A 72089-nucleotide genomic window follows, 5' to 3' on the forward strand; every position below is an offset into this window, starting at 1 on the left:
GACACACAGGAGGCCGCACTGTTAGCATGTCTACGAGAAACAGCATCGATATGGACCTATAGTGTGTGTGACAATTCACCAAACATTAGCCTGTTCTAAGAGCTGTGTTTCATTATGTAATAGGAGATGAGATAATAAACCTTTATTTGTCACACTGAGGGGGAATTACACAGCACTTTTTCTCCAGTTTACCCAAATCTAAAGGTTACAGTCTCAGTGTTACAGTGTAACGCCTCAGTTGCGTTTTTGTCACTTTTTCATCAATTTGTCTTCACTTTGTCGTCACCTTTCTCATCACTTTTTGTCACTTTTTTGTCACTTTTTGTCACTTTTTGTCGCTTTTTTCATCACTTTTTGTCACTTCTTCACATTTTCATCACTTTGTCTTCACTTTTTCATCACTTTTTGTCACTTTTTGTCACTTTTTCGTCACTTTTTGTCACTTCTTCACATTTTCATCACTTTGTCGTCACTTTTTCATCACTTTTTCATCACTTTTTCATCACTTTTTAGTCACTTTTTAGTCACTTTTTCATTACTTTTTCGTCACTTTTTTATCACTTTTTCGTCACTTTTCCATCACTTTTTCATCACTTTTTGTCACTTTTCATCACTTTTTCATTACTTTTTCGTCACTTTTTCATTACTTTTTCGTCACTTTTTCATTACTTTTTCGTCACTTCTTCATCACTTTTTCATCACTTTTTCCATCACTTTTTCCATCACTTTGTCGTCACTTTTTCATCACTTTTCCGTCACTTTTTCATCACTTTGTCGTCACTTTTTCATCACTTTTTCGTCACTTTTTCATCACTTTTTCATCACTTTTTCATCACTTTGTCGTCACTTTTTCATCACTTTTTCCATCACTTTTTCATCACTTTTTCCGTCACTTTTACATTTTTTGGATCTATAGGAGGCATAATAGGAGGACATTTGAGGAATCCAAGGATAGCACTAAATAGCAGGTCATTTGCAGTGTCCATCTCTGATCAAAACAACCGGTCTATATATAATTCCGTTTGGTTTGGAAAATCGCTGCTTGGAAATGATAACAACTGTAGCGGAGACTGGCCTGTTGGTGTTTCTGGAAATAGTCGGTGAGCGTGAGAGGCGCGGAGGCCGAGACAAGGCCAGTAGATCACCTCTTTGATGCAGCGTTGTTCCTCTCCGCTCTCTCTGCGGTTTGGCCGGGACTACACGACCCTCTTCACAGCCCCTCACCGCAGGCGCACTCCTTTAGCCTGTGTCAATATTAGCTCAGGATTATTTCTAGAACCCTCAGAAGGATGTATATAAAAAAAAATCCCTGCCACCGATTACAGGACGCACACCAAATAATGAGGAAGAATCTGCACAACTGTTAATGAATATTTATTATTTGCATGACACACACAGATGATTTGACTGGTCACTGCGGGCGGCTAAATTTGGGTGAATCCACACGGTGTCCTGGGTAACCTCAGGCCAGAAATAGTGGGTCATGAAGACAGGACTTACAGTGTTGTGTTATAGGGGGCTTTGATCACGGATGAGGGTTGAAAAGGGAAAAGACGGAAGGTTTTTACAAAATATCTTGGAATACACCTGGAACGCTCCGTAACCAAGTGTGTTTATAACTCCATATTTCCATAACGTGTCTAAGATTCCCAGAGGGGACCATCCGTTTGCAGATCACAGGAGGAAGACTTTAGGTGAACGCAACTAAACAAGCTTGAAAATGTTTCTCTCGTCAGCCTTAACCTCTCAACCCCCACCTGAACTGAGTGCATTTTCTCCTGTTTGGTTTTACCCAAATCTAGAAGCGTCTTGAAAAAACTATAGCGACTAAATAGCCACAAAAAGGAGATAAAATAGAGGATGAAAGCGGAAAAAAAAGGTGACCACAACGCAAAAAAGTCACAAAAGCAAAGTGATGAAAAAGTGTAAAAAATGTGGAGAAAATGTGACAAAAATGTGATGAGAAAGTGACAAAAAAGTGATGAAAAAAACGAGAAGAATGTGATGAAAATGCAATTAAAAAGTGACAACAACGCAATGAAAAAATGACAAAAAAGTGACAAAAAAGTGACAAAAAAGGACAAAAAAGTGACAAAAATATGACAAAAAGTGACAAAAAAGGACAAAAAAGTGACAAAAATGTGATGAAAAAGTGACAAAAATGTGGCAAAAGAGCGACAAAACGAAGAAAAATGCATCAGTTTCAAAGAGTTTTGTTGGTCTTAGCTTTGAAATGTGGCATTACAATGGCCTAAAGCTATGCGCTTTTAGATTTGGGTAAAGTCGAACTGGCGAAAATGCACTCGGTTAAGGCGGCGGTTAAGAGGTTGAATGTACACACCTCCACAAATATATAGCTGAGCTCAAGAGTTTGGAGACAGTACCTGGATCATTGCAGTTTTGGTCGTCCAATGCTTCTGACAATTTGCAGTGTTTTTGTTTCCTGCTGAGGATCAATTTCCCAGTGGAGACAGTAAAGAAAACAGAGAAGAAAACCATTTGTTTTGTCCTTCTCCATGTTGTAGCAGACATTTGTGAAAAAAAGGACACTGCCTGCAATCACCATCTGCAATCCATTCATGAAAGTTGTGAAAACCGTTTTAAAACTCATCCCATTGAAGAAGTGGGATGCACATTAGGTCAATTTGGTATGGGTTTGGTCCACAACAGCTTAAAGATGCACTATGCAACTTTTTACGTTTAATAAAAAGGTGATATTAGTGCGTAATTACTTTACATTCCATCCTGGTGGCCCCTATGATGCTTCAGGATCAATTTTACTAAACTTTTTAGGACTTCTGGTAGTTTTTCCGAATGAAATGTATGCGTAACCATGGAGACGGTTCAGTCGGCAGTAAAAATCTACCAGAAATTACAAAAACAACTGATCATTGAGCATCGTAGGGGCCACCGTGATGGTGAGTAAAGGCGCTACGCTAACCACAAGCAGCCACTGGGTCACTGAAAGGTCAAATACGCACAATATCAACTTTTTTTTATCTTAAAAAGTTGCATACTGCACCTTTAAACTTTACTCGCTCCTGCTTTCGGTGTTTGTAAACAAAACAGGGTCGTGAACTATCAGCTAATACTTCAGTTAAACGCTACTGCTATCACCATTGATACATCACACTGTACTTTAAGGGAAACAAATAGTGACATTATAGTGGCATAAAGGAAAGAAGTTGAGCTCACAATCTCCTCTTAGCACTTGACCTTTCACCCCACCGCTTGTCTTGAGTCTTGTTCCACATTTCTTAAACACACCACAGAGATTATCAAGTTAAAACAGCCAAACAACTTAAATGTGATCCACATAGATTCAAAGTGCTGTGCCGAGTTATGCTTTGAAGTGTGTCGCTCCAATCACGGGGAGGAGGAACCGGCTAAAGGCTTAGTGTTTGTCAAACTAATAAATGAATGAAGCAATCCAGGTATGCTCTTTCCAGGCAGGGCGTTACAGGTAAAGCGCGCTATTCAAGTTCAAAAGTTCAAGGGTCTCATAAGAGCTGAACCGGCTGACCTGCAGGAGGGCAGTCTCATCGATCACTGCTACTATGCACTGGATTGGTGGAGGTAGTTGTTGTCCCACTTACATGTAGCTGTGCACTGTACTCATGACTAAAAGCAGTACTAAGTAACTCGTGAAAAGAAAGTGGCTCCAACCCGGTGGCAGGGAAGTTGCAATTGTGGTTTTCTGGCCAGAGACACCATCCCATTAACACATGTATTGCCCCCAGAGGGACTACGAAAAGGATTTATCAAGGTAAACAAGTTAGTACTGTTTTAAATCATCAATTATCTTAAGTGTGGTCTTCGACATGCCGTTCATAACAGGAAGAACGTAATGTGACTGAAACCTGTGACTGAAACTTGTAAGAAAATGTTTCTGAATAATTTGCACGTCTTAAGTTAGCGCTCCAATCTTTATGTCACAGTATAATGGAGCGAAAAGATCAGGGGGAAAATGTATATGGTGTTTTTCTACAGTGTGTCTCCACAGTCATTAAATAACTGTGAATGCCCCTCTCACCCTCTTTACCTTTCTTGAGTGGAAAGTCCATAAGACCAAGTTGGAAACTACACAACCACAAGCGGTCCAGGCACAGCACGCTTATTCATGGAGTTGCATAGTTGGGGTGGGGAACAAGAGAGGCAGTGGCAGTAGCAATAAATTGGTACAGACATCTGTCAGAAACCCCGTGAGTCACCCGCTGGAAAATGCTCCGCGCTACCAAGCCACCTTAGATATCCATCAGCTGTGATTGTGGCTCCTTCAAAAGTGCATTTCACACACAGTCACAGACGAATGGACAAAAGGCCGTACTGTCTGCAAGTCTAAATGCTGTCCCAGACAATAGCTGAATGATTGGAGCGACTGCTGTGGTCGTTGGAGGGTTTGGGGGAGGCCATATGTGTCCATGAGGAGGTCACCAAACAACAAGAGCTCAAGTGACAGCCACAAATCAGTCACATCCTCTTTGATTCTTACTGTGGCCCAATCGGCTTCACCTGCAGAAGTTGTTTGAATGTGCCATTTACACATGATGGGATAGAATAGAAGAAGCGTCTACCGAAAACTATCCAATATTTCGCTCCTTTAATTTGTTTACAAACAATGAATGTTTAAATTACGGTCCATTTTGTATTGCTTACGATGTGCATCATGCTTGTCTATGGACTATTTAAATGATTGAAATCCTGTGTGACAGCAACCAGCTTGCCCTTTTCCCCACAGTGGTGTTTGCTGATCTGACAGTGCAGTAAGTTGCCATTTTGGGCTGGTGTTGTGCTGCAGATTCCTGGGACGACAGACATTCTGCTGTTAGTGGGGCCACAGACGCACTTGTGCCTCACACATGACCTCTGCGGGGTCAGATGCTGTGATAATCCTGTCCCCAGAACCGACTGAAATGTCTCCTCTGTGTGTTTGAGAGCTGCATGTTTGTGTGGAGCGTAGAGCGCATGTTATTATATGTGTAGCGTGCAGTATTTTGGGCTTTCATAGAATAAAGGGGTAACAACATGAATGTGGATTGGTATGAAAAACAAAAAGCAATGTGGTAGACCACATTAAAATGTTCCCATATATTAAATAAACAGTTGTTACAAAACAAAAACAACCAAACAAATATGATCTCATTCGTCAACTGAAAAGGAAAAGGCTACAAAGGATTGCTGAACATTGTGAGATAAAACTTAGTATTACACGTTTTATACATATAACATCATGTTTATAAATCTTATGACACAAGACAAGAAATCTTACGGACTTGTATTGTACAACCTAACTACACTTTAACTACACTTTCTTATCATGCATGTGAAAACATTCAAATTTGTTTTAGGTGTTACTTTTTTATTAATGACTCCTGGATATGTTTAAAAAAGACAAAAGGAAACCATTTATATAATGGCTATGTGCAGTACTTGATTTCTCCTTCTCTTCTCTTTGCTTGCATGTATCTCTTTTGACGAGCACTGGCCTGATAACCGGCCTGTGCTTGTGTTTGAGCACATGTGTTGTATAAATGCTACATACATGTGTCTCTGGAGAAATGGAGACACCAAGAGACACTTGTCACCAAAGTGACGTGACCCAACACCTGACCCTGCAGGACGCCAGTGACAGATCCACATGAGCGATGGGGCCAAGAAGAGGACATCACCAGAGAGCAGCAAAACTACACCGTCGCCATGAAAACAATGTGTGCAGCAGGTTTTAGCCAAATACATTCATTTAATCAAATACCGAAACACTGACAGTCGTAACAATTAATAATGATGATAATAATAACAATGAAGGCAAATAAATGTTTTGTTGTAAAATTCCTCAAGTTTTTCTACCTGCACTTGAACAGATTAGCGCTAGCCTGGCGAACACCAGACTAAAATCACAAGTGATATTTAGTCTAGGGACCACCAATTCATTTTCTCGTAGGAGAGGTGTGGTTTACGATCGTCCATAGTCCTTTATTGGGCGATACGTAGCCACAGCCAATCGTATCATCGTATCATCGTATCAGATGACGTGTGACGTACCTGCTGTAAACTTTTGAGATAAACTATTTAGAACACAGTCTAAAGCTTGATCGAAAAATAGCGTCGCGTCTGCTGCTGTCATGTTGGATCCGCAATTTTTTTTTTAAATCCGTAAATAAACTACAAGCTTCCGTATATCAAATAGCGCATCATCGCCTTGCCGTCCCTCCCCATTCTGTGATTGGTTCCCAAATCCATGCGAAAATTTCGGCCATTGTGCCCAGGCTACTGTGCAGTTCGAAATGATTCGAGCGCACACAGCAGCCTGGCGTTAGCCAGGTTAGATTAGCGTAATCTCAGCATGGAGTTTGTGGGTTTGATCTCAATTGGCTCAATGAGACTGACTCTTCACAATCACCATCATCATCATCATCATCATCATCATCATCATCATCATCATCATCATCATCATCCCATAATCCAAAAGAAATGGACATGTTAAGAAGAAGTGGTGATTTTAAATGGAAACTTCGGATTAAGAGTGAATGGCTTCCTGTTCATGTCCCATATGACTAACTATGACTCAGCATGCAGCTGTTTTGATGCAATATCCTCAGATCAAATCTACACTCTGAATAAGCAGTAGATTTATTGAAGAGTGCTCTCACACTTTTCCAAGGGAACAGAGATCCTAAATCGCAGTTTGTTTGTGAAGCGTAGTGTGAGTGCACCGCCAGATACTTCCAAATTGTGCACGTATTTTCTAAATTCTTTCCAGGCCTGTTATTGTTGACTGTCTCATGGGGTTATCAGCTTTACGACTCCTCCCACCTACAAACGCACACCTGACCAGAGCCTGCAGGACGCTCTGCCAGCTGTTAAAAGTGCCTCTACCTGCAATGTCCCGCTCTTGGCTTCAGCAATACATTCAGCATTTTACCATTTTTGGCAGTTTTCTTGAGTCTCTTCACCATATGTCAGTTCCAAGATTCCTCTTGAGCTGTTGCACCAGACAATATCTAGCTTTCCAAGAAGTATCTTTATGGCCACAGGTCTAAAGCAAGTAGAAAATGATGAATTAACCAAACAAGGCATAATAAAACAACCGACTATACATGGCCTGGACACTTCTACAAACTGTCCAGGTACAAGAGTGATCCTTCTCAAGGCCTCTTTTTGGGTGATATCAATACATTGAACCAAAAAGGACAAAATCAGAAGTAAATCTGGGCTAACACTACGACATCAGCAGTTGAACTTGACTTGCACATTCAGCATGTGAACAGACCTGTGAGAACTGAGTTAGGACGTTTACACTTTAGACATTGGGAGGCTCGTTTGGGTGTGGTTCAGACGTCTGCGCGGTGCCATCTCTTCCTCCGGAGTGGTGAAGTTTGGTTTTCCAGTCTGTTCCCGTATCCGCACAGCTTCCCCCGTCTGTGTGGAGGCAGAGCCAGAGCATTTACTCTCTGTTTGAGGAGGAGAGTCCAAGTGATGCCCTCAGTCGTAAACAAAAACAATTACACAGAAATGTGAAATGAGAGCTGGAACTTTCAACAGTGGGTCCTCACTGTTGTAGCTGCTATAGCATTTTTATCAGATGAAAACCAAATACAATTTTTTGAAAAAGTAATAAATTATGACCAAACAAAGTGACCAAATGTGATCGCCTTTTAATGCATCAAATTTGAAAGTCAAATTGTTGGTTTCTGGATGGGCTACAGGTGATCATTCCCACCTCTGCTGTAGTTAAGGTTATATAAGTGATCATTGACTTGAGAAAAAACATGTTAGCCGGCTAAATTGACAATAATCTCTTTTAAACTGAACCACTAAACGTTTATAGTTTACATCACTCTATGCCCTTCACATTGCAGGCCTAAAGTAATACATTATTAAAAATGTTCATTCTTATTATCATTGAGCCTATAAATTCTCAGATCTGGGTCATGTGGGAGACACTGGCTCACATGGCTCTGGCGGGTGCAGACTGTTGTTGTGTCCCTGGGCAAGACAGATCACCCATGTGTGTGAGTGATTGGTTTGTGGAAGGCTGAGGGGCTGACGGCGCAGATTGGCAGCCTTGCTTTTGTGGGTCTACCGCAGGGCAGCTGTGAATAGAAGCTAGAGGAGTGAATAAACAAACTTTGAACAAACGTGTTAACATAAGCTTGTAAAGCACATTATTATTATTTTCATTACTATGAAGAGTTAAAACTATGTCTAGGGACTCTCTCTCCATTGGAATCCGAACAAAACTGCTCGTAAACCCCAACTCTGACTGTAGCTCATCAATTGTCCTCTTGTGCCATCTACTGGTTACAAAGCAAAGTGCAATTCAAACAATCGTTTTTCCTTTAAGTTAGGAGACCATGTGATTAACCCTCCATCACACCCAAGCACATTTTTGAAAGTTGGACTCTCCTCTCCTCATACATATAAAAACAAAAACACATTTTAACATTTTTAACCCGTTCATTGCCAACTTTCTGTCATAAAGCACAAATGAATTATTTTGTATATCTCTGATGCAAAATGGGAAACTTCTGGTCTGGTCGTTACAGCCCGGTGTCTGTGAGAGATGACCCGCAGGATTTGTTTCTCAGTTAAAATGTATTGATGTAGTGTCAATTTTAGAAAAACACTGGCATTGAGGGCCCTTTGATGCCATAGACCTCCATTAAAATCACAATTTTTCAAATAGAGGGATTCAAAATTTTATTTCAAACTCTTGCGAGCCTTCAGGCTTCAAATAAACATTTTTTTTCCATTATGAGCTCATTTGTTAACTTATATGACAAAGAAAAGAATAAAAATGTTGTTAAAGGGGGGGTGTTATGCAAAATCTACTTTTTCAAGCTTTGCATCATGTTATTATGTCATTCCCTCATTAAAAACATGCCTGAAGTGTTGCCTTGGCACATTCACGTATTTTTGAGTAATCTGTAAAAACTCTGATGGCAGCCATTTTAGGGATAGGTTTGCCTGAGTCCTCCTAGGAACGCACCCACCTCCTGGAGACGCCTCTGACCTTTCGTCACCAGCCGAGTAACCAACCGCTGCTCCTCAGCAGAACCCCCTCCCCACTGATGCCACAGACAGCGTGTGGAGGGGGCGTGTCGGAAAGAGTCAGAGGTTCTTAAAGAGACAGAGGCCTATTTCAAGACATTCACTACAGCCATTTTGAGAGAGCAATTTTATACAAGGCAGTTATTCTAATTTACTGCATTTACAGACCAACAGAAGGTTTCGTCATCATTGTAGTGTGATATAGACTGGTGCTATGTGATTGAAAAAAGCATAATACCCCCTCTTTAAACTGTCGTAAATAACAAACTGCATCACTCCATTGTTACAGAATCATGCACTTTATTGTGTGAGTTTATGCATCGGAGTCAATTGGTGGAAGTCCTTAGGCAGTAGAATCGTATTTGTTAAAAAAAAAAAAGGTAGGATTCCAATATAACAAAAAAAAACATCCCTCAATCACGTCCTTCATCAACCCTGGGTAAACATCATACACATAGCAGAAGAGGATGTCAATGTCAGTAACCTTTTAATCGTAACCAAGTGTATTATCAGACATTTGAAAAATCACAATTTCTTGCCATAAAGGAGGCGAGGTAAACAATGTGGGGGCTTTGTGTCAAGTTAACATTTGTGTCCCCCCCCTCGCTTATGAATAAAAGCGATATAGGCTTTTGTTATAATGCAATTTTATAAACAGGCAAGAAGACAAAAACAAAAAAGTGGCTTTCCTTTTGTGGATTCCTTTTGTGTCACTTATCTACCTTCACACTAATCAAAGTATTACATTGCTATGAGTATTTTCCTATGACTATATACACAAATAAAGTACAGTATCTCAAGTGAATGAATAAAAAATCATTCTACAATATTAAGAAAATATTTCATCTGTGAGAATTGGACAAAAACTATTGCACATTATACGCGGATATATGTGATGCACACACAGGTAATAAAGAAAAAAAAATCCATATTAAAATATAAAGTTAAAAAAAGCAGTTGAAACCGCTGGTTTATCGGAAAAGAAGCTTGACCTGGAGCTCACTGTTGAGCGATGAGTTTCAGATATGAACGTTGTGATCTGGTGGACTTGGGAAGGTTATGTTCGTCTCCCCTGTGTCCACTGAAGTCATGGATTAATCCAATAGATCAGGCCTGGGTTAAAATACTGTATTAGCAGATTGTATATTGATATCCAACAATGCAACATTACTATCTACAGTGGGAAGAAAAGTATGTACATAGTTTGTAATTTCTCACATTTCTGCCTAAATTGGTCACTAAATGTGGTCTGATCTTCATCAAAACCATACGAGAGAGTAAACAGTGTCTGCTTGAACAAATACCACCCAAACATTTATATTTTATCATATTTGGTCCAGATGGTATCAGATTCATCCTGATCGTTGTGAACGTCTAATCTGCCAGCTATTTAATACAGGGGTTCACTTACTTATTCCACGCTGTTGTGAATGTCTCAGGTTTTTTCTGCAAAATATGTTGACAAACTTATGAATTATTTGTTCTATTGATGAAGGCACGTTGTCCAGGCCCTGAGGCAAAAAAACAGCCCCACACCATGATTCTCCTGCTCCATACTTAACAGTGAGCATAGTGAAAAATGTTGATGTGCTGTTCCATTTTTCCTTCACATATGACATTGTGTGTTCCTCCCAAACTATTCGACTTTGAGTCCATTAGTCCACAGTATATTTTTCCAATCGTGCTGTGGAGCATCCAAGTGCTCTTTCACAAACCAAAGTTGAACAATTTGGTAGGAATACACAACGTCATGTGTGAAGGACAAATGGAACAGCAGACCAATATCAAAACCCTCTCCCCACTGTGAAGTCTGGAGCAGGAGAATCATGGTGTGGGGCTGTTTTGTTGTCTCAACGCCTGGACAACGTGCTATCATCAACGGAAAAATGTATTCACAAGTTTATCAAGATATTTTGGAGGAAGAGCTCAGACATTCACAACAGCGTGGAATGAGTAAGTGAACCCCTGTATTAAATAACTGGCTGATCCTTCTTTTGCAGCAATAACTGCTTTTCTGTAGTTGCAGATTAGACGCTCACAACGATCAGGATGTATCTTGGACCATTCCTCTTTACTAAACTGCTGCAGTTCATTGAGATTCAGGGGGTGTACTTACTTATTCCTCCCTCTCCTGTGAGTGTTTACATGTTGTGGCCAAAAAAATATGATAAAATGTAAATGTTTAGGTGGTATTAGTTTAAGCAGACACTGCTTACTCATACTTATGATTTTGATGAAGATCAGACCACATTTTATGACCAATTTAGGCAGAAATGTGAGAAATTCCAAACAGTATACTTACATTTTCTCCCCACTGTATCTGTCCAGTAACATGTTTTACTGACCAAGATAAATCTTCTTTATTCTAACCCGTCAACTCATCCCAGTGTTTCTTCACCGACTCAAATTCAGTTCCAAAATCTTTAACAAGAACATTGTGGCAATTATTATACAGTTTATAGCTACTATAAAAGATAGAAAGAAGGATGTCTGTTTGTTTGTTTTTTACCTGGGATTGACCTGTCGTCTGATTTGAATGACAGCTCAACAGATTCCCACAGAGTGTCCCTCAGTTCTCTCTGGACATGGCCCTATTTCATCACAAATGTGTCCGTTAATGTGAGATAATGAGTCATAGAGAAGTTCTATCAATGTCAACTCAAACTTGCCATGAGCTCTTCCAGCTGGTACATCACAACTTCTTTGGCGTGATCAAACATTGTGCCCTTTACATCCTTGAGGTGCATCTTAACTGTACGTCTCATCTTTTCTAAACTGCCTTGGCCTTTGATACCTGCGGCTTCTGAAAAAAAAAAGGTGTGGTATGTATATTACAAAACAAAAACAAAAACAAGTTGAATGACTCACTTGTGTAACAGTCTTGCATTGTCTCTGTCACAGTCTCGGTCAGACTGCTGTAGATTATCTTTTTGCGATCACGAATGTGTTTGCAGAGTTTTGTCTTAATCTTTGCTTCCTAATAAAAGACAACACATAAAATTAGATTAAATAAGCTATTAATCCTGATCATATTATTAACCTCTGTCTTGAGAAATGTCAGCAGAAGTTCAAAATGCTTGTGCTGTTGAACCAGTGTTGTAGTGTCCAGTGAAAATGCATGGATGGTTCCATAGAAAGGTCCAGTTTTTGCATCGTTTCTGAAAATTAAAAAGACAAAACTTTAGCGATTATTAAAGTCTGTGAAGGCAATCAAATATGCACATTAAATGGTGAAGTATTTAAAAACATAATGGTTTTCTGATATATGAACACTTACGGAAAGGTTTTCTTGAATTCTTCGTCAATGCTGTCAGTCAGACAGTTTGATATTGCAGTGTTGAGGTTGATTTGTTTCTTCATTGTTTTGTAAACACCTTTATTTTTTAAAGCACACTTCAGCTGTCCGTGAAAACCACCGCCACGACGACGACCACCTTTAGCTCGCTTTGAAATAAGAGGAAAAAAAGATAAAGTAAGCGTTGAAACACTACATGTTGATTGTGTCTTGTTCTTACGGGGTTTAGTTTCTTTTTCAGGGCCACTTCACATGTTTTCTTAGACTGATCCACACCAGAGCGCAGGCATTTGTCAAACTCTACATGCACGTCTTTTGTGGCCTTTATGACTTTTTGAAACTCACGCTCAGTAATTTCTTTCAGGTTTTCACGAACCACCGCAGTATGATCAGGCTCCTGAAACAGCAAATGATTCATACAAATGCTCCTTTGTGATAATTGGATAATATATTTGACATATAGCATATATGATGATGACTGAGAGAGCCACTTATGTACCACATTTCTCTGTTTTGCTCCTTGAATCAGTGACAGAATCCCAAAGGCTCCGGACACATAGTTCAGAGTTAGATCATGCTGGTCATTTAGTTGTTTAAGGAGTTCTTGAAGTTTGGGTATTTCTGTAACAGAATGCATTATACAGACAGATCTTAGTTGATGACCAAACAAGATACAGGGCAATGTGGGCATTTAAAGGAGCTATACCTGATTTTACTTCTAGAAATGGAATGAAAATTATTTTATCCTCCTTTGGTATAATGTAAACATTTGTGGGGAAAACAGTGTGCTCCAAATTATAAAACATTTGTATAAATTTCATGAACTTACAGGCCATTTTTCTCACATTTTTTGTGAATGTGATCCTGCAAGTTGTGAAATGTGCCTATAAACTTGTCCCTGTAAAGAATTTGGATGCAACAAATACATTAGGAAAGTTACAAATGAGTTTGGACCACAACTAACATTTTAATTTAGTGGCCTCCCTTTTCATTGTTTGCAATCAAAAAATCAGGTATAGGGCCTTTAAAGTACAGGATAAGTATACAAATGATGTGGAAGTATTTGTACTCACCAGTTTCATCATGTTGAAGATATTTTGGGGTTGATTTAAGAAACTCTTTCGAGCTCACAGCAAATACTTCAAAGCAGTCGTCTTTGAATTGTGTCTACAGAATACATTTATCAAACAGTGTCTAGGTTTTATAATACAATTCTCTACATTAGGGGTGGGCCATATCATATTGCATATCGTTATCGCGATATAATTTTTGATATCGTCACTTTCTATTTCATTATGGACACGATGTAATCTGTTATGCTCAGCTCCATCAGAGCAGCATAGACCCTGACTGTGGCACACAAGGACAGGTGCTTAAAAAGCCAAGTAAAATAAAGGATGTAAACTGCTGGATTAGATCATATTGCAAGGAAATTGGTATGGCACCAAAAAAAAAGGATGAAATATCTGTGCATTAACTTTCCTAATAGGCGGAAGGCTGGGATATTGAAGTAATTTGTCGATTGTCAATTATATCGTCAAATATATCTGTATCATGATATTTCTTTTTTATATCGGGATGAGATTTTAGGCCCAACTCCACATACTGTGGTGCAAATACTAGGAGTTATGTTACGAGGCATTTATGGTAAAGGCAAGGCAAGGCAAGGCAACTTTATTTATACCGCGCATTTCGTACACAAGGCAACTCAGTGCGCCTTGAAAAAACAACAACTGCTATAATCTACAATATTTGTTTGAGTAATAACAAAGAGTAATTAGCAAATACTTGTATGAGTTTCATTTTATTTGTTTAATTGTGAGGACAAAGGACATTTTAAACACGTCACAGACAGATGAAGGGGACAGTCAGTCAGTAAACTCACCTTGACTCGATTAAGTTTGTTGAATTCTTTCCTCACCAACTCTTTGGCTTTTGAGTTGTTTCTCAAATTATTCAGAGAAACTTCCCCTGCACTTAAAAACCAAAACAGTTGGTGTTAAAAAGAGCAATAAGTCAGGCTGATTTAGTCAGGTCCATCAAAGTATCAATCAGCTGTTATAACAAACATCATGCAAGTCAAAATTGAATATTTATAAAGATGTATTACTGTGTAGACAAATAAAACACTCACGAGCCATCTTCAGCAACACAGTCAGACTTAGTGCAGATGAAGCAAATTTTTTGGCATTCACCACCATTCCCCATGAGGCCACATGTGCTCTTCAGGATTTCCCAGGCATCTCTGTCGGCAACTGCTCGATTCATTTCAGACACAATCCACACAGTGGAGCAATCGGAAACAACCTAAAACACATTTGCTTAGCACTAATTAAATTACTGATTTTTCAAACCTTCACCTAAGAGAAAATAACAACCTTTTTCCACATCTGATCCCTGCTCTTGTTACGGTCTCCGTTTCCAGGAAGATCCACTAAAGTGACGTGTTTAAGAAGGTCATTGTTTGGCACTCGCACAGTCACACACTTCACCAGGGGCCAGAAACATCTTCTCTCTTTTAAGTCGGTTCTGGTGTATTTCAGAACTTTTGCTGAGAGCTCTTTAGCCTGAAATAATTTGACAATGAATGAACACAGTTGTGCTGTACGATAATGCTTTAGACCAGTGGTTCTTAAACTGTGGTATGTGTCCCGCTGGTGGGACAAGGGCCTCTTCAGGTGATACTCATCTGAAGTTTAAGACTATTAGAGGTAATTAAATGTATACTTTAGTAATGCATTTAAATTGGATTTTTTTTCTGGGTTAGACACATTTTAATCCAATTTATGTTTATGTTGGACCCCACTTAGACTTGCTTCATGCCTGATTTGACCTTGATCTAGGCCTGGTGGCATTTGGAAGGTCAAATACTATACTTAGTGTGAAAAGTTTGAGAACCACTGCTTTAGACATAATTACTTACAGATTTCCCTTCCACAATCTTTCTTTGGGACTTAAGGAATTCAGGAATTTCTTTAAAATATTTAGCCTCCATCAAGTTTTCAGGAGATTTTTCTTTCCACTCATTTCCATATAGAGCAGTCATCTTTTCTTTATTGTCCTTATATTCGTCATCATCATCATTTTCTTCTCCTGGAATATCGCCAGTATTTTCTTCATCTTCCATTTCTTCATTTACAAAAAGATTTTTCACAGACCACAGCTCATCTTTCCAATCCTAAAAGATATTAATTAATATCAACATTGACATACACTCAACACACAAAACAAGGGCAGCACAATTAAATGCAAATTAATCAAAATCTGTTAAAAATCTGTAATTGTTGCAAGAAGAAATCACAAATGCTGCATCTAGTTAGGTGAATAGTCCTCAGAAATAAGACTAAAAAAAGACTCTATAGAGTTAAGGGCAGCACGGTGGCGCAGCAGTTAGTGCAGTTAGCTGATGATACACAGTTAAACATCTCCATGTCTGACACCAGGCCAATAGATGCACTTTTTAACTGCATTCTAAATATCAAATTCTGGATGGCAGAAAACTTTCTCCAGCTTAACCAGGACAAAACTGAAATGTTAGGCCCAATCTCAATTCTCCCCCTCAGCCCTCCGTGTAGCCCTTTCCCTTCATTTTGCGCGTTCACGAGAGACGAAGAGGTGTCCCAATTCTATTTTGCGGCGAGGGGTAGGGGTGAGGGAGAGGGTCACATAGCCCTTCAAGCGAGGGTTTTGCTGATGCACACTTGACGCCGGGCTCAGACCTAGAGCGGCGGAAGAGAGGAGAGCGGCGAGCTTCCATTCATTCCCTATGCTGCCTGACGACCGGAAAGAAGCCTCCGGAAATCCACAGGAGAGCGGCGAGATACGGGCGGCCGGAGCGGAGACTAGCGTTAAAAAAATGTCAACGCTATGCAAATACAGAGCCATTTCCGGCGGCGGCCACCAACCACAGAACAGGATCTGACAGACACCTGTGCGTAATTGGCTCATGCGCAAAAGCTGCGTCTCAAACCCACCTCCACGCGCTCCTGCACAAGGGGGGCTGGCGAGCAAACTGAGCGACGGAAAGCGTTTTTTTTTCAGCTCGTGTCCTGACGAAGACCAGAAGGCGGGACCACATTACACCGGTTGTAGAAACGCTGCATTGGCCGGGGCCCCACCCTGGAGCCAGACCTGGGGTTGGGGCCCGAACGCGAGCGTCTGGTGGCCGGGTCTCTGCCCACGGGGCCCGGCCAGGCACAGCCCGAAGGGACGACGTGGGCCCGCCCTCCTGTGGACCCACCACCCACAGAGGGATCCGTAGGGGTCGGGTGCGGAGAGGACCGGGTGGCAGTCAGAGGCAGGTGCCTCGGCGACCTGGTCCGCATGCACAGCTTCTGGCGTTCGGGACATAGAACGTCACTTCGCTGGGTGGGAAGGAGCCTGAGCTTGTGCGGGAGGTTGAGAGATACCGACTAGATATAGTCGGGCTCACCTCCACGCACAGCTTGGGTTCCGGATCCCAACTCCTGGAGAGAGGCTGGACTCTCCATTTTTCTGGAGTTGCCCGCGGGGAGAGGCGGCGGGCTGGGGTGGGTCTGCTCATATCCCCCCAGCTCAGCCGTCACGTGTTGGAGTTCACCCCGGTGGACGAGAGGGTCCCTACGTCTTCGGGTTGGGGACAGGTCTCTCACCGTTGTTTCGGCCTACGGGCCCAACATCGGTGCAGAGTACCCGGCCTTATTGGAGTCCCTGGGAGGGGTACTAGATAGTGCTCCGACTGGGGACTCCATTGTTCTGCTGGGGGACTTCAACGCCCACGTGGGTAATGAGAGTGAGACCTGGGAGGGAGTGATTGGGAAGAACGGCCTCCCCGATCTGAACCTGAGTGGTGTTCTGTTATTGGACTTCTGTGCTAGTTGCAGTTTGTCCATAACAAACTCCATGTTCGAGCACAAGGGTGTCCATAAGTGCACGTGGCACCAGGACACCCTAGGCAGGAGGTCGATGATCGACTTTGTAGTTGTGTCGTCTGACCTCCGGCCGCGTGTCTCGGACACTCGGTTGAAGAGAGGGGCTGAGCTGTCAACCGATCACCACCTGGTGGTGAGCTGGATCCGCTGGCAGGGGAGGAAGCCGGTCAGACCTGGCAGGCCCAAGCGTGTTGTGAGGGTCTGCTGGGAACAACTGGCGGATCCCTCTGTCAGTGGGGTCTTCAACTCCCACCTCCGGAAGAGCTTCACCCAGATTCCGAGGGAGGCTGGGGACATGGAGTCCGAGTGGACCCTGTTCTCCTCCTCCATTGTCGATGCGGCTGCTCGTAGTTGTGGCCGTAAGGTCTCTGGTGCCTGTCGCGGCGGCAATCCCCGAACCCGGTGGTGGCGCCCGGAAGTAAGGGATGCCGTCAAGCTGAAGAAGGAGTCCTACCTGGCCTTGTTGGCTTGTGGGACTCCTGAGGCAGCTGAGAGGTACCGGCAGGCCAAGCGTGCTGCAGCTTGTGCGGTCGCGGAGGCTAAAACTCGGGTCTGGGAGGAGTTTGGGGAGGCCATGGAGGAAGACTATCGGTCGGCCTCGAAGAGATTCTGGCAAACCATCCGGCGCCTCAGGAGGGGGAAGCGGTGCTTCACCAACACTGTTTACAGTGCGGGTGGGGAGCTGCTGACCTCGACTGGGGATGTCGTCGGACGGTGGAAGGAGTACTTCGAGGACCTCCTCAATCCCGTCGTCACGTCTTCCAATGAGGAAGCAGAGGCTGGGGACTCGGAGGTGGGCTCGCCCATCACCGGGGCTGAAGTCACCGAGGTGGTGAGAAAGCTCCTCGGTGGCAGGGCTCCGGGGGTGGATGAGATTCGCCCTGAGTACCTTAAGTCTCTGGATGTTGTAGGACTGTCTTGGCTGACACTTCTCTGCAACATCGCGTGGCGGTCGGGGACAGTGCCCCTGGATTGGCAGACCGGGGTGGTGGTCCCTCTCTTTAAGAAGGGGGACCGGAGGGTGTGTTCCAATTACAGAGGAATCACCCTCCTTAGCCTCCCCGGTAAGGTCTACTCCAGGGTGCTGGAGAGGAGGATCCGGCCGATGGTTGAACCTCGGATCCAGGAGGAACAATGCGGTTTTCGTCCTGGTCGTGGCACATTGGACCAGCTCTATACCCTTCATCGGGTGCTCGAGGGTTCGTGGGAGTTCGCCCAACCAGTCCAGATGTGTTTTGTGGATCTGGAGAAAGCGTTCGACCGTGTCCCTCGTGGTGCCCTGTGGTGGGTGCTCCGGGAGTATGGGGTCCGGGGCCCTCTGTTAAGGGCTGTCCGTTCCCTGTATGACCGCAGCAGGAGCTTGGTTCGCATTGCCGGCAGTAAGTCAGACCTGTTCCCGGTGCGTGTTGGTCTCCGCCAGGGCTGCCCTTTGTCACCGGTTCTGTTCATTACTTTTATGGACAGAATTTCTAGGCGCAGCCAGGGGCCGGAGGGCGTCCGGTTTGGGAGCCTCAGAGTCTCATCTCTGCTGTTTGCAGATGATGTTGTTCTGATGGCTTCAACGAACCAGGACCTTCAGCGCGCTCTGGGGCGGTTTGCAGCCGAGTGTGTAGCGGCCGGGATGAGGAACAGCACCTCCAAATCTGAGGCCATGGTTCTCCACCGGAAAAAGGTGGCTTCCCCTCTACAGGTCGGTGGGGACTCCTTACCTCAAGTGGAGGAGTTCAAGTATCTCGGGGTCTTGTTCACGACTGAGGGACGGATGGAGCGTGAGATCGACAGACGGATCGGTGCGGCGTCAGCAGTGATGCGGTCGCTGTATCGGTCTGTCGTGGTGAAGAGGGAGCTGACTCGGGGGCAAAGCTCTCGTTTTACTGATCGATCTACGTTCCCACCCTCACCTATGGTCATGAGATTTGGGTCATGACCGAAAGGACAAGATCGCGAATACAAGCGGCCGAAATGAGTTTCCTTCGCAGGGTGGCTGGGCGCACCCTTCGAGATCGGGTGAGGAGCTCAGTTACCCGGGAGGAGCTCGGAGTAGAGTCGCTGCTCCTTCACGTCGAAAGGAGCCAGCTGAGGTGGCTCGGGCATCTGTTCCGGATGCCTCCTGGTCGCCTCCCGCGGGAGGTGTTCCAGGCATGTCCTAGTGGGACAAGGCCTCGTGGAAGACCCAGGACACGGTGGTGGGACTATGTCTTCGAGCTGGCCTGGTGTCGCCTCGGGGTCCCCCCAGAACAGCTGGAGGAGGTGTGTGTAGATCGGGAAGTTTAGGCATATCTGCTGAGACTGCTGCCCCCGCGACCCGGCCCCGGATAAAGCGGAAGAAAATGGATGGATGGATGGATAATATCTAAAATGTATATACGGGAGGTTGTCCCAGACGCATTGTTTTAAATGTTGTAATCTGTAAAGCACTTTGTGATACCTTTCGGTATGAAAAGTGCTTTATAAATAAAGTTTGATTGATTAATTGATTATGCTTCACAGCTAGAAGGTCCTGTTTTCGATTCCTGCCTGGACAGGGCCTTTCTGTGTCGCGTTCTCCCTGTGTCTGTGTAGGCTTCCTCCAGGTACTCCGGTTTCCCCTACCAATAAAAACATTAATCAATGAGCATGTGTTTTAGAGAGCAAGTCGGGGACAACGGATGCAAATTAGCATATTTTTTTTAAAGGAAACAAACAGCGAGCATAGACATTTGACATCTACAAATTCCCTCTTCTGAAATGCTGAAGAGGCACCAAGAGCCCCTACACCTGCAGCACAGTGGAGGCGTCACAAGAGGCGCAATCATAGACTGTAAAAATAATAGACAGCGGCTGCTCACTCCTCCCCGTCTACCATAATGACCACCTTCGAAAGGGAATCCATTACGGATTAACAGACTCTAAAACTAGATTGTTGTGCCGCCGCTACATGGAGGTATTACAGCAATGGTGGGCAATGGCGGCCCCCAGCGTTGTGGTCAGTAACAGCTCCATAACAAACTGCCTGAGGGTGCATTAGAGTTCCCAAAGGGTGCAACTACATATTTTCGCCGTTAAAATATTGTGATGCCACTAAAACTGAGGTTGCTATGCAACCTTTTGCACACCCGTAGATCCGGACCTGAATCGTGGTCGCGGAGCAGTGCAACCCGCAGCCATTGGGCGCAGCAGGAAACAAAAAAGGGACAAACAAGGAGGTATTCGGGCAAGCCTGGCAGCTAGGCTCAGGACTAACCCAACATCTGAAGGCATTTTCTTTGCACAAGTGTACAATGACAAATAAAGCACTTACTAACTTATGAAGTCATTTTAAATGTTAACTGTGTGCGATACTTGTCAGAATAAATATAATTTTATATTTCCCTAGATTTGTGCAGCCATGAACACAAAATATCAGCATATTTTACCTCTTTTGAGATAAACTCAATCTCGGCTTCATACTTGTTGCTCGCTGTGTTTGCCTCCACTTTGATCATGACGGTGGTGCATGCAGTGAAACTTCCAGTGGGCAAAAGATCTTTCTCCTGAACAATAGCATTAAAGAGGGGGTATTATGCTTTTTTCAGCCACATAGCACCAGTCTATATCACACTACAATGATGACGAGACCGTCTGTTGGTCTGTAAATGCAGTGAATTAGAATAACTGCCTTGTATAAAATTGCTCTTTCAAAATGGTGGTAGCGAATGACTTGAAATAGGCCCCTGTCTCTTTAAGAACCTCTGACCCTTTCAGACACGCCCCCTCCACACGCTGTCTGTGGCATCACAACAAACACTACGCTCGTTGTCTCAACTGTATTGAAACTACGATCGGTGCATTTTACTTTTTATTGTTGGAAAGGACCTACTGTTTATCACTTTGTGAACAATGGCCACACAGGATATTATTTGGAGACAAACCTTCCACACCGGACGCTTGGAAGGGGCTCTTGCCTGAAAAATAACTGCTGTTTGGAGGCTCTCTCTTTGCATCTGCCATGCCCTATGGATCTCTAACTATACCCCCATGGACGACACCAGGATCTGCAGGAGCCCATACGATTCAAAGACGGACATTATCTGTGCAGGTGGACAATGGTTTTTCGAGGTTACCCCGTTAGCTTGTTATAATCGACTACAGCTCATTGTTGATGAAAAGTCTGCAATAAACCACAAATGTGTAAAGCCAGGCTCATTGTGTGATCATCGTAAAGGCTGCTTCGAGTAGTTGCTGCTTTATTGACGTTATTTGTGCATAATATGCTGCCTGTTTTCAATGAATGTTGTGAAGGTGAAGGTTGTTAGCTTGTCGCGGCTAATAGTGCCTTAGCTCCGGGAGAAACCACTCGGCTACGACTCACTGTAGATGAAATGTGAGCAATAAACTACACAATCAACAAGCCAGGCTCCGTGTGTGATCACCATAAAGGCTGCTTCAAGCAGTTGCCTGTTTTAGTGACGTTTTCAATGCATAATATGCTGCTTGTATTCAGTGAATTTTCCCGTTAGCTTGTCGCGGCTAGCTTGTTAGCTCCGGGAGAAAACCACTCGGCTATGACCCATTGTAGATGAAATGTGAGCAATAAACTTCCAAATCAACAAGCCAGGCTCCGTGTGTGATCATTGTTAAACGGTTCTTCATGTGTGTGGTGGTTTTATTGACTTTATGTGTGCATATTTCTCGTTTTCACGTGATGACTCGAGGTTTAGCTTAGCATTAGCTTTCTCCGGAGGCTCTGTGCATCATCAAGGCCCAGCGCAGAACCAGACACTGAAATAAGTGTTCTTGTCACCGGTTTTAATCCTGGGTGTTTAGGTAACAGAAACACTGATGTGTGTCTTTGTTAAAGTCTGCTGTGGCTCCGGTTCACAACACATGAAGCTAATCCTCCATGATGACTCTGTTTACGTCTTAGGGCTAGACACTGCGGGGAGGGGGTTCTGCTGAGGGGCAGTGGTTGGTTACTCGGCTGGTGACGAAAGGTCGGAGGCGTATCCTGGAGGTCGGAGGCGTTTCCTGAAGGAATCAGGCGTTTTATCCCTAAAATGGCCGCCATCGGAGTTTTTACAGATTACTCGAAAATACGTGAATGTGCTAAGGCAACACTTCAGGCATGTTTTTAATGAGGGAATGACTTAATAACATGATGTAAAGCTTGAAAAAGTCGATTTTGCATAATAGGCCCCCTTTAATCAAAGAGCTTTTTCCTGCCCCAGTTTTACCAAAAACTCCAACCAGCTCCTTTTTGTCGGTCTGCAAGTCCCAAATTTTCTTTCTGGAAAAAAATAAATAAAATAATTCGGTCATATTTGGAAAGCTGAATGAATATTATGTGTGACTGGGATCTCTAAGTTTGGTTACATAGTTGTTTATGTTAAAATTGTCGATATAATCAAAGCCTGTATTTTGTCCCTCTGAATGCTCCTGATCAAGTTGGAAAAACAGTTGAAGCATGGGAGGAGTTATGTCTGTCTAGGTTGGATGCGAGCGAAACAGTAGCTGCAACTCCAGAATGGGGTGAGATGGAGAGTAAAGGGATCCTTAGAGTGCAGGAGGAGGGACTGTTTTGGGGGGTTGTAGTGGGGGGCTCCAACTAAGCTAAGAAAAAACTAAGATTATTGTTTTTGGCCCACAGACACAAAGAGAAAGTGTTATCAGTCACCTTCAGTCTCTCTCCCTAAAATCAAAACAAATATCTAGGAGAAATCATGGACTCAGACCTAAGCCCATGTTGAACATGGCGCCGAGGCAGGGCGCCGTAGCAAGAGCTCTCCTGTGTGCTGTCTGTTTTATGTTTGTACTTGTCTTCGATGCACTTGCCACTTTAAGCTACGGTCGTGAGACACTTTTAAGGATTCGCAAGGAAGTTTATGCCAAGATAGAGGGGGACCCACGACAGATGTAACAAGGGTTAAATTCTATCACCGCTTGGAAACCTCGAAGAGGATCCATCACTAATGTTGACCCATCTTTGCCAAACGACCTAAATGAGTTTTACTGTCGTCTTGAAATTGAAAATGTTCAACCTGTTGTTTTTCCTGTTTGTAACGAGCAGAGCTTCACCATCATTCAGGAGGATGTCCAGAGGCTCTTGTCCAGGACGAAAGTTAGGAAGGCCCCTGGACCGGACTGTATTCCTCCCGTGTCCTTAAACTGTGCTCCGAGCAGCTTGCTCCTGTTCTGACAGATCTTTTCAACATGTCACTTAGGAAGTGTACTGTTCCACTTAGCTTTAAATGATCACTCATAATTCCAGTGCCCAAGAAGACTCCTGTGACTTGTCTGAATGACTATCGGCCAGTGGCCCTCACATCTGTCCTGATGAAAACTTTTGAGCGATTGGTGTTGAATTTTATCAGAGATCAAATCCCTGTGTCTGTGGACCCACTACAATTTGCGTATAGAAAAAACAGAAGTGTTGAGGAGTCCTCAACACTCGAGATTCCTCAATGTCCTCAATGAGGACGCCATGTCATGGTTGTGGTGGAACGAAGAAAATACAAAAATCAAAATGCAGGACTGCAACAAAACTGGCGATGTTTAATGAATGATGAAAACCAAAATAACAAAATCCAACAAAAACCGGGGCTGACGAAGACAATGACGCGACAAAGGACAAGGGAAACACAAGGGTTTAAATACAAGAAGAAACAGGGCACAGGTGAAACACATCAGGGCGGGGCAGGCAGGTAACGAGGGAAGTAAAGCAAAATCACAAGGACAGAACACATGTCAAAATAAAACACAGGACTAGACCAAAGACAAAACATACAAAAACAGGGGAACAAAAGACAAAACATGACACGCCATTTCCTTTGCTTTGAACTATGTCTACAAGCACCTTGATGAACGGAAAGCATATGCTAGAATGCTATTCATAGACTACAGTTTAGCTTTTAACTCAATGGTCCCAACAAAGCTCATCGAAAAACTCAAATGCTTGAGACTCGATAATGCCATTTGTAATTGGATTTTTAATTTTCTGACTTGTCGACCACAAAGGGTCAAAATCAATGGTTGTATTTCTGATGAGCTGTTCGTTAGCACTGGTGTCCCGCAGGGGTGTATTTTGAGCCCCCTGCTGTTCACATTGTATACGCATGACCTTGTCGCATCTCATGATAAAAATGTGATAATCAAATATGCTGATGATACGACCATCATTGGGCTGATCAGTTCAAATGATGAATCTCATTATCGTGCGGAGGTGGAGAATGTTGTTCAGTGGAGTAGAGAAAACAACCTGCTTTTGAACACTTCAAAAACATGTGAACTTGTTATTGATTGTTGTCACAATAGAAATCAGTTGCCTATTAATATCCAAGATTCTGATGTGCAGATTGTTGAGAAATGTAAATTCTTGGGTGTGACTCTTTCTCATGACTTGAGTTGGAGCTCACATACGATGAACACTGCTAAGAAAGCAAGACAGCTCCTCTTCTTTTTACGCAGGCTTCGAGAGTTTACCCAAAATACTAGGATTCTTTTGAACTTTTATTATTGTGTAATTGAGAGTGTTCTGACCAGTTGTATTACAGTGTGGTTTGTTAATCTCACTCTGAAAGAGAAGAAGGCTTTGAACAAAGTGGTTCGCTCAGCCAGCAGGACCATTGGCTGCCCTTTGCCGCTCCTGGAGGCCACACACACGACTACTGAATCGAGCTTTACAACTTGCAAATGATGCCTCAGGCCAACTTGCTAAGGCCTTTTTTGAGATGCTTCCTTGAGGGAGAAGGTATCGCTCAATCATATGTTCTACTGATCGACATAATTACAGTTTCTTTCCTCAAGCTGTGATCACTTTAAACAAGGCACTTTAAACAGGCACTTCTATTTATTTATCTGTGTGAACTTTTATTGTACAATATTTTGCCCATAGGCTTTTAATGTGGCAGTGCTTGTTTGTTCTGTTTTTTTATATTGTGTCTTTTTACGTGTTTTACATACTTTGAGCTCTTTGCACATTTTTTTTTTCCAAACTGCAAATGGCCAATAAAATGAATCTGAATCTGAATCTGTAACAGCCTGCTCACTGGCCTCTCTAAACGAGCTACAGTACATCCAGAACGCTGCTCCTCGAGTCCTGACAAGAACCAGGAAATATGACCATATTAGTCCAGTGCTCCGGTCTCTGCACTGGCTTCCTGTCACTCAGAGAATAGAATTTAAACCAACTTTGCTTGTGTACGAGTCTTTTCATGGTTTAGCACCAAAGTACATCTCTGACATGTTACAGCCGTATGAACCATCTCGGGGACTGAGAACTTCCGGGAGGGGTCTCCTGGTGGTTCCCAGAGTCAATAATAAACACAGTGAGGCTGCGTTTAGTTTCATGAGGCTAAAATCAGGAATAGTCTTCACGAGGATGTGAGACTGACCTCAACTCTGACAATGTTCAAATCAACAGTTATTTTTACCTGTGCATATGACACTAAAATAATTTTAGCTTTTTTTACTGTAATTAATTATTTTTTATGTTAATGTTTAATGGATTGATTTGATCTTTTTTCTAGTAATTTTGTGCAACTGTGAAGCCTTGTGTATGAATTGTGCAAATAAACTTGCCTTGAGCAAATAACAAAGTGTAGTCATAAGTTAAGAATAATATGAAGGAGCAGGTGCAGACCTGGAGGAGGCCTTGGGCAAGATAGATATTTGTACAAGGGATTAATGGCAATTAGTGATCTTGTGAACAACAAAGCTTGTAAAATTGTCAAAAGAGATATAAACGTATGGTTTTCGAGGACATATCCAGCTTGTTGCGGTGCTTGGATATGTTTGGATTTACGCTTGTCACCATTATGATACTCTGACAATAAAGTCTCTTATTTTCCATCTCCTTTTTTATTTAGTTGAGAATGCAGTAAGATAAATGTTTGGGGAAAATACTACAATACAACAGAAATGAATGATGACCATGGATGAAGTGAACTTTACCTTATAAAAGCATTGAGTTTGCTGTTGTTTGCATCACTACTCAGTCTGTCGTGAACTCCTCGCATGATGCCTTTCACTTTATTCAGTACGACTTCATCTGTCCAGGAATAAGAGAGGTGGATTAAAACTATAGCATAGTAGCATATAGATGCAAATCAACTTTACCATTAAGAGATCCTGGTGTAATGTCACTTTGTCGTTTTATTTTTGCAGGGCTGTCCTTCTTAGGCAGTAGATCCAGCTTCCTTTTTAAAACATGTTCTGACACAAATCAATAATAAAAATACTTTGTTTAGGTTTAAAACTTAAACTAGTAATAGTTTAATAGTCAGAAAATAGCTTTTCTTTTACCATTTTCACATGCTGTACTCGAAGAAGGCAAGACCTAAAAAATAAACATTTGACTTTTACTATATATATGTTTGTGCAGGCTCTCAGTTGTCCAGGAAGTATTTGTTGCAGTGAAGCTTTAAGTGAAGCTTTAAATTTTACTCTATGTAACACCACTGGTCGGTGGTGAAAAAAATTATAAAATTAATCTAAAAAAATATAAAATCAAAAATGATAGGTTGTTTAGTGTTTACCCCGTGTCAGATTCAGTCCAAACTTGTGTCATCTGTTTGTCCTTTGATTGTGCACTGTTTGTGTGCTCTTTGTTTTTGAGATATTGATCAAGTGTGTTTCTATTTCATTGCTTTTTTCTTTATAGGCTTAGCTTAGTGGGACAAGGCCTCGTGGAAGACCCAGGACACGCTGGTGGGACTATGTCTCCGAGCTGGCCTGGTGTCGCCTTGGGGTCCCCCCAGAACAGCTGGAAGAAAATGGATGGAAGCCCTATTTCTACCAACCATGTCTATTCAACAATGTTTGTGTGAAACTGTCGACCCCACACTCCCAGCTTTATCTTCAATGTTGATTCTTCTGCTCTGAGAGAGGTCCTGAAAAGGTGACTACACGCCAAAGATGGAGCATAGTCTCAAACCAGAATGTATCATTTTTAATGGAGTCTTAATTGCCTTAATTTTCGCGTGGATTTGGGAACCAATCACAGAACGAGGAGGGACGGCAAGATGATGACGAGCTATTCGACATACGGAAGCTTGTAGTTTATTTACGGATTTTAAAAAAAACGTTTATTTACGGATCAAACATGACAGCAGCAGACACGACGCTATTTTTCGATCAAGCTTTAGGCCGTGTTGTAAATAGTTTAGCTCGAAAGTTTACAGCGGGTACGTCATACGTCATCGGATACGATACGATTGGATGTGGCTACGTGCAGACCCATGATAGACATTCGTAGCGCCCCGTAAATTTCGCATCTTAATGGGATTATGCAACTAAATTGGGATTTTCACAATAAAAGCAATATAATGCAACTTAAAAGGGATTTTCGCGTATAAAGCACTATAATGCAACTTAATAGGGATTTTCGCAAATAAAGCACTCTTATGCAATTATGATTTTTTTCACAATTTTTATGCAAATTTTGCAATTTCTGCATTAGTAGCCTACGATTCCGCAGTCAATCGCAATTGCAAAATTTTCTAGTTAAACATTAATGCATATATTTATTTATTTATACATTTTCTCCTGGTCCCACAAGAAGCTTTGTTTCCTAGTTTCCAAGGTCCATCAGATTAAACTATTACACACTCAGTCTCTTTAAGAAGAAGAAGAAGATCTTTATTTATATAGCGCCTTTCACAGACATACAGTCACAAAGCGCTTTACATGAGACAGTTGTACATTCACTCCATACTCGGTGGTGGAAAGCTACGTTTGTAGCTTCAGTTTCCCTGGGGGAGACTGTCAGAGGCGCTTTCGCGACTACACACGTCTGCGCCTTCTGCGACCCTCTGACCACCACCATACATTCACTCACACACATCATTAATCCTGGCCTATTGTGCATGTTTTTAGTGGTAGGGGAAACCGGAGTGCCCGGAGGAAACCTACGCAGACACGGGGAGAACATGCAAACACAGAAAGGCCCTGTGCAGGTGGGAATCGAACCCGGACCTTCTAGCTGTGAAGCGAGAGCACTAACCGCTGCGCTACCGTGCCGCCCTCTTTATAGGCCTTTTCTACATCCAGCAAAGAAGCATCGTATCTTACCTCTTCCACATCAGCCTCTTGTACACACATTTGTTGACTCTGCAAAGTATACATAGCATTGATAGCAATCGCTCATGTAAAACATGTTGTAATAAACATACTCAATCTGTACCTTTAACTCTCCCAGGCGCTTTTTAAATTTTGCCCTTGGTCCTGCTTTTAAAATTATCTTATCAATGTCTTTATCCTCGAGGCAGAAAAAACATTCTTCGTCAACGTCTTCATCTGGAACCAAAGACATAATGTTAGTGGTGGCATAGTAAGTAAATAATAAGTGAGAAATAGGTGAGTGAGTGAGTGAGTGAGTGAGTGAGTGAGTGAGTGAGTGAGTGAGTGCTGCCATACCTCGAAATGTCTCTATCAAATTCGCTAAGCCCCATTCAGTCAATTTATTACGAACAAAATCATCCATGGTGGAAACACAGCGCTGAGAGAAAGAGACACATCATGTACAGTGAAAGGCGGGATTTGGAGAAGACTCGGTGACTGCACCGGGACGCACCCATAAGAGTCAAAGGGCTCAAAGAAAGAGCAATAGTGCAACCAGGTCGGTCTGTCCAGGACTAGCCTTTGACTACATCTATATTGAGGCTTATTCAGCAAACTAAGGTTGGTACATTTGTGATTTCAATAGCCTAATGTGTCCTATTGGCTGCCGTATAAACTAAGTAAACTTTGCCTAACAAAACAATAAGTGATTAGAAGCTTATTGCGCTGCACATAGGTACTACGTTATGCTTATTTTCGGATTTAGATGTTTCTTACCTGCACCGCGGTGGCTCCAGTAAAACACCGACTGCGCCTTCAGCTTTAATAGGAAATCCAACAAAAGGGAGGGGAAAATGTGGTTGTAGGCAGGGCTAGAACCGCAGCCAGTAGAGAGTAACAGGTACACTGTGTTCCAAATATTATGCAAATGACATTTTTCTCTGATTTTCTAAATTGTCAACTCAAATGAGAGTCAACATAATTTTCAAGTCTTTAACTGGTAGAGGATCATTTAAATGTGGTGGAAAAAAATTCCTAGTGATAACAGTATTTTTTTCCAAAATAAATATAGTAAAATCCTCAAAATCTACTGTTCCAAATTATTATGCAACTCATCGTTTCAATACATTTTAAAGCTTGTAATTAACTGAAAATGGTCATTTGTTGAATTTGTAGCATTAGGAGGTCATATTTACTGAAATCAAAAGCTATTTCAATCAAAAAAATATTAACAGGTCAAGTTATATTTTACCATAGGAGCCCTTGTGTGATAGCAGCTTCAAAATTCTTAAATCCATTAAAATTGTGAGTTTTTGGACAGTTTCTGCTTGGATTTCTTTGCAGGATGTTAGAATAGCCTCCCAGAGCTGCTGTTTGGATGAAAACTGCCTCCCACCCTCATAGAAGTTTTTTTTGTTGAGGCTCCAAAGGTTCTCAATAGGGTTGAGGTCAGGGGAGGAGGGGGTCCACATCATGAGTTTCTCTCCTTTTATGCCCATAGCAGCCAGTGGTGCAGAGGTATTCTTTGCAGCAGGACATGGTGCTTTGTCATGCATGAAGAGGATTTTGTTCGGGAAAGCACGGCTCTTCTTTTTGTAGCATAGAAGACAGTGGTCAGTCAGAAACTCCACATATTTTTCAAAGGTCATTTTCACACCTTCAGGGAGCCTAAAAAGGCCTGAAGGGGCCGACCAGCTCTCTCCTCATGATTCTGGCCCAAAACATGACTCCGCCCCCTCCTTACTGACGTCACAGCCTTGTTGGGACATTGTGGCCATTCACCAACCATTCACTACTCCATTGATTTGACCATCCAGGGTTACACGGCGCTCATCAGTGAACAAGACTGTTTGAAAATGAGTCCTCAAGTATTTCTGAGCCCGTTGCAGCCGTTTCTGTTCATCAGCTTCAATTAACCGTTTAGGGGAGGCCCGGATAGAAGGTTTATGCACAACTGCAGCCTCTGGAGGGTCCTACACCTTGATGTTCGGGAGACTCCAGAGGCACCAGCAGCTTCAAATACCTGTATGCTGCTTTGTAGCATCTGTTCTCTTACTCTGATGTGTTTGTCTGGCAGAAACCGTCCATATTGTGCCTTTATCTGCACAAAACGAAGTGTGCTCTGAATCATCCACAAATCTCTTATCTGTACGATGATTACGCTTAATCTTTCATGAAATATCAAAGGTTTTCATACCTAGACCAAGGCATTCAACTATTTCACGCTTTTCATCAGCAGAAAGACCCTTTTTCTTTCCCATATTGCTTGAAAATGATGATCTGCATAATAAAGTGGAACACCCTTTTTCAGTAGTTTTTACCTTAACTGGGCTTAACCTGAAAACTAATCATCCCAGGTCTCTGAGATTCATGTCAGTGATTCATAGAGCCCCGAGACACGATACCATCCATGAGTTTCATTATTATTGTTTTTTTTTTAACCTTTTTGACACAAAAATCCAATTTGCATAATAATTTGGAACGCAGTGTAAGTTTCACTTTCGATTTCCTGCTAAACCAAATGAATCAGTCGCTCACACAGTCACTGTTTTTTCATCTGTGTTTCAGTGTGCGGACAAGCGCCTGGCCGCGTCGAAATGACTTCAAAGTCAAGAAAAGAGAGAGCTTTTATTCAATTTAATCATAGAACCATTTGCGGAAACAATTAGAATGGATAAGAGAATTCTAGTATTCAAATAGGAGAAGTTGATAATAAGATTTCACTATACGCAGACGACATTGTGATTTACCTATCTGAGCCAGAAAAATCCATCCTCCCTCTTCTAGAAAGCATAAAACGTTTTGGATGTATATCAGGTTACAAAGTCAATTTACAAAAAACAAATGCTCTGTTACTTAATACTAATATTTCTAAGAAGCTTGAAGAAATATCTCCCTTCACATGGACTGAAACAGGTTTTAAATATCTTGGAATTAATATAACATCTAAACTTAACGACTTATTCTTGTTAAACTATAGGCCATTACTGGATCAAATTAAAAACGAGCTGGAACACTGGAACCTCCTACCTATTTCATTCCTAGGGAGAATAAACATAATAAAAATGAATATTTTACCCCGCTTTATATATCTCTATCAATCTTTACCAACTTACGTTGACAAGCATTTTTTTCAAACTTTGAACAAATACCTATCACGATTTATTTGGAAAAAATCAACCTCAAGAATCGCATTGAAAACACTAAATAAACTCAAAGAAAAAGGTGGTTTGGAGCTTCCGGATTTCCAGCTATACTACTGGTCATGCCAATTGAAGGCCACGTTAGGATGGCGCAAGATACAAGATGCTCCCCACTAGGCATACATTGAGAGATACCTATGCAATCCAATAGATTTAGAGTCATTGCCATTTATTAATAATACGAAAATGGTTAATTCAATGTTTAGCGACTATGTAGTTTACAACATTCTATGTGCTTGGCAAGATGCTAAAAAAATTTGTGGCCTCTCAGCATTAATATCAAAGTATGCTCCTCTGTCCTTCAACCCTGACCTTCCACGCGCAATTGGAAAAGGTTTATTTCAAAATTGGAAAACTTTAGGAATACTTCAACTGAAGCAATTATTTGAAAATGACTCATTAAAAATAGAATTCAATGTTCCAAAACAAGACTTCTTTAAATATTTACAAATACGCCATTATATTATTACAGTGATTAAACATAACCGATTGGCTAACGAAGTGTCAGAATTGGAGGAAATTATCCTAAATCCTATCCCCTTAAAAGGGGCCATATCTAAAATTTATAAATGTTTCACAGAATACCAGGGTTCATCTGTTGCTACGCTGAGAAATGTATGGCAGAAAGATTTGAATGTCGATCTTAACTAACAGCAATGGAACAATATCTGTAAAAATATATTTTTTAAAAATGTCATGCAACAAAATAACAGAGCAGACCTATAAATTCATTTAAAACATTTGTTATGTTCAAACAAATTTTGCAAGATACTCGGCATTAAACGTACTCTTTAAAAAACAGGCTGGATCTTTTTGATGATCTCTGGGGACCTTTTACTTAACTCCGACTCTGTGACCGCCATATGCGACCATAGGTGACCTGTTGAAGACTACAACAATGTACTAAGCACCAAAAATCTTGTTTATTATTTTTTTTAAATTTATGTTTATTACATTTTTTTAATTTTTTTATTTTATTTTATTACTCTCCGAACCGAGCACACTTTCTCCTCATTTTTTCCATCAATTTTTTGCCACTTTGTGTTTAACAAGAACTGTGCTGTTAAAAATGTTAAATATGCATTTTAAACTTAAGACATTATTCATTGTTTTCAGTGATGAAATAACCAATATGGAGATAGAAAAGAGGGAACTTGTTGGAGTCTTTGGCCAAACTGGAGCTGGAAAAAGCTCTTTGATCAATGCTGTCATTGGAGAGAATGATCTTTTACCCATTGGAAGTCTGGCTGCATGCACCACAGTCATGATCAAAGTGGAGGCAAATACACAAAGAAAACAGTATGAAGCAGATATTGAGTTCATCACAGAAATGGTAACATCAGATAAGCTACGTTTACATGTGTTTGCTATGGATTAAACACAATATTGTTTAGGAGTGGGAAGATGAACTGTGGTCTGCGCAAAATCTTTATGAGGATGATGATGATGATGAAAACGATGAGGATGAAGATGATGATGAAGAAGGTAATGACCTCATAGAGAAGATATCTGCGTTTTATGGAGATATCTGGAAAACCAAATCAGTCAAAAACTTGATGGACCGTAAATACTTCAGAGAAGTACCCGAGTTTCTCCACTCTGGCAAGAAGAAAATGCTGTGTAAAACAGTGAGTAGTAGTAACAGTGTACTACGTTTGTAATCAGTGGATCGAGCTCCTCTCGATTTTTCATCACAGGCCAAAGAATTGATGGAGAAAATTGCAAGATTCACCAGAAGTGACTTAAATGAGGGAAACAAGAGCAGGTGTTTCTGGCCCCTGGTGAAGTGTGTGACTGTGCGAGTGCCAAACAAGAACCTTCTGAAACACGTCACTTTAGTGGATCTTCCTGGAAAAGGAGACCGAAACAAGAGCAGGGATCAGATGTGGAAAAAGGTAACAGTGTTCACATATGAATGTTTGTATTTTTTATCCCGATCTCGCTCTTATCATAAGATTATAGATAGTTGTTCAACTCTATGGATTGTGACAGAGCAGTGGCCGATAGAGATGCCTGGGACATCCTGAAGAGCGCCTGTGACCTTGTGGAAAGTGGTGGAATTTGTCAGAATATTCACTTCATCTGCACCAAAACTGTTGATGTTGATAAAATCTTTTATCTTTATTAGCATTAAACCCTTGATAAGGATTAAAACAAGTTCTCTTTAATCTCTTCAGGAAGACAAACTTAAGGTGAGACTCATTAAAATAATTTGAAACCGCAAGAAAATGATCTACAGCAGTCTAACGCAGACTGTGGAAGAAACCATGCAAGAATGTTACAAAAGTAAGGTTATAGTAAAATGTATGAAGTCGTACATATATAATACTGTAAACATTACAGAAGCAGCAGCATTCAGTGGCAAAGGCAGCCTAGACAAAATGAGACTGACAATTGAAAACTATATCGAAGATGTTATGGATGCGATTTTTGATGACGCCAAAGAAGCTATGCTGAACCAGCTCAAACAGCTAATGGTTTGTCTTTTTTGTTTAATAATGCAAGATTGAAGCAAAGACAAAAGTTAAAACACTGAACATGACCTTCTGCTCCCAGTGTTTTTCATTCATTCAGCACCCGTCAAAAAGAAACGCTTTTTAATGTATTTTTTTTATTTCAAGACCTGTCCTTATGTGTTAATTCATAAATGAATGCCGTCAATGAGAATCTACATCTAATTTACATTGTAGATTCTCACTGAAGACATTCATTTAACAATTAACACATGGAATTATGTTCGTAACAAAAAAAGTTGACATAAATTCTTCAAAATCTTTTGGTTTGAGCACTGCTTTGCACTTTTGACATTTTCTCAATAGGCTTCACAATGTAGTCAGCAGAAATAGTTCACAGGACTGACTACATTATGAAGCGCATTGAGAAAACGCCAAGAGTAAAGGCTGGCAATTTTGAAGAATTTAAAATGTAATGTAGCATATTTTGCGTTATTTCATCATCCTTTTTTCTTTCCTACATAATCACTTGTTCAGTCGTCAATGAGGGTCACAACAAATTCCAATACATACAATACATACATTGATTCTTACTGTACATTTATTTATTTGTTTGTATTGCTCCAACAGGAAGATGTTGTGACCATACTGAGTGAAACATTTCAGAAATCTGTTGAGCTGTCACTCAGAGAGGACGATAACTCAATCCCAGGTGAGACAAACATTGGCTAAAGGCTAAATGCTGGTGTGGACGTTTAATGTGGCTTCATTGATTTTGTCCTTGATGCTTTTCTCCAGATATTTCAAATGAATTTGAAGAAGTAATGGAACACTATAATGATCTGATGAGCACAGAGGGGGACGCAGATCTACTTCTGTCAGCACTTTTAGGCCTCCAGCTTTACAGTGTTTGTGGTAATGACAAACAGTGCCAACTATTTAGTTTACAACTTTACCTACATTGTTTAAGTTAATCTGATCTTGTTTCAGGTCGGACTTAGACATGGACATGTCCTGATGCTGCCTTTATATTTTGTCATGTATATATTTTATTTCACATTGTATTGTATTGTATTCACATTTTATTTTGACATGTCTCTTGTATAATTCTGATCAACCTTTGACCAATTTATTGTCTGCAAGTCACTAAAAAGTCTATAAACCCTGTGTATATTGTTCTTTTTATATGTAATAATCCCTGACAAGCAGTTCAGCACTTTAACTCTTAGTGACAGTAACAGATTTATGTTGTGTTTTTCAGTTGTGTTTCGTTTACCAGAAAGCCACAATTATAATTTTTGCCTGCTACTTTGATGACTGTGTGATGGCTATCTCTTTGTGATTACATGTGGGTAAAACTGGTTAGAAAAGACCAGAGACTAATGTTTTATGTCCTCTGGGGCATTACTTTCAGCAGGTTAGAGGACCACATTTACTGATAGATAAAGGCGAGGCTGTTTTAACTCAGTGATGACAGTAGTTGGGCATGTTTTACTGTTGGGTTGATGTGGGTGTAGTTTTGAATCAGGATTTGCATCAGGGATGAGGAGAAATATGCAAAGCTGTTGATCTGTACAACAGGTATAGCCAGAACAATCACCTGACATGACCTAATGGTGGGGTAGATTGTGTGGCAGGCGTTGCCACTCTGACATAAGGTAGGTAGGTCTATATATTTTTGAATTGATCTAAAATCGATCTAAAAAAAATAAGGCATATAAACATTAATTTGTGTAATTATGACACCTCTTTGTTCATATACACAACTCGAAGGCTGAATTAGTAAATAGTCTGACTTCAAATGTGCTTTGTCTGCAGTCACCTGTACTTATTTTGAATCTGATGTGATCTGTTGTTTCCAATCTCTGCGCTCTTAAAGTATTTGAGCTAATACCAAAGACACAGGTTGTTTTTTCCACACATAAGTGTTATATAAATACACTTTATTGTCAATAATGTCCCTTTTTGTTTTACAGCATCAATGGAGCGGCGCACGGTTATTGGGGACAAGTTGAGAGAATGGAACCTCAGAGAGTATACTCAATGCTTTGAAGGCACGTGATTGTGATGAATACATTTTCTTTAGTCAGAGGTTATCACAGTCGCATGTTTGACTCTAAGCCTAAATAATTACATTTTTGTGATTTCCATTACCTTTTCCAGATGAACAGATAAACTATGAAAGTTTCTTAAGCCTGGACACCTCAGATCGCCTTGAACGTTTGATTCCAAAAACTGGACCCAGAGCCAAATTTAGAAAGAAACTGAGGGAATTCAAACAGGTGAATTAAACTGATAATGTCCAGATTAGTTCAGCAGCACCTTTTCACATTGTTTCACTAAATCAATGTGTCTGAAAAGTCTCTTTCTAGAGAACATAATGAAGGAATGATGGACACAAATAAAGACACAACTACAGAGGACTCCGATGTAATGGTTTGTTCACCAATGGAAATTTAAATGCAAATTTAAATGCAAATTGCTTGTTCATGTGCCATTGTTTATTTCATGGATCCAATATGTTCTGCTTGGGACAAAAAAGATTTTGATTAAAACCTTAAACAAAAGTAAACTATTGGTCTGTGAATAGAACTATATATTTTAGTAATCCATACCACCTTTGTTCCCAATCCCGTCAGATCTCGGAAGCTAAGCAGTGTAGGGCCCTGTTGGTACTTGGATGGGAGACTGTTTGGGAACACCAGGATGTCTGGGTGATTGTAATGTGTGAGCAAGTGATTGGTGGTGGTCGGAGAGGCCGACCGCTTCCGTTGGTCTAGACCACAGCAGCTGTGGCAAGTAGCTTACCACCACCAAGTATGGACGGAATGAATAATGCAATGTAAATGTGTGTTTGAGTGTCTAGAAAAGTGCTATATAAAACCAATGCATTATTATTGTCTACATTTTACATTTGTGTTTTGTCATTACAGAGTATTGAGCCTTCCCCACAAACACTTGTGACTCAAGAGCAAGGCATCCTGGCCACCCAGCTGTTTGTATTGCGCCATCAACTTAGTGCAGCAGCTCAGAGGGACCTAATGACTGTGTTCAAATCTATTCTCCCCAACTTTAACAATGATTCATGTACTTTGAACAAGATAATGGTTGACAAAAGAGAATGCAATGGAGGTAACTTTTTTTTGTTTAGCTCTTTGAAAGACCTCCTTAAAGAAACCCTTAAGTGTTACGGCTCAAAACTGCTTCCCAAAATTGTCAATAATGGAAGTAAAATTAATGACATTATGTTGGGAGAAGCATATCAGAATTTGATTAGACATAAAAGGCTGTCAGATGATGATATAACCCTGTTGTGGAACAGTGATGGTGCGCCTCTTCAGCAGTGCTCTATCTGGCCTCTCCAGTTTACCATCAATGAACTGCCATACCAAATCAGGAAGCAAAATGTGCTGGTGCCGGCTCTTTGGTGCAGTAGGACTACGGAATATCCTGACATGACGACATTTCTAAGGCCTTTTATTGATGAATGTAAAGATCTAGCTGAAACTCCACTCGAGTGGAAAGATGATAATGGCACTGTTCATCGCTCAAGAGTCTTTGCTCTGGTTTGCTCCTCTGATGCTCTAGCAAGACCATTACTTCGAAATAGTAAACAATTCAATGGTGAATATGGCTGTGATTGGTGTTTGCACTTTGGCACAATGGTCAGTAAAGGTGCAGGAAAAGTCAGAACTTACGTATATGATGAACAGAAGCAAAAGGCAAGATGTGAGGAGATGTTTCACACTGATGCCAGGGAAGCTGAGCAGTCAGGGAAACCTGTACATGGAGTAAAAGGATTCAGTATTCTGAAAGAGCTTCCAAACTTTGACATTGTGCGTGGGTTTGTGCCTGAATACTCTCACGCAGTTCTTCTTGGTGTGACCAAACAACTTGTGTTTCTGTGGTTAGAGAAAGAGAATTCTTCTGAGCCTTGGTACATGGGTAACAGTCTGGATGAATTGGATAGGCGTCTCCTTAGTCTCAAACCAGAATTAAAAACAACCCGATCTCCAATTTCCTTGAAGTGTATGGATATGTGGAAAGCTGAAGACTGGCAAGTATTTCTTTTATTCTATGGTATGTATGTTATTGAGCCATATCTAGACCGTAGGTTTTTCCATCATTTCCACCTATTGTCATGTAGCATACACATGCTTCTGCAAGACTCTGTAACCCAAGACATCGTTGACTATGCACACATCTACTTGGTGCGCTTTGTTCAACGCATGGCACAGCTTTATGGTGAGGAACATGTCACTTTCAACTGCCACCAGCTAATCCATTTACGCGACAGTGTGCACAACTGGGGGCCTCTCTGGGCAACATCTGCTCTCAGCTTTGAAAAAAACAATAAAGATCTACAGGCTTTGCTTCGTGATGTAGAAGACAACCCTGAAGATATTGCCAAGAAGTTTTCTGTCTGGCAGCACATTCCCAATCAGACCAGGTCGTCCGTTTTTGGAGATTCAGATTTCAAGCATTTGTTAAACTCAATCTCCTCTTCCCCAAATTCACACGACACTGGTTATGCTCCACTTGGCAATGTTTGTAATCTGAATGACCCTTCAGCAGATTTTGCAGTAGAGGAACTTCTAAAGCAAAAGGCTGTGATTAATGTCTTTGATTGCTTTACAAACGGTCACACAGTATACCATTGTGCCAACAGTAACGTCACTGACAAAACCAAGTGTACGATTAAACTGAAAAATGGATGCTATGGTGAAGTGCACTACTTTCTTAAGGGCAAATGTCAACGTATGTGCACTTCCAACTGCTCATGCTCGTCCTCTACAATCATTGTGGTCAGAATGTTTGACACCAGTCCTTTCCGTGAACTTGACATGGATCAAACGGCACAGATGATATTTGTCAAGGGGAAGATAACAGAACAGCTCAAAGCTTTTTTCATACAAGATATCAAAAGTGAATGTGTGAATGTAAATGGTCTTATTGTGTCCATACCAAACACACAAGAGAATTATTAGCCATGTTCATGTTCATTCATAATACAGGCCTACAACAACTAACTATATCTTAAATATTGTTTGAGGAATTTTTTTTATCACATCCTTTTGTCTATCAGTTGTGAATCATATTTGGATTCAATATTACTGTAATGTGTGTGAAATAATAAAATAGTCGTCAACAAACGAAACCCAGAAAATGTTGTCTTTGTTTCCGATTGTTTGCCTAAAAAAAAGGGCTAAAAAAAAGTCTCTTGAGCCATTGGAAATAATCCTTGCTTAGTTTAATTTTAAAATATCGATAATATCAACTATTCAAACAGGCCACAAGGACCATTAAATTAACTAAACTACGCAGAGGTAAATGTCTGAAATAGAATAGTGTCGTTTATATTTTAACATTGGCTTTGTCTCATTCCATTCAAGCAACATCTTCATATGTGCTATAATAAACCAATTACATGTCTCTGTAATGTCTCTGTAATTTACATGTCTTTAGTGAGGTGACTCAGGATTGACACCAGTGGAAGCCTGTGAGACTGAGGCCAGCTGAGCCACAAGAACAGGCCTCTGCTGGATCTCCCTTCTTATCTCCTTGAAACATAGCATAAAAGATATAACAAATTATTATAACAAAACATGTTATAATAATGATGATGATTAATATGATGATTGATGATGATGATGATGATGATGATGATGATGATGATGATGATGATGATGATGATGATGATGATGATGATGATGATGATGATGGAAATGATGGAAAGTCGGGGCACTTTTATGGAGTCATCCATAACTTTTCACTGGTCACAGGATTACTAATGCAGAAATACAAAACTCTAGAACTACAACTTAGATTTCTCAAAGCAGGGGTAAAATCTTTTATCTTTATTAGCATTAAACCCTTGATAAGGATTAAAACAAGTTCTCTTTAATCTCTTCAGGAAGACAAACTTAAAGGGGGGGTATTATGCAAAATCGACTTTTTCAAGCTTTACATCATGTTATGATGTCATTCCCTCATTAAAAACATGCCTGAAGTGTTGCCTTGGCACATTCACGTATTTTCGAGTAATCTGTAAAAACTTTGATGGCAGCCATTTTAGGGATAAAACGCCTGATTCCTTCAGGGAACGCCTCGAACCTCCAGGATACGCCTCCGACCTTTCGTCACCAGCCGAGTAACCAACCACTGCTCCTCAGCAGAACCCCCTCCCCGCAGTGTCTAGTCCTAAGATGTAAACAGAGTCATCATGGAGGATTAGCTTCATGTGTTGTGAACCGGAGCCACAGCAGACTTTTACAAAGACACACATCAGTGTTTCTGTTACCGAGACACCCAGGATTAAAACCGGTGACGAGAACACTTATTTCAGTGTCTGGTTCTGCGCTGGGCCTTGATGATGCACAGAGCCTCCGGAGAAAGCTAATGCTAAGCTAAACCTCGAGTCATCACGTGAAAACGAGAAATATGCACACATAAAGTCAATAAAACCACCACACACATACAGAACCGTTCAACAATGATCACACACGGAGCCTGGCTTGTTGATTTCGAAGTTTATTGCTCACATTTCATCTACAAAGGGTCATAGCCGAGTGGCTTTCTCCCGGAGCTAACAAGCTAGCAGCGACAAGCTAACGGGAAAATTCACTGAATACAAGCAGCATATTATGCACTAAAAACATCACTAAAACAGGCAACTGCTTGAAGCAGCCTTTATGATGATCACACACTGAGCCTGGCTTGTTGATTTCGTAGTTTATTGCTCACATTTCATCTACAGTGAGTCGTAGCCGAGTGGTTTCTCCCGGAGCTAAGGCACTATTAGCCGCGACAAGCTAACAACCTTCACCTTCACAACATTCATTGAAAACAGGCAGCATATTATGCACAAATAACGTCAATAAAGCAGGCAACTACTCGAAGCAGCCTTTACGATGATCACACAATGAGCCTGGCTTTACACATTTGTGGTTTATTGCAGACTTTTCATCAACAATGAGCTGTAGTCGATTGTAACAAGCTAACGGGTAACCTCGAAAAACCACTGTCCACCTGCACAGATAATGTCCGTCTTTTGAATCGTATGGGCTCCTGCAGATCCTGGTGTAGTCCATGGGGGTATAGTTAGAGATCCATAGGGCATGGCAGATGCAAAGAGAAGCCTCCAAACAGCAGTTATTTTTCAGGCAAGAGCCCCTTCCAAGCGTCTGGTGTGGAAGGTTCGTGTCCAAATAATATCCTGTGTGGCCATTGTTCCCAAAGTGATAAACAGTAGCTCCTTTCCAACAATAAAAAATGAAAATGCACCGATCGTAGTTTCAATACTGTGGAGACAAGCGGAGTGTTGTTGTGATGCCACAGACAGCGTGTGGAGGGGGCGTGTCGGAAAGGGTCAGAGGTTCTTAAAGAGACAGAGGCCTATTTCAAGCCATTTGCTACCGCCATTTTGAAAGAGCAATTTTATACAAGGCAGTTATTCTAATTTATTGCATTGACAGACCAACAGAAGGTTTCGTCGTCATTGTAGTGTGATATAGACTGGTGCTATGTGGCTGAAAAAAGCATAATACCCCCTCTTTAAGGTGAGACTCATTAAAATAATTTGAAACCGCAAGAAAATGATCTACAGCAGTCTAACGCAGACTGTGGAAGAAACCATGCAAGAATGTTACAAAAGTAAGGTTATAGTAAAATGTATGAAGTCGTACATATATAATACTGTAAACATTACAGAAGCAGCAGCATTCAGTGGCAAAGGCAGCCTAGACAAAATGAGACTGACAATTGAAAACTACATCGAAGATGTTATGGATGCGATTTTTGATGACACCAAAGAAGCTATGCTGAACCAGCTCAAACAGCTAATGGTTTGTCTTTTTTGTTTAATAATGCAAGATTGAAGCAAAGACAAAAGTTAAAACACTGAACATGACCTTCTGCTCCCAGTGTTTCTCATTCATTCAGCACCCGTCAAAAAGAAACGCTTTTTAATGTATTTTTTTTATTTCAAGACCTGTCCTTATGTGTTAATTCATAAATGAATGCCGTCAATGAGAATCTACATCTAATTTACATTGTAGATTCTCACTGAAGGCATTCATTTAACAATTAACACATGGAATTATGTTCGTAACAAAAAAAGTTGACATAAATTCTTCAAAATCTTTTGGTTTGAGCACTGCTTTGCACTTTTGACATTTTCTCAATAGGCTTCACAATGTAGTCAGCAGAAATAGTTCACAGGACTGACTACATTATGAAGCGCATTGAGAAAATGCCAAGAGTAAAGGCTGGCAATTTTGAAGAATTTTATTTAGTTTACAACTTTACCTACATTGTTTAAGTTAATCTGATCTTGTTTCAGGTCGGACTTAGACATGGACATGTCCTGATGCTGCCTTTATATTTTGTCATGTATATATTTTATTTCACATTGTATTGTATTGTATTCACATTTTATTTTGACATGTCTCTTGTATAATTCTGATCAACCTTTGACCAATTTATTGTCTGCAAGTCACTAAAAAGTCTTCAAACCCTGTGTATATTGTTCTTTTTATATGTAATAATCCCTGACAAGCAGTTCAGCACTTTTAACTCTTAGTGACAGTAACAGATTTATGTTGTGTTTTTCAGTTGTGTTTCGTTTACCAGAAAGCCACAATTATAATTATTGCCTGCTACTTTGATGACTGTGTGATGGCTATCTCTCTCTGCTTACATGTGGGTAAAACTGGTTAGAAAAGACCAGAGACTAATGTTTTATGTCCTCTGGGGCATTACTTGCAGCAGGTTAGAGGACCACATTTACTGATAGATAAAGGCGAGGCTGTTTTAACTCAGTGATGACAGTAGTTGGGCATGTTTTACTGTTGGGTTGATGTGGGTGTAGTTTTGAATCAGGATTTGCATCAGGGATGAGGAGAAATTTGCAAAGCTGTTGATCTGTACAACAGGTATAGCCAGAACAATCACCTGACATGACCTAATGGTGGGGTAGATTGTGTGGCAGGCGTTGCCACTCTGACATAAGGACATAATGTCCACTGAAAACGGTAGTGCCACCGTTGAAACATAAGGTAAATATAATAATACCTTATAATACCTTTTTTTTTCTTAGAGAACTAAAACATATTTATGTTAAGAAGACTTAATTGATGTGTTATTTGTTAAATGTGATGCTTCTTGGCTTCTGTAAGCAGCAAAGGTAGGTCTATATATGTTTGAATTGATCTAAAATCGATCTAAAAAAAATAAGGCATATAAACATTAATTTGTGTAATTATGATACCTCTTTGTTCATATACACAACTCGAAGGCTGAATTAGTAAATAGTCTGACTTCAAATGTGCTTTGTCTGCAGTCACCTGTACTTAATTTGAATCTGATGTGATCTGTTGTTTCCAATCTCTGCGCTCTTAAAGTATTTGAGCTAATACCAAAGACACTGTGTCTGTTTTTTCCAAACATAAGTGTTATATAAATACACTTTATTGTCAATAATGTCCCTGTTTGTTTTACAGCATCAATGGAGCGGCGCACGGTTATTGGGGACAAGTTGAGAGAATGGAACCTCAGAGAGTATACTCAATGCTTTGAAGGCACGTGATTGTGATTAATACATTTTCTTTAGTCAGAGGTTATCAGCAAGCCTAATTATTTAGGCTTATTTGACTATAAGCCTAAATAATTACATTTTTGTGATTTCCGTTACCTTTTCCAGATGAACTGATAAACTATGAAAGTTTCTTAAGCCTGGACACCTCAGATCGCCTTGAACGTTTGATTCCAAAAACTGGACCCAGAGCCAAATTTAGAAAGAAACTGAGGGAATTCAAACAGGTGAATTAAACTGATAATGTCCAGATTAGTTCAGCAGCACCTTTTCACATTGTTTCACTAAATCAATGTGTCTGAAAAGTCTCTTTCTAGAGAACATAATGAAGGAATGATGGACACAAATAAAGACACAACTACAGAGGACTCCGATGTAATGGTTTGTTCACCAATGGAAATTTAAATGCAAATTTAAATGCAAATTACTTGTTCATGTGCCATTGTTTATTTCATGGATCCAATATGTTCTGCTTGGGACAAAAAGATTTTGATTAAAACCTTAAACAAAAGTAAACAATTATTCTGTGAATAGAGCTATATATTTTAGTAATCCATACCACCTTTGTTCCCAATCCCATCAGATCTCGGAAGCTAAGCAGTGTAGGGCCCTGTTGGCACTTGGATGGGAGACCGTTTGGGAACACCAGGATGTCTGGGTGATTGTAATGTGTGAGCAAGTGATTGGTGGTGGTTGGAGAGGCCGACCGCTTCCGTTGGTCTAGACCACAGCAGCTGTGGCTAGTAGCTTACCACCACCAAGTATGGACGGAATGAATAATGCAATGTAAATGTGTGTTTGAGTGTCTAGAAAAGTGCTATATAAAACCAATGCATTATTATTGTCTACATTTTACATTTGTGTTTTGTCATTACAGAGTATTGAGCCTTCCCCACAAACACTTGTGACTCAAGAGCAAGGCATCCTGGCCACCCAGCTGTTTGTATTGCGCCATCAACTTAGTGCAGCAGCTCAGAGGGACCTAATGACTGTGTTCAAATCTATTCTCCCCAACTTTAACAATGATTCATGTACTTTGAACAAGATAATGGTTGACAAAAGAGAATGCAATGGAGGTAACTTTTTTTTTTTTAGCTCTTTGAAAGACCTCCTTAAAGAAACCCTTAAGTGTTACGGCTCAAAACTGCTTCCCAAAATTGTCAATAATGGAAGTAAAATTAATGACATTATGTTGGGAGAAGCATATCAGAATTTGATTAGACATAAAAGGCTGTCAGATGATGATATAACCCTGTTGTGGAACAGTGATGGTGCGCCTCTTCAGCAGTGCTCTATCTGGCCTCTCCAGTTTACCATCAATGAACTGCCATACCAAATCAGGAAGCAAAATGTGCTGGTGCCGGCTCTTTGGTGCAGTAGGACTACGGAATATCCTGACATGATGACATTTCTAAGGCCTTTTATTGATGAATGTAAAGATCTAGCTGAAACTCCACTCGAGTGGAAAGATGATAATGGCACTGTTCATCGCTCAAGAGTCTTTGCTCTGGTTTGCTCCTCTGATGCTCTAGCAAGACCATTACTTCGAAATAGTAAACAATTCAATGGTGAATATGGCTGTGATTGGTGTTTGCACTTTGGCACAATGGTCAATAAAGGTGCAGGAAAAGTCAGAACTTACGCATATGATGAACAGAAGCAAAAGGCAAGATGTGAGAAGATGTTTCACACTGATGCCAGTGAAGCTGAGCAGACAGGGAAACCTGTACATGGAGTAAAAGGATTCAGTATTCTGAAAGAGCTTCCAAACTTTGACATTGTGCGTGGGTTTGTGCCTGAATACTCTCACACAGTTCTTCTTGGTGTGACCAAACAACTTGTGTTTCTGTGGTTAGAGAAAGAGAATTCTTCTGAGCCTTGGTACATGGGTAACAGTCTGGATGAATTGGATAGGCGTCTCCTTAGTCTCAAACCAGAATTAAAAACAACCCGATCTCCAATTTCCTTGAAGTGTAGGGATACGTGGAAAGCTGAAGACTGGCAAGTATTTCTTTTATTCTATGGTATGTATGTTATTGAGCCATATCTAAACCGTAGGTTTTTCCATCATTTCCACCTATTGTCATGTAGCATACACATGCTTCTGCAAGACTCTGTAACCCAAGACATCGTTGACTATGCACACATCTACTTGGTGCGCTTTGTTCAACGCATGGCACAGCTTTATGGTGAGGAACATGTCACTTTCAACTGCCACCAGCTAATCCATTTACGCGACAGTGTGCACAACTGGGGGCCTCTCTGGGCAACATCTGCTCTCAGCTTTGAAAAAAACAATAAAGATCTACAGGCTTTGCTTCGTGATGTAGTAGACAACCCTGAAGATATTGCCAAGAAGTTTTCTGTCTGGCAGCACATTCCCAATCAGACCAGGTCGTCCGTTTTTGGAGATTCAGATTTCAAGCATTTGTTAAACTCAATCTCCTCTTCCCCAAATTCACACGACACTGGTTATTCTCCACTTGGTAATGTTTGTAATCTGAATGACCCCTCAGTAGATTTTGCAGTAGAGGACCTTCTTAAGCAAAAGGCTGTGATTAATGTCTTTGATTGCTTTACAAACGGTCACACAGTATACCATTGTGCCAACAGTAACGTCACTGACAAAACCAAGTGCACGATTAAACTGAAAAATGGATGCTATGGTGAAGTGCACTACTTTCTTAAGGGCAAATGTCAACGTATGTGCACTTCCAACTGCTCATGCTCGTCCTCTACAATCATTGTGGTCAGAATGTTTGACACCAGTCCTTTCTGTGAACTTGACATGGATCAAACGGCACAGATGATATTTGTCAAAGGGAAGATAACAGAACAGCTCAAAGCTTTTTTCATACAAGATATCAAAAGTGAATGTGTGAATGTAAATGGTCTTATTGTGTCCATACCAAACACACAAGAGAATTATTAGCCATGTTCATTCATAATACAGGCCTACAATGACTAACTATATCTTAAAAATTGTTTGAGGAATTGGTGAAAATCTTCTTTTTTTTCATCACATCCTTTTGTCTATCAGTTGTGTATCATATTTGTATTCAATATTACTGTAATGTGTGTGAACTAATAAAATAGTTGTCAACAAACAAAACCCAGAAGATGTTGTCTTTGTTTCCGATTGCTAACAAAGTCTCTTGAGCCATTGGAAATGATCCTTGCTTAGTTTAATTTTAAAATATCGAAAATGTCAACAATTCAAACAGGCCACATCAAGGACCATTAAATTAACTAAACTAGGCAGAGGTAAATGTCTGAAATAGAATAATGTCATTTATATTTTAACATTGGCTTTGTCTTATTCCATTCAAGCAACATCTTCATATGTGCTATAATAAACCAATTACATGTCTCTGTAATGTCTCTGTAATTTACAAGTCTTTAGTGAGGTGACTCAGGATTGACACCAGTGGAAGCCTGTGAGACTGAGGCCAGCTGAGCCACAAGAACAGGCCTCTGCTGGATCTCCCTTCTTATCTCCTTGAAACATAGCATAAAAGCATAAAGAATTAAGTTACATTTTCCTTGTTGTTTATCAATATTTAAATAAATATAAGTACATGACTGGATGCCCCCAAAGTGGCTTCAGGGAGATGGACCTCAGCCCGGGACAATGGCTGTGGTACAGCTGCAGCAGGAACCTCCCCACTGTCTCCAAGTTCCTTCGTGTCCCAGTTAAACTTGTCTTTTTCCAGTGACCCGCAGGGAAGAGGCATTCAGATCTGAAAAGAGCAGAGGGTCAAAATCAGCCAGCAGCTCCATGCTTCATTGTTTTATGTCCACCTGCCTCTGGTAGTTCCAGCGCACCACTCCTGTCATGGCTTGTGCCTGGATGGGCTCATTGGACACCCGAGTACTGTCACTTTCCTTGGGGAAAAAAAACAATGTGCTTCTTCACTTTTCTCTAAATAAAATAACAAAACATTTTGTTATTGAAATAATGTTGTTAATTACCAGACATAATGTATTATCTTTTACATCTATGATGTAAAAAAGAAGAAAAAAAGAACAGTTAAGTACTGTTTAAGCTATCAATAAAGTAATCACAAGTCATATCATCTTAACATCATACCGCCTTTGCGATGCCCAATCCCGTCAGACCTTGGAAGCTAAGCAGGGAAGGGCCTGGTCGGTACTTAGATGGGAGACCGTTTAGTAACACCAGGAAGCCTAGCGAATGTAGTGAGTGAGTGAGTGGTTGGTGGTGGTCGGAGGGGCCGATGGCGCAGACTGGTTGCCTCGCTTCCGTCAGTCTACCCCAGGGCAGCTGTGGCTACAATAGTAGCTTACCACCACCGGGTATGGAGTGAATGAATAATGCAATGTAAAGCGTCTTTGAATGTCCAGAAAAGCGCTATATAAAACCGATGTATTATTATTATTATTAACTGAAATCTACAAATTAAATCATCCTAAAACCAGGTGCTAAGTATTATTCTTAAATTTAAGTAAAAATACAGATGAGTTTAAAAAAAAAAATGCACTAAAACAAAAGCATCAGATATGGAAATACAATTCTGCTTAAGCAACATTTCCATGAATAAAAGTGCATCAAGTTTATAGTTTTGCTTGGATTGTATTACTTTGTTTCTTTCCACTATTTCAAAACGAGTGATTTTCAGTGTCATGGCGACACCTGTAGTACAGTGACTATACCAACTCATTTGTTAACTCAAAGACAATGCGATATTAGATCATTTTGAAAGTGTCAGTTCAGCATAAATTTGTTTAAAAGTCCATTTTTAACACGTAACTTTGTTGATGTCAACAATCTTTGCAATAAAATTTGGAAAACTGGGAAAGTCGATGTGCTACGACGCTCTGTGACTGATAAACAAAGGGCAACAACAGTGTTTCCTTAACTTTGCGGGAGAAGCGAAACAGCGCCCCCAATTTGACGCTGGTGGCCAAAGGTGTACTGCATCCGGACTGTAAGGAATTACCATTGAGAATGAATGGCAAAAGTATTAACTATACACAGCCGGGCCGCGGGGATAGATTTTCCGTCACTTTTTTTCTTTTTTTTTAACTAATTAATGCTTTTGTGAGGAAAGCGATTCAACCGGAAGTGCGTTAGCGATTTTATTTTGAAGCGTATAACCTGTGCATTTCCCGTCCTGACCATAATATATCCATGGGCTCCTTCCGAAACCATCAGATTGCTAAGAGCTCTTACGCCAAACTGGATGTGCGTCAGCGTCCGCCATGGCAAGTTGCTTCCGAATTGGCTTGTTGCACGGTATGGCTATGCTAGTTCCTCTGACATGAAGTTGTGAGCGCCAGTACTTCCTGTCTGTGTTCTTTTCCTATAGAGATTAGCTCAGACCTGCTGGAACAATGATCATATTTCCTAAAGATTACGTGGTGGGCAGTGAGTTCCTTGTAGATGATCATTTACAGTGTGTACCAAATCTTGATGTAGGATGTAGCGAGTTCAGAGGAGACACCTGTGATCATAAAGGATTCATAGTTTGTCTTGAAGCTAAAGGCTAACATGCTATAAAAACATATACAGATTTAAAAAAAATAAAGTAGGACATGATGGTTTATTTGCAGATGAGTTTATATTTCAAATGTTATAATGCATGAAATTAGTGTTAGCCTTTAGCTTCAAGACAAACTCACTGATCCTTATAAACATAGACGTCTCCTCTCCGGAAATATTTGCACTGTACAGCAACTCGTTAACCTGCAAGAAGTGATCGTCTACCAGGAACTCACTGTCCACCACAGAATCTGTAGGAAATAAGATGATTCAAACAAGTCTGAGCTAATCGTAATGGAAATTTATACGGACAGGAAGTACTAGCGCCCACAACTTCAGCTCAGAGGAACTAGCGTAGCCACATTGTGCAACAAACCAATTGGTTAGTCAGTTAGGAAGTAGTTAGGAAAAGGAGCCTCGATGCTAACTATCATAGCCACTTTAGCATAGGGACCTTTTTTTTTTTTTTTTTTTTATTGAAATGTTGCACATACACTCCATAAAAAAAAAACACGAGGTAATTTGTGCAAAATACATACAACTTGCCAGGGGGAAGGGAAATATACAATAAAAATAAAAATAAACTCTACATATATTGTGACCAGATTTCAATAGTTTTAGCAGCCTTTCTGTTAGCTCAACACTTTTTATATACATATCAAGTTCTTTTTGAAAAACATAAAATACAGGGGCTTTGTTTGCAAATTTACACTTATGAATATAAAATTTTCCCAGAATAATGGATAGGTGAACAATAAACATCTTGTCAGGACTCATTAAGTCACTTGTAAAGAACCCAAGAGCGACATGCTCATAATACATTTTATAATTGTTGCATAATTTTGACACGAAAAGACATGTGACGTCTTTCCAAAATTTCTGAGTTACTGAACAGGTCCAAAATAAATGAGAAACAGTTTCTGGATGGGATCCACAAAACGTGCAACTAATGTCCAAGTCTTTCTTGAATCTTCTTAAAAACTGTTTTACCGGGTAAAACTTGTGAACAATTTTGAAGGAGATTTCTTTTATTTTATTGGTGAGAAAAAACTTGCTGGGCAAAGTCCAGACCTTAGTCCAGTTTATGTTCGGAACATACTTAATCCAATAAAAGTGAACATGAGATTTTGTAGAGATTTCACTTTGAAAGAGCGAGCGAATAGCCTTGTTACTGTTGCGCGATGATGAGAGACATATTCTTCCACAATGGGTTTCATTCAACTTAGGAAGAGAACATGAGTTACTGTAAGAGGAGCCATAGCACAACATTCGTACTCCACTGGGAACAGCCCTTGTGACCATTTCAAACTCTGCAGGTGGTACAGATATATTATAAATAGAACAAAAATCACAGTATGTTAAGAAAGTGCCTTCTGGAGTCAAAGTTGTTTCACAAGGATAATATTTTTCTCAAACCAAAATTTTAGAAACAAACTTTTGTTCTTGTACAAAATATCGGAGTTAGCATAGGGACCTCTGATGCTAACTAACCAGTGATTAGGAGCTATGTGCCATCCCACAAGCCACTGCGCCAAATCCCCCCACCCCCTCGGCCCCACCCTCGAGTGACTCATGCGCAACCACTGTTGATTGACAGGAGCACATTTAATGATAAAAATAATAATAATTAAAAATTAAGATTCTGCACAAGCCAAACTTTGTAAAAGTGATAAAATCCATGTTGTCGTCCCCACAGCTCAGTCACATGTCAGTGTTAAAGAGTAAACTCAGTAAACGGATTAAATGCTTTTGTTTTCATTTAGTAGAAACTTAAGCCACATGGATCATTTGCATAATGTAGCTTTATGAAACAGCTGTTGAAATAAAATAACACTAAAGGGAAATGTATGGATCATTTGGATTTTTTTTTCTCCTGTCTTTGTTTGGACACTATGCTGTTGTTGGACACTGTACAGTAGGGGGCGACATGCACTTTTGTTTGGCCTCACTCCACCAATAGCTTTAAAGAAGAAGAAAAACAGCTGTTGATGATGTCATTTCCCTTTCCCCTGTTTAAGGATGGACGGATTGTGCAAATTATGCTAAAGGTCTAGTTCACTAACTGCATAGAGATCTAACAGTCGACCCATGAAAGGTTAAGGAGTTAGTTGCTAATGTTAGTGCTTAGAAGCTACAATTTGATGGTTTCGGACGCCATTGTCCTGACAGTGGAGCCTGCAACGGAAGCGACCTCACAGTGGAGGTCTGCAGGCAGGTGCCTCTCGAAATATATTTTAAAAAGAACCTGCATAAAAGAATATTCTCTGCGTTTCATCCATAGAAATATATACATGGAAGAGGCACGTTGTCCCAGCTCCTATCTCTTTACATAGGGGTGCTCAGTGGCGCATGACTCCAGTTTCGTCCGCCATAACGGCCCAAAGTACCCGTATGACGCGTCATCTGTATCTATGCTCCCCACGGCCCAAGTGGGTGAAAGCAGCGTGAGCGCGCACGGCTGCCGACGAAGCCTCAGAGCGGAGCGGACGCCATTACGCAAAAAGTAAAATCTCTTAATATCATCGTTCTTTAAATACAAAATGTTTTTTTAAGGCCATTTCAGGCGAATAAGCTACCATGCTACGATGACTTTGGGGGTTAGTTTGTCAGTGTGGGGCTTAAAAAGCTAGTTTAGCCCGCTCTTTGAACAACCGGGCGCTTAGCGGCCCTTCGGACGTACGTAGCCGCGCTCATGAACTTCCGCTCGGTCACTTTTCTGGGAAGTTTCGTAAGTGCTGGAAGTCTTGATATCTATTATCTATTATAGAAAACGCTATCTCAATGGCCGCCGCCTGGGCGCCGCCATGTTTATTTCCCATACCGACTTTGAAGCTAAGCAGGGACGGGCCTGGTTAGGACTGGGATGGGAGACCGTTTGGGAACACCAGAAAGCCGCGGTGCTGCGGTGCTGCTGTCCGAGGACAACCCACCGTCACAAATACGCGAGTGCACGAGATCTGACTGCCGTGCGTGTGCGCGCCTTCAACCTGGGCGCTGTGTGTGTGCGCGCGCGTTTGTGTGTGTGCGCGTGTGAGCGGCCGTGCGTGTATGTGTGCGCGCGTGCATCCAAACAGGGCTGTGTGCGCGTGCGTGCGTGTGCGTGTGTGTGTGTGTGCGTGTGTGTGCGTGCGCAGGCGTGTATGTGTGTGCGCGCGCGCATCCAAACAGGCCGCTGTGTGCCATCGTCACTCACCCTAAACTGCAGCTGTAGACGCTCCGCACAGGTACAGGTACATCCTCCAAAACACATCTGCGTGTCTTTGTTTAAGTCTCTCCTGCCCAAAACCTGCTCCAACACGAGCCTCTAATCAAACGCGCTGCTCCGACTGATTTATCCTCCGTGTGAGTGACAGCGAAAATGAAACTACTACTTAACGAGCGCATGGCCTGCACTGCGTAGTTTTTTTCTTTTTTTTTTACTTTGCTGCTGTACCATTTGTTTTCTATTTTGCTTTCACGTATTGTGAGCCCAGAGGTACATTTGATTCTAAAGCAGCTTTGAAAGCATTGCCAATTTTATTGTAAGGTTATAAATACTGTCTAACAACGATAATTAGGCTATTTCAGTTCTAAACCTACTCATTATTTGTTTTATTGTACACTACCGTGATGCACCAAACCACGGGTCCTGCACCGTGACCCAAACCGTTAGAGCTGAACCCCTCATATTTATCCATAATTATTCCACTATCTCTTGAATTCTATTCCCTGAGTTTAGCATATAACATAGCATATTGTCGTTGTAGTTAATAAGAAAGGAGTACGGGTGCATCAAACTCTCCAATTGCTGTTTGTTTGAAATTATTTTTTGCCTTCATTATTTTAAACATTTGTCGTGGCCATAGTTTTTGGAATGGGTTGGGAACCACTGGTCTACAGCTGAACTGTGTGACGGGTTGGACATTTCTTTGTAATCACTCATAATCTCAGAATATCAAATGTGGAGACTAGCGAGGCCCGGCCGAAGGCCGGGTCTCAGCTAGTTGTGATAGAATTGTTAAAAATCGAGTTATTACTTCACTGTATTTGCTAGTATAACATCATAACTAGAATGGTTTGGCTGAAATACAAAGAATGAGCACTGCAAAAGTGTTTTATATTACATTTTCATTGGTAAAATGTGAGATATTGTTTTTTATATAGCATTTATCTGTACTGTACTGGATCCAGGACAGATGCGGAAATCATGCATTTTTTGTGTGTTTCATTCTACTTACACAAATAATGTACATGTACATAAGTACATTAAATGCTGGTAGTATTTTTTTAATTAATAAAACAGTTACAGGTTATTAGTGCCATTATTTAATTTTCAGAAATGAGTTTAATAACATGTAGACTAGTTGTTTCTTATTAACCATAATCCAATGCTATAAACACATGTTATATTCATCATACATTTCGTATTTAGTTTTTGGCTAAAGACTTAGAGAAACATAAACTTACTTGAGATGTTTGTTATTTCGCGTTTATTCTTGTTTTTAGTCCAGTCCGTTCATTTGTTTTGCTCAGACTTCAGCCGCTAAATCACACGAGGGAGAATCCGCTCGTTCATGAGTCATCACGCACACGCTCGCGCACGTCAACGGCCCTGGTGACGTCACGTCATTAGAAAACTTTTAAAAATGTATTTTTGATGCTTTACAATTTTTTTTCGAAGAAAAAAAGTCCATGTCCTAAAAATAGTAATTTTTAAGAAATATATTTGCCATAGTCTGAAACTCCAGATGCCCTGTGGACCATTTTACAGGCTGCTCCTTTTACATGAGTGTCTATGACAAAAAGGGCTTTTTGGGCTGCTGGCTGCAATATCACGGCCTGCCACTAGCACAACTGGAGACGGGTGTAAAGGGGCGGACCCCCCCACTGGTTTCATCACGCATAGTTCCGGCGGCCATTTTGAATACCGATGTAGCATTATGCAGCATGCAACAATATCTCTACTCAGGATGAAAATGAAAGACAACTGATTGACAGTGGCATTTTTATGTACTTGTAGTCATTGCTCAAGAAGGTAACAGTTAAAACACGGCCCCAGAGACGCACGTTTCTGTGATGTAACCAGCAAATATGGCACAGACGTAGCAGCTCTGTCTGTCGAGCTACAGCAGGATTTACTAAAGATTTGCTTCACTCCTCAGACTAAATTAACACATCAAAGAAGAAACAAAATCTGTGATTTTTACAGTTTGTCATGTCAACAATGTCTCAGTCTGAGTCAGTGTTTATGATGCGCAAGACGTTAGCATGCTACCAGCTAGCATTTAGCTTCAACCATTGACAGCGATAAACAGTCAGCTAATCTTTATTGGCAGGGTCTATATGTCTCAAAACGGTGCAGATCACTCTCAAAATAGGGTTGAGGATCACAAGTAAACAAGATTAATTAAATATCACAAACTACAGATGCATTGCGTAAAAACAGAATTTCTTTAAACTGAGTCGTTCAAGCTTCATGCAGACCAGCATCATTAACAGGGACAAGCTCACATCCTAAGAAGAAAACATATTAGGAAAATTAATTCAAGGAAAAGTACAAATCTATATCAGAATATCAGAATCACAATATCAAAATCAGAATACTTTACCTCTGTATTGTGCACAATAAAGAGCAGCTGTTCTTTTCTTGTCGTGGATGATGCCGATCAATAGAACAAGAAAGCCAAGCCCAAGATAAACTATCCCTCCCATTATTTTCATTTTTTCTGACCAGGGAAAAGATGGATCTAGAAGAAGCAAAGAAAAATACCGCTGAGATTATTGACATCATATTGGCCTGAGTCATCAAAGCTCCCCAACACATTCAGCAGCAAAGACAATGGTCCTATTCAAAACCGGCTTTTATTTGGTGGTGAACCTGCACTCTTAAAACATAGGGTTCTATACGGCCTAAAAGTGTTATAATTTTGATAAATGGCTGAATTTTTAATCCTTAGGAAAGTCCCATCCCACAGACATAGATCTGTGGTTTAAAAAAAAAAAAAGCAATTTGGCTGTCTTACAGATTTCTTATTGAACTCTCTGTGGTTGTAGTATATACTGTATGGAACCATATTGAGAAAATGGTTCCTTTATAAAGGGTTCTTTCAGATTAACCTCTTTTTAAAAGGGTTTTTTCATAGAACCTTTTGACTCCGCAAGGGTCCCATGTGCAGGGAATTATAGAAGCAAAAGGTTTTCAAATGGCCTTAATAGAACCTTTTGTATTTAGTGAGGAAAACAAAATATGTTTATATGATTACTACATAACATCAAAGGAGAAAAAGTCTGTTTTTAGGTGATCACTTAATCTGAAATTAAACCTCGGTCCATACCCCAGACCTGCACCAGTGGCTCTGACAGCGACACATGCTCCACCATGCAAGAGATTTCCTCTCCGGGCTTCGGGCTGTACTCCAGGTACGAGTGAATCTGGAAGCTCCAGTCTGCCTCTGACAAGACCTCAGTGGACGTTACAGCTGAGGTCACCTTCTGTCCATTCTGCAACCAAGTCATCTTAATGTCTTTTGGATAGAAGCTGTAAGCACTACATATCAGTATTGCAGGCTTTGTTCACTGAAGTCATTTTCAGAACTGGTGCTGTTGTAATGTTCTCTAGAAAAAAAGATAGATGTGTTGTATTTAGTTTCAGAGTTAGGTGACCAGGATCTGCAGTCATCATGGTACTTACTTGTTACATTAATTGCAAATATCATGCACTCAGTGAAAAAACTTTCTTCAATTTTTCTTTGGCTCAAACCTTTTGGATATGCGTTAAAATGTTGTGCCATATTTGTTGCATACTCAGTAAATCCAATCCAGCTCTCTCTTGTGCTGTTGTACTGCATCCACAACTCTTTGTTTATTAGAAATCTTACTTCATAATAATCAGTGTAGCATAAATGCAGTTGTAATAAGTCACTATCTGTAACATTCAGACTTTATTAGTAATCATATAGTCCTGTCTGATAGTTAAAAATATACCATTACTTACATTGATGCAGTGAAGAAACCACTGGTGACAGAAAACAAAATACATGTAGTTTAAATGTGAAGAGGTAAAAAGCCATAATGTAGCACACTGATCACAAGGAAATAAATCTGGACACACTGAGTGTAGCTACTAGCTCTGCTGAAAAACCAGAAGACAACGCCCCTTTAAGCTAGAAACAGTTACGCAAACATTTGAGGAAGTGTTTAACTGTTTATTATCCTAGTTGCCAGTAGTGATTTGTATTACAAGTTGCTCAATAAAGATTACGCACATTTTGACTCCAAGTACTATGAACAGCTTATGAACACTATCATTATTTAACAGCCACACAATACAATACACTGATGATCAGGCAGGGTGCTGCTGGTTTCCTCTAACAAAAAAGAAAACCCCTGCAACAAACTCAATTGTTCCAAGAGTCAGGCAAACTATACAACCAATAGTTGGTCTGTTGTCCGTCTCAATGGCGTCAAACTCTGAGGAAGAAAACATGATGAAAGTAAATACAGGGGAGTTGACTGGTTACACAAAAGCTACATTACTCCTCACCAAAAAACCTCACTATTGGTGCATCCAAGGCTTGATGCTCCACAATGCAACTGTAAACATCTCCTCCTTTAGGGACAAAACTCATTGTGGAGAAAACGTGAAACGTCCCGTCGGAGTTAAGGATCATCTTTTCAAAAGGATTGTCTGAGGCGACCACTTCTCTGTTTTTGGTCCATTTTATTTCAACGATTGGTGGGAAAAAGTTTCTGACGAAGCAGATAAGGGTGTTGTCAATCTGCTCAATAACATCGTCCCTTGTGTAGATGAGGACTTCAGGGGGCTCTGCAAGTTCACAAGGATTTTACAAAAAACTCAATGAGAGGGATTAACTTTAAATGACAGCCATTCCCAAAGTTGGAAGTGACGTGGCCCCCTTCATCATCAAGATCTAGCCTTGTTGGATTGAGATGTTCCTTGTTATATTTGGTCAAAAGCCTTAAGAAAACTATTGTAATAGGCCGAGATAAAAACAACACAAACATTCCCCACAACCTTAAACAAACAAAGAGTAAAGCATTGATACATACCTATAGTTTTCTCAAGAGAGGGGTCCCCTTTCCATATGGACAGTTGCTGCATACACCATGATTTGCCATAAATCGCTAAGTCATATGGGAAAATTCTGTAGACTACAGGCATTTTGCTGTCGTAAACTACACTTTCATTTTTGAAGTCTATATACAAAATTTCATCATCATCAAATGTAGCAGTGATTTGCGTGTCACCTGTGTCAAAACAAGCAACACTGTGACAAAGTTGATGAAAACCTGCAATGAAAAGAAACAAGTTTTAACTGTTTCAGGTAGAGAAATAATATGTATCTGTCACAAAGGGCAGAGTCCCTTGATACCAGCTTAAATGATAACCACTGTTAAACAAGGACAACGACGATTTAAAAAAAGGATTGCAAAATTTATTAAAACTAAATAGGCACAGCCTAGGAAGGATAGTGTTAAAACGAAGTTTAAAAGGGTCCCAATATGTAATCAAAGGAACTGGCTAGACTAAAACTACCCCCAGCCTCCTCCACAAAGATTCTCTGGTCGATATCCAATCTCTGGGATAGCGAAGGGGTTTAAGTCTTCCGTTGAGTCCAAGCTACTCCGCCACCTTGGGCTGCACGTCGTCTCCGAGCAGGTCACAGCTTGGCTCCCCGTCCTGGCCGTCACCTCTCCGCTGATGTGCGCGTCCTTACTGTGGACAAGAGCGTCTCTTACACGGGGCAACAGGTCGAGCACAGAAAACCACACGTTGCTCCGGGAATAAACGGGAACTTCCCTTTACTTAGCTTGTGGAGAGCGTTGTATTATTAAATGGCTCCTCGTCCCTTCGTCCCTCGACCCACGTCCTCTCACGCCCGCGCCGTGGTGCGCTCGCAGTCGTTACCCAGGTGGAGGGCAGTGAAGCTAGGCCACGTCTCCCCGGAGTCCCCCCTGGGGATGGAGTGCGATGCCGCTGTAGGCGAAAGGGGGCTTTTACGCACGGCACAACTGATTGGGCACACAGCCAATCTTACGGTCACAAAAGGCTAGGTATGTCACTTTCCTCTACTTAGCTTGTGGTGAGCGTTGTATTCAATCTCGCCTCCCAGTCGATCCCTCTCTCAGGGCTGCGGAGCGCGGTGCAGATAGGCCACGTCCCCTCCGGAGTCCCACCTGGAGCTAGAGTACGACGTCGTTAGCTTATGGCGAGCGGTGCATTCAACCACGTATCCACGCCGATCCCTCTCTCGGGGCTGCTTCTCGGCCTCTCACGCGTCCACTCTCGCACCTGCTTCCCCCAACTCTCTGCTTCCCTGCGCGGCCTCCCTTCCTCTCTTGCCGCCCACCAGTTACCCTTCAAGTCCCGCCCCGTCCCTTGGGTCCAGCCAATAGTACTCTATCAGGGGTGCGGTCAATTGTCCCTCCCCAGGTCAGTGCACCTTTGCTGTCCGTCCATTGCACAGGAAAACACTACAACTTCAACATACACACGGCAAATAAAAATGTGCAAACAACTCGATAAAAAGCGCAGTGACTACCCAGAAATAGACTAGACTGACATTTCCCCCTTGTTTTATATTGGTCGTCCCGGCCAATACTTATTTAGAATACCTGGCTGGTGGTATACCCATGTTGGCACGTTGTGAGCGGCGTACACAAGGTAGAGGGGGCTCTGGAGGCTCAGGTGGCTCAGCCGGCACAGGACCTACTGCAAGCATCACTGGGGGGCCAGGTTCTTGACTTACAAGTTCAGGAAGCCACCAGGTTGGAGGGGGCAATACTGGCTCAGCACCTGGCCGTTCTGGTTCCTGGGACTCAAGACCTGGACTCTGTTGGAACATATTCAAAGGACATGGCCGAAGGTTATTGCGATGCATTGTACGTGTGGGCATTTCTCTACCTTCAGGGCGCAAGATGTACACCGGGTGATTTTCTCGGAGTGGACCCACTATAACAAATGGCCTAGGGTCCCACTTGGGTGCCAACTTCCCTCTAGCCCGACGGCGAAAGTTACGAATCAACACCCTCTCTCCAGGCAACAAGGACGCCAGCCTGGCTTTCCGATTGTAGCGGGTTTGATCTTGCTCTTGTCGGTGATTGATTTTTTTCTTTGCCAGTTGATAAGCATGACTCAGTGCCCCATGGTGGGTCTCCACCCACCCCTCCAATGTGTGGCTCCCCAGGGGTGGCTGCAACCCAGTTGCCCAATCCACTGGCAACCTGGCATGCCGTCCAAAAACTAAATAATGTGGTGTATATCCTGTTGAGCTATGGACAGTGTTGTTGTAGGCTTGGAGGAGGGCCGGCAGCTTACTATGCCACTGGGCCTGTTGTGTTTCCTCGAGGGAGCCAAGAAGCCCCAATAAGGTCTGGTTAAACCTCTCGCATGCCCCGTTTCCCTGAGGATGGTACGCGGTTGTGCGGCTCTTATGACATCCATACAATTGGCAGAGCTGGCTGATCAGAGTTGATTCAAAAGCGGCTCCCCGGTCTGTCAGAATGCGCTCAGGACATCCAAAAGTCTGTATCAGGTTGCTATAGAGGCCCCGGGCGGTCGTTTCGGCAGACTGGTCTCTGGTAGGTACTGCAATAGCAAACTTAGAGAAAAGGTCTGTCATAACCAAAATGTATGTGTACCTGTCTTCTGGGCGTCCAAGCGAGAGGTAATCAACCCCTACAACCTCAAACGGATAGGAAGTGACAATGGGCACAAGGGCGGCCCTCCCATCTGGGCCAGACTTGCTGTAGATACACTGAGGGCAAGACTGCGTCCATTCTTTTATATCCTCTGTCATCCTTGGCCAATAACAGCGCTGCCTGAGGACGGACAGGACTCTGTCGCTGTTAGGATGCCCCAGCTGCTCATGATAGGTCCTCCATAGCTCCTTCGTCTCCTGCCTCGGTACGATATGCTGGAAAATCATTAGCTCAGACCCCGCCTCCTCCCGCAACTTCCCGAGTACCCCATTTCTTAGTTCTATATCGTCCCATTTTCTGAGTAACTGTTGTAAGTACGGGGTTGCATCATGTACCTTTGGGCAGGGACTTTGTTGTTCTTTCCACTGACGCAACATCACCAAATCAGCGTCCTTGGCCTGACGCTCTTCCCATGGAGCCTCGACCATTGTAATGTGATCCGTGCGTACTGGGGCCTGCTCCGGTAACCTGGATAGTGCATCGGCATTCCGATTCTGTGTACCTGGGCGGTATTTGATGGTATACTGGAAATTAGCCAGCTGGGCCGCCCATCGCTGCTCCACGGCTCCCAGTCTTGCAGTCTCCAGGTGTACCAGAGGGTTGTTATCTGTAAAAACAGTAAACTCTGCTCCATAGAGATAGTCCTTGAATTTTTCCGTAACAGCCCATTTCAAGGCCAAGAACTCAAGTTTAAAGGAGCTATAGTTTTGGTCATTGCGTTCTGCTTGTTGTAAGCTACGACTAGCATAAGCTATCACACGCTCCTTCCCATCCTGTACCTGAGCCAAAACTGCACCCAAACCCTCCAAGCTAGCATCCGTGTACAATCTGAATGGCTGGGAGAAGTCAGCATAGGCTAGTATAGGGGCATTTAGCAAGGCAGTCTTTAGCTGGTCGAAAGCCCTTTGACACTCAAGTGTCCAGTTCACCGGGGCTGTTCGTTTTTCATTGGCCGAGTTTCGGGTCAGTGCATTTAACGGCGTTGCAATCTTAGAGAATCCTGGGATAAAACGTCTATAATATCCCGCAAATCCTAGAAAGGATTTTACCTGTTTGACTGTCAGGGGCACAGGCCAGTCCTCCACAGCCGCCGTTTTGGCCGGGTCCGTAGCCACTCCTTTTTCACTAATGACATGCCCAAGGTAGATTACTTCTCGTTGGAACAATCGGCACTTCCGGGGTTGTAACTTAAGGCCATGTCGGTCCAAACGCTGGAAGACCTCCTCCAGGTGGTGTAGATGGCTGTCGAAAGTAGGAGAAAACACAACAACGTCATCTAAATAAATGAGTAGGGATTCGTTTACCATATTCCCGAGGCAACGTTGCATTAGCCTTTGAAAGGTTGCAGGGGCATTACATAACCCAAACGGCATACGCTCGAATTCGTAGAGGCCAAATGGTGTTGTGAAGGCCGTTTTCTCCCGGTCAGCAGGGTCCATCTCGACCTGCCAGTAACCACTGGCCAGGTCCAGCGTCGAGTACCACTTAGCTGCCTTCAACCCGGTCAACGATTCTTCGATGCGGGGGAGGGGGTACGCATCTTTGTGCGTGAGGGCATTCAATTTCCGATAGTCCACACAAAACCTCCAGCTCCCATCCTTTTTTCTTACTAAAACGATGGGAGCTGCCCAAGGACTTGAGCTTTCCCGCACCACCCCGTTGTCTAGCATACTTTTAAGCAGCGTTTGCAATTCAGAGTATAGGCTGGGTGGAACAGGCCTATACCTCTCTCGGCTTGGTGGAGCAGAGCCGGTTGGAATCTGGTGTTTGACTACACTCGTACGCCCAAAATCTTCCTCATGATGTGAGAACACGTTTCTCCACCTATGCAAAAGGTCCATCATCTTCCCTTCCTCCTCCGGGGTAAGGCCATCGCCCTGTAAAGATAGCATAGACTGAGCTTCCCGCTCTATAACTGGTCCCTCCCCCACACGCCTGACCGCCACTTCGACAACGTCTGGGGCCACACTGTCTAGGACCAGCTCCTGTTCGCCTTGTATATCAGAGGCGGTTAACTCTGTCACCTGCGCTAGGGGTTGGCGCTGTGGGACCTCTACGGGATAGGGGTTCGGGTTACATACTCTGCAGGGCACCCGTCCCCCTGACACTGTAGCCAATGTCCGTCCGACGTACCACTCCGAGTTAGCCTCAGGGAGCGGTTCCACAAACACACTAGGCTGGCCGGTGGGGCTCCCATTCACTTGCATCCACAAGACCATTTCCGAGTGAGGCGGGATAATCACTGGTTGTTGCCGGCTTAACTTAGCAATACCTTCGTAGGGGGCAGGGGGACCTTTCATGGAGGCACGATGACACTCAGCAAAGGCCGTTGCCCAGACCTTGCCTTCCACAGATGGTAGCAGGGTCCGGAAGGCCGACAGACCTGGATGGTTCCCCTGGGTGAGAGCAGACCAAACAGGTTTAATAACATTCATCCCAAGAATCCCCTTATCCGGCCCCAGACAATCATCATCGACAACTATAACACCCTTTTCTGGAACATGGACATTGCCTACCGTACAATTCACCATGGCATAGCCTATATAAGGTATTTTTAGTCCATTAGCAGCCCGCAGAGTCAGCCATGGCACTGTATCGGCACTCTTCACCCTGGTCTCATTCAAATGTCTCTCGAACAAGCTGCGGCTTATTAGGGTCACTTGGGACCCAGTATCCAGTACAAAAGGAATAGGAAAGGAATTGAGTTTTACAATAACATCCAAACACTCACCAACCAACGCAGCCTTGGACTCGGGAGGCGGTTCGGATGTTCCTGTAGTCGTAGTCTGGGGAATGGGCTCTTGGTCCAGTGCAACTGCCCCCACTGCTTCGCCCACAGCCGCAGGGGGTATTAAAAACCCTGGGGCTGGGGGAATTTGCGTGGGCATCGGCGCTGAATATGCCCCGCTATCCCACAATGTCGACAGATTGGCTGTCCTTGTGCGTCCCACTGGTAAGAGGGTGTCTGGGCTGGCCGATGCGGTCTGGCTGGCGGGGTGGGCGTTCTGGTTTGTGCCAGATTTGGACTGGAAAGCTGGGCCCTTACTTCCTCCACTAGGCCAGTTGAAAGAGTCCTTAGTTGTTCAATAATTTCCTTCTTTATCTCCCCCATGAGTTCTTCTTTGAGCTCAGTACGGAGCTGTCCCTTTAATTGGTCTTGGTCGGCCACAGTTGGGGTAGGTGGGGCATATGTTCTGACTCTTTGAGACAAAATATCGTCCCCTTCTTCTTCAAGGTCTTGTTCTATGGCCCGGGCTTCTTTACATGCTGTGGCAAAAGTAACATTGTTGTTCCGTCGCATAAACCGACCCAGCTCTTGTTTTACAGGTCCCTTCCTTAAACCAATCATGAATTGATCTAACAGCAAATTGTCTCTGTCATCAGCTACCCCCTCATCCAGTGCACTCCAGCTGGAACACATTTCCCTTAATCGTAGGCTAAAAGAACTGACATTTTCATCTGTCCGTTGCCTGCAATTATAAAAATTAGATCTCAATTGTGCTTTCGTAACTGGTTTTGAATAGAGTCCTTGCAGAAAGTCCAAAATTTTCTTTCCTGTGTCCCTTTCCCCAGCGCTTAACAGTTGTACTTCTTGTTTAGCCTGTCCTTCCAATGCAGTTAGCACAAAATCAGCCTGTTGTAGCTCACTTAGGCCCTGTGCCCTTAACATTGCGTCCACCTGAGCTCTCCATTCCAAATATTTTGTTTGTTCACCACCAAATTTTGGAATGAAAGCGGCACCCATGAACCAAGGCATGGTGAACTGGGCAGTAATGGCCGCACTTGTATCTGGCAGTGTAGGCATTGTCTAACAGTGGTGCTGGTATCCTGCCAAACAACGCCAAAATAATGTCACAAAGGGCAGAGTCCCTTGATACCAGCTTAAATGATAACCACTGTTAAACAAGGACAACGACGATTTAAAAAAAGGATTGCAAAATTTATTAAAACTAAATAGGCACAGCCTAGGAAGGATAGTGTTAAAACGAAGTTTAAAAGGGTCCCAATATGTAATCAAAGGAACTGGCTAGACTAAAACTACCCCCAGCCTCCTCCACAAAGATTCTCTGGTCGATATCCAATCTCTGGGATAGCGAAGGGGTTTAAGTCTTCCGTTGAGTCCAAGCTACTCCGCCACCTTGGGCTGCACGTCGTCTCCGAGCAGGTCACAGCTTGGCTCCCCGTCCTGGCCGTCACCTCTCCGCTGATGTGCGCGTCCTTACTGTGGACAAGAGCGTCTCTTACCAGTGGCGGCTGGTCCATTATGGGCGGTGGGGCGCCGCCCCTCCTATCAATTTTGCAAATAAAATAAAGTTTTAAGTTTAGCAAAATCATAACTTTCTTATGTACAGGTGTTTTTGTACAGGGAGAGCGGAGGTGAAGGAGGTGTCATTTTGTCTGCCTGGTTCATCGTGTGTTGTAATGTAACCGCTATAACAGCATCATAAATGTGTAGTTTTGTGCTCGGGGCGGCAGGAACAGCGCCCCAAACATCTAACCAATGGCGCTCTGATATGGTATAAAAACGTCACTGTATATCATTAATTCAACCAATCAGAGACGCGCAATAATAAATCTCCGATGGGCGCTTGGCCTCAGCGCCCATCGGAGATTTAACATGTGAAAGACGAGGAAGCGTCTCCTGTAAACAAACGTGAGGAGCTCGTTGTGAGAGCAGCTCTGAGCTCACGGACGATCGGAGGAAAAACTTCTCACTTGAGAGACCGGAGAAGCTTCGTGTTGTTTCCTGAGAGGAGGTGAAAGGATTTAGTCAAACTAATGGACTTCGGACAACTTTCTTCAGTCAGAAGTCATGTCTAAACGGACTTTCCTGGAGGTAGCATTACGATGCTAACTAGCTCGTCAGCTTTAGCTGCTGCTTGTTTATCTCACACTTTGGGACAACACTCGCTGACTTGGACACTCATGTCCCAGGACGTGGACATTTGATGGAGAGAGGATTCAGGACCGTGAGGAGGAGCTACGACAGGAGAGGGGAACGTCATTCATTCACTGAGGGAAACAGAGGTGGAGCTCCAGGTGCTACAGGAGGAGGACTCTCGTCTATACGTGAGCTGCACATTATTTCTGAGCGGATCATTTGTCTGACGGTTTATACGGGTTTAAACCTGTGGCTCTGAGGCTCATAATGAAACCATAGCAGGTCTGGGACTAAAACTGTATATGAAATCAAAGAGGAAACACCTCCTGCCTTTGTTCTGGTTCTGTTGGTGCAAAACACAAATCAGTGGTGCACAAAACAAATATGTATAGTGACTATCACTACACTTTAGTCAGAAATTATTCATTTTTTTGTTGAATAAAACTAAACAGTAAGTTTTGAATATATTTTACATAAAATAATAATATTAAATGCCTCTAAGAAAGCTTTCTTTTTTAAGTTAAAAACAATGTTTATAAGTATCTTCTAAAATATAATTGAAGGTAGGTAGAGGCAACAGCCCCCCCTGGTTTTCACATCACCAGCCGCCACTGTCTCTTACACGGGGCAACAGGTCGAGCACAGAAAACCACACGTTGCTCCGGGAATAAACGGGAACTTCCCTTTACTTAGCTTGTGGAGAGCGTTGTATTATTAAATGGCTCCTCGTCCCTTCGTCCCTCGACCCACGTCCTCTCACGCCCGCGCCGTGGTGCGCTCGCAGTCGTTACCCAGGTGGAGGGCAGTGAAGCTAGGCCACGTCTCCCCGGAGTCCCCCCTGGGGATGGAGTGCGATGCCGCTGTAGGCGAAAGGGGGCTTTTACGCACGGCACAACTGATTGGGCACACAGCCAATCTTACGGTCACAAAAGGCTAGGTATGTCACTTTCCTCTACTTAGCTTGTGGTGAGCGTTGTATTCAATCTCGCCTCCCAGTCGATCCCTCTCTCAGGGCTGCGGAGCGCGGTGCAGATAGGCCACGTCCCCTCCGGAGTCCCACCTGGAGCTAGAGTACGACGTCGTTAGCTTATGGCGAGCGGTGCATTCAACCACGTATCCACGCCGATCCCTCTCTCGGGGCTGCTTCTCGGCCTCTCACGCGTCCACTCTCGCACCTGCTTCCCCCAACTCTCTGCTTCCCTGCGCGGCCTCCCTTCCTCTCTTGCCGCCCACCAGTTACCCTTCAAGTCCCGCCCCGTCCCTTGGGTCCAGCCAATAGTACTCTATCAGGGGTGCGGTCAATTGTCCCTCCCCAGGTCAGTGCACCTTTGCTGTCCGTCCATTGCACAGGAAAACACTACAACTTCAACATACACACGGCAAATAAAAATGTGCAAACAACTCGATAAAAAGCGCAGTGACTACCCAGAAATAGACTAGACTGACATATCCATACCATGTGCAGAGGTGAAAATAGAGAAGCAAACAAATGTAATCAGGCTGAATGCAGTCATCGTGTTCAATAGGGACAAAAACAAATATCATTTCAATATTAGGACAGGCTTCCTCATATTTGCACAACACCAGGAAGTGACATGATGACGTTTTGTGACGTCTTACGAGAACAATAGATCTGTTCACTAGAATGACACTCATTCTTGTTGTTGAGAATACATGAGCAAAAATAATAATAATTCCCGCATACTGCCAACCTTGCAAAAATAGTTTTTTTTTACAGAGGCATCTGCCTCTGGTAATTGATGTGCTAAATTTCTCTTCTTTAAAGAAAATACAAAATCAGACCAGACATCTTGATCAACTTTAAAACATTTAATTTTAAATATTAATGACAATATATTTCAAAAGACTGCTGCTCAGCACCCTTAAGTAAACAAAGCACAGTTTGGTTAACAGAGCCCTTCAACAAAAGTCCAACATCTACATCATGTGACCCATAAGGCTGATTTGTGACATTGTTTTTTATTGGAACTAAAATCATTTTATATTGAGATATTTCATTGTCATTAACATTAAAACAATCATTTTGCTAGCAGCTAACAAATAAATTCAAGTTCACAGGTTCAGTGATTGGTGTTTCAGTCACGAATGTGTTTCACCCCAGGGAATGTTGCTTCTTCAGGCTGTCTGCGCGCCTCACCCGCTCCTCTGGAGTCTTCTTGTACCAGCTTCTATGAAAGTGAAGATCATTAATTTTAAACTTCACCAAAAAAAATAAAGCAACTATTTTTTAAATGAATATTTCCATTTTTTTTTTTAAAGTGTCTCTGTAAATGACCCCTGGCGGCTCAGTTGGCCCGAGGAAGATGAATTTTGGCCCTGGCTTGGTCTCAGAACTCTAAAAAAAAGTTAGGTTACTCAGAAAGAAAACACAACAATATATAATATACATGTATTTTTCATGTCAAGGCACTAACCTGTTTGCAGTGGGGCTTTTTGGCTTTGGTTGCATCTTCCTGGTCTGAGCTGGAGACTAACCCACCCTATGAAATAAATCAACCATTTAATTACAAGCAAAAATGAGTCCAAAATTAGAACAATTACAAGTATTGAGCGTTCCTTGCTTTGTTTTTACCGTTTCTTTCTGTCTATTGACCTCTGCGTAGCAGTGGAGAGAACCGCTTTAGAGGACTTTGCCTTTTCCTTGATAAAAAAAGAAAACAGAATTAGGACTAACTTGTTTGTACCAAAAGGGTCTAAGTACAGTACTTAAAGTACTTAAAACTACTTGATACCTCTTGACTTGAGTGTACTCCAAACGGAGCTCCCGATCCTGCTGTAGAAGGGCTAATCTTTGAGGCAGAGGCATTTGGAAGAAGATGTCATGGATGTCATACAGGGCCGCACGCAACTGTGAAACATAACAATACTATGAAAGAACTATGGAAAAGATGGCCCTCTGGTGGTCACACACAGTTACCGCACACACCTGGGCTCGGACTCTCTCCTGCAGAGACAGGTCTTGTGTTGAGTTGGGCACTTTCTTTTGTGGGGCTTCTGTTTGGAGGGACCGAATAAATTCTTGTGTGTCCTTTGCAAAACATAATTTAAAAAAAATGAAACAACACTGCACTGGTTTGGATTGTAGTTTAACTTCTCTACCAATTTAGTTCATGTATTTGTGTCTTTGTTGGCTTTGTCTAATATTAGGGAACTTAATATAACATTTATTGAGCAAGCCAGTGTTACTCATTTCTAAACTATGGTTTGTCTTCCATTAAGGCAATAGCTCTTCAAATTAGCTGCACTAGACTGAACTGGAGGCATCTTTCTATAAATGAACTATAAACAGCAGGTAAGTTAAGTTAAAATATATATAGTTTATAATATATATATATGGTAACTATTTTTCAACAAATGTCTTCCATTTCTTCCAGTAATGTTCACCTTTTTCTGCAGCATGTTTTTAAAAAAAAGTCAGTTTCTCCATGTTGTATATTTCGTTTGTAATTTCTATCCACTGCGAAGAAGTTGGGGGGTCCATGTTCAGCCATTGACGTGTTATAGCCTTCTTGCTTGATGCTTGTAGAATTTGGAGCAGATATCTGTCCTCCTTTATTATTCCGCTTGGTATGTTGCCAAGATAAAACACAAAAAAAGTCTCATCTAATTGTTATCCCATTATAATTTTAATGTATCCAATAACCTCCGTCCAGTAGGGGGCGATCTTAGAACACTCCCAAAAGATATGGAAATGTCCTGCAGATTTTTGCCCATAATTCCTCCAGCAATTACCGTGTTCAGAATTTTTCGTCTGTTGTTCTTTGATCTTTGGAGTAATGAAGTACCGTAATGTATTTTTCCATGTAAATTCTCTCCATAAGTCAGAGCTGGAAGTAGTTGTAATGGTTTCACATATATTTAGCCAATCGTCTTCAGATATATTCGTTCCAATCTCCTTTTCCCATCTTTGTTTAATATATATGGTAGAAAGCTTTTTCTCAGACTGCAAAAGAGAATATACAGTGGAGACATGTTTTCTGGTGACTAAGGAGCTGGTTTCCATGTTTTTGGACCTGATATCTGCATTAAAATGATGTCTCAATTGAAGATACCTAAAGAAATCATCTTTCATCAAATGGTATCTTTCCGTTAAATGTTGAAAGGTGTGTAGGCCATTATCTGTAATTATTTTCCAATATTCAGTGATACCTTTGCTACACCAGTTTTTGAATCTTGCATCGTTTTTTGCAGGTGTGAAATCACTGTCATATGCTGGCCAACGTAAAATCTTTACACCTCTTTCAACTTTTTTGTCTCTTAGTATTGTAAGCCAAATATTTAATGGTGTTCTTATTCCAAGAGATACTTTGGGTAAAAGTGATTGTAGTAGTTGTTTGTCCCCTAAAATGGAGGGGAGAGGAGTGTGGATTTCAGCCTGATCCATTTCTTTCCACTTGGCATCACTTGACGGGTCACACCATGCAATCAAAATCCTAAGTTGTGCTGCTTTATACAGACTTACAGGATAATGGAGAAGTTTGGTTTAATATGGTCCAGACAGAGTTCCTCAGTACCGCAGTACCACAGTTCCACAGCACAGTCAAAAAAAACAGTTGGGCCTAAACCCAGGCCAGCTTCCACACCACAAGGGTTCCCCCACCTGTCCATATAAGGAACTACATGGCTACCTGGCCCCACCCAAACACACAAAACATAAATATAGCTGTTGCCTACAAAACAAAATAACTTAGGAATAGCAATTTTAGCAATTTTAAAGGAAACTAAAACGGCCTTCACACTATGCACACATCTACTTGGTGCGCTTTGCTCAATGCATGGCACAGCTTTTTGGTGAGGAACATGTCACTTTCAACTGCCACCTGCTAATCCATTTACGCGACAGTGTGCACAACTGGGGGCCTCTCTGGGCAACATCTGCTCTTGGCTTTGAAAAAAACAATAAAGATCTACAGGCTTTGCTTCGTGATGTAGTCGACAACCCTGAAGATATTGCCAATAAGTTTTCTGTCTGGCAGCACATTCCCAATCAGACCAGGTCGTCCGTTTTTGGAGATTCAGATTTCAAGCATTTGTTAAACTCAATCTCCTCTTCCCCAAATTCACACGACACTGGTTATGCTCCACTTGGTAATGTTTGTAATCTTCAGTAGATTTTGCAGTAGAGGACCTTCTAAAGCAAAAGGCTGTGATTAATGTCTTTGATTGCTTTACAAACAGTCACACAGTATACCATTGTGCCAACAGTAACGTCACTGACAAAACCAAGTGTACAATTAAACTGAAAAATGGATGCTATGGTGAAGTGCACTACTTTCTTAAGGGCAAATGTCAACGTATGTGCACTTCCAACTGCTCATGCTCGGTTTATGTGATAAAACCAGCAAATATGGCACAGACGTATAGCTCTGTCTGTCGAGCTACAGCAGGATTTACTAATGATCTGCTTCACTGCTCAGACTAAATGAACACATCAAAGAGGAAACAGAAAACCTTTCTCTGTGATTTCTACAGTTTGTCATATCAACAATGTCTCAGTCTGAGTCAGTGGCCACCATGATGAGAAGTGTCCGAATTGGGACAGTTAGGAAGCAGTTAAGAAAAGAAGCCTAAATGCTAACTGTCATGGCTATAGCAAAGAGATCTCTGATGCTAGCTAACCGGCGATTACTAATCACTGATTAGGAGCTATGTGCCATCCCATAAGCCACTGCACCAATCCTCCCACCCCCTCGCCCCCACCCTTGAGCAGGGTCAAGGTCAAGGTCAAGGTTTATTTATATAGCACATTTAAAAACTGTACTGCCCCAAAGTGCTTTCCATATTCAGTGCAAAAAGATAAGATAAGATAAGATAAGATAAGATAAGATAAGATAAGATAAGATAAGATAAGATAAGATAAGATAAGATAAGATAAGATAAGATAAACCTTTATTGATCTCACAAAGGAGAAATTCACTTGCTACAGTCGGCGTTCAAGAAGAAGTTCATAAAGTGCAGCTGATACAGAGATTATTGCACATGTTACTTTACAGTCTTATTGTACAGTCTGACAGCAGTGGGGATGAAGGCTTTGCGGTAGCGCTCCGTCCTGCACTGAGGGTGTCTCAGTCTGCCACTGAGAGAGCTGCTCAACTCTTCTACAGTCCCGTGCAGTGGGTGGGAGGTGTTGTCCATGATGGAGGTGGGCTTGGCTAACACCCTCCTGTCCCTCACCTCCTCCACAGAGTCCAGGGGCAGCCCAGGACGGAGCTGGCCCTCCTGACCAGCTTGTTCAGTCTGTTCTTGTCCCGCTCTGTGCTGCCCGGGGCCCAGCACATTGCAGCGTAGTGGAGAGCAGAGGCCACCACAGAGTCATAAAAAGTCCTGAGCAGAGGCCTGCTCACTCCGAACGACCTCAGTCTCCTCAGAAGGTGGAGGCGACTTTGGCCCTTCTTGTACAGGAAGTTGGTGTTGTGGGACCAGTCCAGTTTATTGTTGAGGTGAACACCCAGGTACTTGAAACTGTCCACCTCCTCAATGTCCTCCCCCTGGATGTTCAGCGGTGTGTGCGGTAGTGGCTTCCTCGTGAATACAGACACACAAAAAACAGGGGCGGACTGGGACTTAAAAACGGCCCTGGCCTCTGACCAGTCTGGCCCAAATTAGCGTAAATGCGCACTTCCACAAAGACGTGGCATGGTAGTACAGCGGTAAGCGCTCGTGCTTCACAGCTGGAAGGTCCTGGGTTCGATTCCCACCTGGACAGGGCCTTTCTGTGTGGAGTTTGCATGTTCTCCTCGTGTCTGTGTAGGTCTCCTCCAGGTACTCCGGTTTCCCCTACCACTAAAAACATGTACAATAGGCCAGAATGAATGAGAGTGTGTTTGAGAGTGCACATGGGGGACGACAGATGGAAATCAGCCCAAGGCTACAATCTTGTTTACATGCTAACTTTTTGTCATGTTTTTGTTGTTTTTTCATTACTTTTGTGGCTTTTTCATTGTGTTTTTGTCACTTTTTACTTTTTGTTTTGTTGTTTTTTGTCACGTTTATGCCAAGTTTTTGTCACATTTTATTTGCTATTCCGACACATTTTTGTCCCATGTTCATCCTCGTTTTCGTCGCTATTTTGGTTCTTTTCTTTTGAGCTTTTACATTTGGGCAAAGCTTGGTTAAGGCGTAAGATAAGAGGTTAAGGAGAAAATTGAGAGGCCAAACCAGTGGCCCTAGAGCCAGTGTACTCTTCCAGAATGGAGATATGGCCAGTCCACCCCTGCCCTCGACTGATTCATGCGCAACCACTGTTGATTGACAGGTGCACATTTAATAATAATAATTAAAAAAATAATAATAAATGAAATTCTGCGCAAGCCAAACTTTATAAAAGTAACAAAATACATGTTAGAGTCACCACAGACACATTCATTAATTGAAGGCAGTTTGTGCTTTTGCTTAAGTCTTAAGTCACATGGCTAATTTGCATACTGTAACTTTATGAAACAGCTGTTGAGATAAAGGTAGCTAA

At 42.0% G+C, this 72089-nt stretch overlaps 3 protein-coding genes across 3 annotated transcripts; 2 read left to right on the top strand and 1 right to left on the bottom strand.

Annotated features, from left to right (window-relative positions):
- Window positions 1-11394: 11394 nt before the first annotated feature.
- LOC306968683 (nuclear GTPase SLIP-GC-like) lies at window positions 11395-29070 on the bottom strand. The gene is made up of 21 exons (XM_079564152.1): window positions 29047-29070; window positions 28627-28708; window positions 28394-28506; window positions 28282-28320; window positions 26515-26548; window positions 26329-26424; window positions 26164-26260; window positions 22415-22501; window positions 20652-20781; window positions 15270-15524; window positions 14725-14913; window positions 14481-14653; window positions 14232-14322; window positions 13420-13513; window positions 12846-12967; window positions 12567-12743; window positions 12329-12495; window positions 12092-12209; window positions 11920-12028; window positions 11561-11854; window positions 11395-11472 (listed from the first exon to the last, which is right to left on the bottom strand). The coding sequence occupies exons 2-20, from the start codon at window positions 28691-28693 to the stop codon at window positions 11706-11708; spliced, it is 2307 nt and encodes a 768-aa protein (XP_079420278.1). The 5' UTR covers window positions 28694-28708; window positions 29047-29070; the 3' UTR covers window positions 11395-11472; window positions 11561-11705.
- A 3528-nt stretch (window positions 29071-32598) lies between these two features.
- On the top strand, window positions 32599-33572 carry LOC306968689 (nuclear GTPase SLIP-GC-like). The gene is made up of 4 exons (XM_079564160.1): window positions 32599-32805; window positions 32867-33100; window positions 33170-33367; window positions 33428-33572. Exons 1-4 carry the CDS (start codon window positions 32605-32607, stop codon window positions 33497-33499), a joined length of 705 nt encoding a protein of 234 aa, XP_079420286.1. The 5' UTR covers window positions 32599-32604; the 3' UTR covers window positions 33500-33572.
- Window positions 33573-33647: 75 nt separating this feature from the next.
- Window positions 33648-34955, top strand: LOC306969092 (nuclear GTPase SLIP-GC-like). The gene is made up of 5 exons (XM_079564696.1): window positions 33648-33758; window positions 33816-33949; window positions 34556-34637; window positions 34724-34802; window positions 34916-34955. Exons 1-5 carry the CDS (start codon window positions 33701-33703, stop codon window positions 34941-34943), a joined length of 381 nt encoding a protein of 126 aa, XP_079420822.1. The 5' UTR covers window positions 33648-33700; the 3' UTR covers window positions 34944-34955.
- Window positions 34956-72089: the final 37134 nt, after the last annotated feature.

The sequence above is a fragment of the Gobius niger genome, assembly GCF_951799975.1.
Source record: "Gobius niger genome assembly, chromosome: 10".
NCBI lineage: Eukaryota > Metazoa > Chordata > Actinopteri > Gobiiformes > Gobiidae > Gobius > Gobius niger.

Excerpts from the sequence above, each read along its gene's own strand:
- LOC306969092 (XM_079564696.1), top strand. The coding sequence starts at position 33,701 with ATGATCTACAGCAGTCTAACGCAGACTGTGGAAGAAACCATGCAAGAA. Across the intron at positions 33,759-33,815 it reads CATGCAAGAATGTTACAAAA|AAGCAGCAGCATTCAGTGGC; the intron begins GTAAGGTTATAG and ends TAAACATTACAG. Across the intron at positions 34,803-34,915 it reads GGGGACGCAGATCTACTTCT|GTCGGACTTAGACATGGACA; the intron begins GTCAGCACTTTT and ends ATCTTGTTTCAG.
- LOC306968689 (XM_079564160.1), top strand. The coding sequence starts at position 32,605 with ATGGAGATAGAAAAGAGGGAACTTGTTGGAGTCTTTGGCCAAACTGGA. Across the intron at positions 32,806-32,866 it reads TTGAGTTCATCACAGAAATG|GAGTGGGAAGATGAACTGTG; the intron begins GTAACATCAGAT and ends AATATTGTTTAG. Across the intron at positions 33,101-33,169 it reads AGAAAATGCTGTGTAAAACA|GCCAAAGAATTGATGGAGAA; the intron begins GTGAGTAGTAGT and ends TTTTCATCACAG.
- LOC306968683 (XM_079564152.1), bottom strand. The coding sequence starts at position 28,693 with ATGGATGATTTTGTTCGTAATAAATTGACTGAATGGGGCTTAGCGAAT. Across the intron at positions 26,549-28,281 it reads AAGAGGCTGATGTGGAAGAG|GTCTTGCCTTCTTCGAGTAC; the intron begins GTAAGATACGAT and ends TTTATTTTTTAG. Across the intron at positions 12,210-12,328 it reads GAATTCAAGAAAACCTTTCC|AAACGATGCAAAAACTGGAC; the intron begins GTAAGTGTTCAT and ends TTTAATTTTCAG.